Source organism: Culex quinquefasciatus, chromosome 2 (assembly GCF_015732765.1).
Source record: "Culex quinquefasciatus strain JHB chromosome 2, VPISU_Cqui_1.0_pri_paternal, whole genome shotgun sequence".
Classification (NCBI taxonomy): domain Eukaryota; kingdom Metazoa; phylum Arthropoda; class Insecta; order Diptera; family Culicidae; genus Culex; species Culex quinquefasciatus.
Genome location: NC_051862.1, coordinates 59,598,213 through 59,668,594, shown reverse-complemented (window position 1 = coordinate 59,668,594; position 70,382 = coordinate 59,598,213). Strand labels below are relative to the sequence as shown.

At 39.0% G+C, this 70,382-nt stretch overlaps 6 protein-coding genes across 11 annotated transcripts in view; 5 read left to right on the top strand and 1 right to left on the bottom strand.

Annotated features, from left to right (window-relative positions):
* LOC6031912 (H/ACA ribonucleoprotein complex subunit 4) overlaps positions 1–875 on the top strand; it is a 2,545-nt gene extending 1,670 nt beyond the window's left edge. The window contains exons 3-4 of the mRNA XM_001842549.2: positions 52–225; positions 289–875. Of these exons, the coding sequence (XP_001842601.2) occupies positions 52–225; positions 289–357 (243 nt within the window). The 3' untranslated portion in view covers positions 358–875. The remainder of the gene's footprint in view (positions 1–51; positions 226–288) is intronic.
* A 3,342-nt stretch (positions 876–4,217) lies between these two features.
* Positions 4,218–16,539, top strand: LOC6038554 (7SK snRNA methylphosphate capping enzyme bin3). Its single transcript, XM_038255061.1, has 5 exons — positions 4,218–4,685; positions 13,010–15,078; positions 15,143–15,361; positions 15,428–15,574; positions 15,631–16,539. The coding sequence occupies exons 2-5, from the start codon at positions 13,159–13,161 to the stop codon at positions 16,252–16,254; spliced, it is 2,910 nt and encodes a 969-aa protein (XP_038110989.1). The 5' UTR covers positions 4,218–4,685; positions 13,010–13,158; the 3' UTR covers positions 16,255–16,539.
* Positions 16,540–19,417: 2,878 nt separating this feature from the next.
* Positions 19,418–44,306, top strand: LOC6038555 (sprouty-related, EVH1 domain-containing protein 2). 6 transcript variants are annotated; one of them, XM_038253660.1, is made up of 11 exons: positions 19,418–19,638; positions 30,278–30,458; positions 30,524–30,692; positions 35,002–35,072; positions 35,176–35,239; positions 35,307–35,458; positions 35,650–35,807; positions 40,977–41,177; positions 41,239–41,331; positions 41,391–41,471; positions 41,534–44,306. In XM_038253660.1, exons 1-10 carry the CDS (start codon positions 19,619–19,621, stop codon positions 41,422–41,424), a joined length of 1,143 nt encoding a protein of 380 aa, XP_038109588.1. In that variant the 5' UTR covers positions 19,418–19,618; the 3' UTR covers positions 41,425–41,471; positions 41,534–44,306. The 6 variants fall into 6 exon arrangements, with proteins under 6 accessions (XP_038109588.1, XP_038109592.1, XP_038109587.1 ...); XM_038253664.1 differs by having other exon boundaries at positions 19,419–19,638; positions 35,050–35,072; XM_038253659.1 differs by having other exon boundaries at positions 19,419–19,638; positions 35,608–35,807; positions 41,538–44,306.
* Positions 44,307–49,557: 5,251 nt separating this feature from the next.
* On the top strand, positions 49,558–51,952 carry LOC6038556 (trafficking protein particle complex subunit 5). Its single transcript, XM_038257017.1, has 4 exons — positions 49,558–49,828; positions 49,900–50,026; positions 50,090–50,272; positions 51,824–51,952. The coding sequence occupies exons 1-4, from the start codon at positions 49,659–49,661 to the stop codon at positions 51,920–51,922; spliced, it is 579 nt and encodes a 192-aa protein (XP_038112945.1). The 5' UTR covers positions 49,558–49,658; the 3' UTR covers positions 51,923–51,952.
* On the bottom strand, positions 51,937–52,583 carry LOC6038557. Its single transcript, XM_001848291.2, has 2 exons — positions 52,368–52,583; positions 51,937–52,271 (listed from the first exon to the last, which is right to left on the bottom strand). The coding sequence occupies exons 1-2, from the start codon at positions 52,485–52,487 to the stop codon at positions 52,059–52,061; spliced, it is 333 nt and encodes a 110-aa protein (XP_001848343.1). The 5' UTR covers positions 52,488–52,583; the 3' UTR covers positions 51,937–52,058.
* A 5,901-nt stretch (positions 52,584–58,484) lies between these two features.
* LOC6038558 (cathepsin L) lies at positions 58,485–68,611 on the top strand. The gene is made up of 5 exons (XM_038254939.1): positions 58,485–58,609; positions 58,747–58,890; positions 67,181–67,386; positions 67,666–68,227; positions 68,298–68,611. The coding sequence occupies exons 2-5, from the start codon at positions 58,798–58,800 to the stop codon at positions 68,457–68,459; spliced, it is 1,023 nt and encodes a 340-aa protein (XP_038110867.1). The 5' UTR covers positions 58,485–58,609; positions 58,747–58,797; the 3' UTR covers positions 68,460–68,611.
* The last annotated feature ends 1,771 nt before the right edge of the window (positions 68,612–70,382 follow it).

The window sequence follows — 70,382 nt, the reverse complement described above, 5'->3', positions numbered from 1 at the left end:
CTTGATGAAACTCAACCAAATTTAAGTGCTAACCCCTCTTTTTATTAACAGCGCAAGCTGAGCATCGGAAGTGCCGCCGACAACTCGATGGACACTTCGGCCATCGACGCCAGCGAGGGCAAGGAGAAGAAAAAGAAGAAGAAGAAGCAAAAACAGGACGAAGAAGCGCCTGAGGAAGCCGCCGCGGAAGCCACCGAGCCAGCGGAGGCCGATGCCACTGAAGAGGTGCGTTGTTCAGTCTTCTCTAGAGTTTACAAAACGTAACAGTCTTATTTGTTTCTTCCACAGACCTCCGAATCCAAGAAGGAGAAGAAGAAAAAGAAGAAGGACAAGAAGCAGCAGGAGGAAGCAGAATAAGTGTTGCTCAATTTCTCGCGCAGCGTCGTCTTCTCGGTGGACCGGTGGCCCAGTCCACGCCGTAATACTACTACTTTACACGCGACTAGGGCCAAAGGGCGCTCTATCGTACCACAACAATCCTAATTTTACACACAGTGTGCATTTCTGCTGAACTGATTTGCTGTGGACTTTTTTGTTTTAGAATTCAAACCATCTTTTTTACACAATACAAAGTCAAAGTGAATACACACACATTTGCCAGTCAAAGTAATTCAGGTTTAGCTAGTACACGATGGAAACATTTGCGTTCAAGAACTTCGATAGTGTCAGATTGAAAATGTTACGAAAGTATGCTTCGTAAGCGGAAAATACAAACCAAGCTTCGGATAGGACTCTTTATCCAACACGTGATTGGGCGCTGAACAAATGGCGGTACCTTTCTGTTGCGGAGGTATCGTGAATTTGTTGCAAGACAAAGTTTGTTTAAATGTACTTTTAAGATGATTGAAGAATTATATTTGCTAATTGTAAAATTAGTCGACCAATATTCTTGTATCTTATAATGTCCGAAAAATAAAAAAAGTCAAAGTAGTTATGTCACAGACATAACCGGAATGGCGTAGACTACGTAAAGTTTAGATGTGTGCGTTTGGTGAGAATCAAATCGGGTAGCAAATTGTTTAACTTTCGACACTTTCGAAAAAATGAAATTCTTTTCAATAGGATTAAAAAGATAAACTTTTAGCATTTCTAGACATGAATCAATACATAATTATTGATTTTGAAGGTAAACGAGAGCACTGGATGAATTTTCGCAAGAATGCTAAGAGCAGAATAGGGGAAGGGCAGAGGGGTTGGGGGCTAGAGCAGCCTCAGAAAGCTGTGCATTCCGTCGCCCCCGAAGAACAAAATTTGTTCCTGAAATTTAAATTCAAATTAGCTCGCTACCTCGTCCCGGGTGGGACGAGGGCAACTCTTTCAACACTTTAGAATTGGATGAGACGTAAATCTTTCAGAAGCGCTCGCCGCGAATGCGACGAGCTAGTTGGATGTCCTGATTGTTTCACAACCAAGGCTAGACCCACGAGAGGCTTTTCGGCTGAAGGCAGCAGGCGCGCGCCTCATCTTGTTGATGCCTCGTCCCGGGTGGGACGAGGGATGGGGATTGAGGCACCTCCGAACCACAGCAACCACGAAAGATCCAAACGGTCCGGCCATCGAGAGGCAACTGACTGACAGTGACGACGAGAAGGCGATGCGCGCTTCTTTTCCAGTTCTGGTCCCTCTCTCTCCTGCTACTGCTGATCTGGTCTCTCTCCTGCTGCTGCTGCTCTGGGCTGAGCTTTCCTGCTGCTGCTGCTGCTGCCGGTCCGATGTCTGAGACGTGAATGTTGGAATGAAAACTGGCGCACTTTCTTATATATGATTTCGGCCCGCTACTTCCCCTCCTTTTTCGCGACCGACACTCGGTCGCGTTGCTCGGATGATTTTCCCCTCAAAATAGGTACTTGACATTCCCGTCCGTGAGTGGGAAGCGCTCATTTTGCTTGCAAAATCTCGGCATTTTGAAAACATTTTAAAACATTGAATTGTTTCAATAGTTAAACAATTTTGCCAACAATGAAAGTTTTATAGCAAATTGCTGAATAATTTTCGAATCGGATGGAACATAAATCGTGTCGATTCGATTAGAGGGAAGGAAGATATAAGCGTTTGACGGATGACGCAGTATTCCAGGGCCTTCGGGCCGGGTTTTTTGGAATGGCACCCCAGTACCTTCGACAAAGACGTAGTCTACGTCAAAACTTTAATTCGTAAGTTCGTATTGTTTGCTCTAGACAAGATTTGATCTAGAAATTCAATAAAAATCCTATTTTAAACGAATTAGGTATGAATCTGAAATAAAAACTACACCTCTTATTATTTTTTTAAAGAAAGTCCTCTCACTTTACCAAAGTCCTGAAAAAATAAGGGGTCAACTTTCAATCAAGATGATGATTTTTTTTAGATTCCTTTTACCGATCTTTCGTGTGCGAGCGAGGAGAGCCATGTTCCCTTGCAATTTTTCCTCTTGATGAGCGTCAATAGATTTTCTTTTGATAATGATTCTTCCATCGCTGATGTTAAATGAAAAATTACCCTTTTTCCACGACTTTCGTTTTTTTTTAATAGTTTCCATCATTGTCTATCACTGCAAATATTTTTTTCTAAATTTAAGTTTTTTAAGTCTCATCCAAACATTTTCCAATGCCAATATCTCAGAAATTAATGGTCCACTTTTCAATGATGAAAAAATGAAACATTTGTGAAATTTTATGATCCTTTCAAAATAGTAGTTTATGCAACAAGTGGCAAAAAAGAAGATTTTTTCTGCACGAGTCGTACATTTATCCAACGAAGTTCACCGAGTTGGATAAATAAGACGAGTGACGAAAAAATCATGTTTTGCAACATTTACAACATTTTTTGTAATTCCAAAAAACACCCTTTGAACAGAATTATAAGTCAAATGTTCATATATTTAGTCAATAAATCGTTTTAATCAAAAACAAGAACTTTTCAGCATTTGTTTTGAAAAGGGTTACTATTCGATTGGAACAATATTTTGAATTTTTTGGTATCAAGACTAACACTCCAAAAGACCAAAACATTCATTATTACGCCCATTTGAAATGACTTGATTTCAAAATTTAAAAAAAATCGAAATGGTCATAAAATTTCACAAATGTTTCATTTTTGAACATTGAAAGTGGGAGACAGCGAAAGATCTTATTAAATGAGCTCTTTTCAAAGCACAAAGCACAAAAAAAGTGATAAGGTTAGCCTTTTATGTTGTTCATACAAAACTATACAAAACAATACAAAATTCAAAATAACGTATTGTAAAAAAGGTTAAACAAGTTCACATTTGGCGAACGTAAAAAACAGACTGTCTGTTTTAAAAGCCGCGATCCATTTTATTTCTGAATTAATTTAAAATTATTTACAAACAAATTTTTATTAAAGACAATTAAAACATAATTTGATCTTCGCCGAATGTACATGGCGCTTTGTTCATGTTGCTTTTTTTCCGTCACGAGGTTCATGTAGTCTTTTGTTTGACAGGTTGACAGGGCTATATAAACAGGGACTGCTGATGGCAGAGATTTTGTTTATGTTACTTTATTTAAAATCATGATTAAACAGACTTTACTGAAGTAACTTTGGCTCATTTTTGGTGGAGAGGTAGCTTATTAGGAGTACTTTCAGAATATGCAATAACCCAGAAAGTGTCAAAATGTACATGATGCCTTTTGAAATGTTACCGTCGGTTTTAAAAACAAACCTGGGAAATTATGTTTTCTAGGCTAATTGTCTACAAAACATCAAATAAAAAGAGACCAAAATCTCGAAACAAATCCTGACATAACATAAAATGGAGAGGTTTCCTAAAACAATATTATTGACAGCCAAAAACCAATCCTTCACCCTTCCAGAACCTCGAAAACCCCAAAATCCACCAGAGAATCCGTGCTCAAATCCCAAATGTTCCGCTTGATTTTTTCCCTGAGTGCAACTTTGCCCAACGATTTCAGCCCAAATCACCAGCTTTCCCCGCGTCAAACCGCACCACTCACCAACTCACTGGGCACTTTGCAGCTGGGACCTCCCCAAAGATATTTCGCCTCATCCGGAGCGCACCTTTCACTGTCCACATCCGGCAAATCTTACCCTTGCGGGCCGTGCTGACTTCCGGTGCTCGGGAAAACCCACGAAAAATCCACAATCCGTCCGTGTTCCGGCCGCTTGAAATCGTTTTACTTGCCAAGTGGCACGGCGGCAGCCATTTTCGTTTGAGCTGTCAAATGAAAGACAAAAAAATATAAATTCGTTTGCTTTCTCGCTCGGTCCGCCAGTCGCGGTTGAGACTTTGTACGGTGCAGACGGGCCACGCTCGTTCCTGGTGCGAAATTTTGTTGATTTGCCAGCAAAAGTGTGTGTCCGATCGGTGCAGGAGACCGAAGAAGTGGTGCTGCGGTGGGGTTCGGTGGTGATTCTGGGAGGAACAGTTCCAGCAATGAATCAACCTGTGGACGGCGAGGGCTGAACGTGCGTGCATTGTGCAAGGCTCAGGTCGGGATCGTGTCACGACGTGACAATTCCCGCAAAACGTGCAGAGCAGTGAAGAAGAAGCGCCAAAGTGACTTTTTTTTTGTGGCAAGAAGACGATCAACAACAAAAACAACAGTGAGAGAGCGAGTTCAAAACGTGAGAGTGAAGAGAGCGAAAACTGTTACCGGGAGAGAGGAACGATCCCGTCGTGCTTTTTTTGGGGTGTTTTGCACTAATCAACGCTGGACGGACAGGTTTGTTATGTTTGTTTTTATGCTCTTTTGGGGGGTTATTGTGAATACATTTGGGGAAATGGAGCTATCTCCTTAGAAGGCATTGTATTTCCTTTAAAAATCGTTTTTTATCGTTGGTTTTTCTATTATTTTTGTTTTAATTAATAGATATTTCAATTTGAAGCTATCGTAATTTTATAATGGTTATCCTTTATTACATTTACATTAGACCAATGTAAATTTTACTTTAAATTTTGTCTCCCACCTTCTTAATTTTTTTCCAGAAAAATCAGGGTGCAAACAAAACAATTAATGCCATAAATTTTCATTGAACATATTTGTAGAATCGGGTATATGGAATTAAAAAAATATTATTGCAATTCCGTCGTGAAACTTCATAGGGGCAGGGGGGCAGAATAGGCCACCCTTGGATTTCAGCTTTAGAATGGATTTAGACCAACTATAAGACAAGGGTCTTATAAAAGACATCAAATAACATCACCACGCCGATAACGATGTTTGAATTCATTGTATTTTTCGAATTATGAGCAAAAAATGTAAATTATTGAAAAACCACGCAAATGTTGTTTATTTCGAGGTTCTTAAAAAAGCTTTCTCGAAAGTTAGATTGTTTAAAAAAGTTTGTTCAAAACTTATAATGTTACAAGATGTTACTACCAAGGTAAACAAACAACAACGGCACCTTCAAATCATTCATTCATTCATTGTTAAATTGAATTCCACTTGGGGGCAGAATGGACCACCTTTTTCCTGCCTTATAAAAACAATCAAAAGTTACGAAATTTGAGCTAAATGGACTATTCTCCTGGTAGCTTCACAAATCACGTCTAATGCAACATTAGTTGATTTTTTACTTGTTTTGATGCTTATTTGTAAAAATAGTGTCCTATTACAACATATTACCACTATTTCCAAAAATCTTTGTTTTGTTAAGTTATTATTTTTATAAAAGTGATCAAATTTCATGAAAACTATGTTAGAAAGGTCCCTCAAGTCATTTCTTATCACCCTTCAACGTTGTATTAGAAGAAATGGCTTGTTTTCTGAGGTGGCCCATTCTGCCCGCACCCTGGAAAGTTAGTCAAAAAAAAAACATGTTTTTTAAAGTGGCTCAAAAATAGTTTTAAGTAAAAAATTTTCAACATTGAAGGGAACATTCCAAAGCCTTCTTCACTTGATTCTTTAATTTGTATGTTTTTCTATGTTTTTTGGTACATTTTACTTACGTGGACCATTCTGCCCATTCTGTTGCAAAGAACACTAAAAAGGAGGAAACTTCTTCTTTTGGTTTAGTTTTCTCATGTAGATAGTTTTGTACCCCCGTGAATTTATCTATAAATCATGGATAAAAAACAGTACTTATGGACCTTCCATAAACCATGTGGACATTGTTTTGGGGATCTCAATCTCAGACCCCCCCCCCCCCCCCCTCTTTTTTGTATGGAGCGTGGACAATAAAAGACAGGCGAAAAAAGACATCTTTTTGAATCAGCCTGAAATGGTGATGAAATGGAAATTTGGTGTCAAGAGATTTTTATGTAAAATTGGACGCAAGATTTGATGGCGTACTCAAAATTCTTCAAAACGTATTTTTCATCAAAAAAAAAAAACACTAAAAAACTTTTAAAAGCTCTGCCATTTTCCGTTACTCTACTGTAAAAAATGTTGGAACATGGGAAAGGGAAAGGAAAGGGAAGAGAAATTTAATGTACTTTTCGCAATTCCGTCGTGAAACTACTTACTTTTGCTGTCATTTTTGAACGATGAAAAACCCTACTTTTCAGCACTGAAATGGATGAAGAGAACTTTTCAGCACTTGAGCAGTTCTCTAGGATTTCGGTCATTCGATTTTTTCTGTATTTTTTAATCCGGCTGAAACTTTTTTGGTGCCTTCGGTATGCCCAAAGAAGCCATTTTGCATCATTAGTTTATCCATATAATTTTCCATACAAATTTGGCAGCTGTCCATACAAAAATGATATGTGAAAATTCAAAAATCTGTATCTTTTGAAGGAATTTTTTGATTGATTTGGTGTCTTGGGCAAAGTTGTAGGTATGGATATGGACTACACTGAAAAATAATAATACACGGTAAAAAAAATTTGGTGATTTTTAATTTCACTTTTGTCACTAAAACTCTATATTTTGCTTTTTCGGACTTTGTTGATACGACCCTTAGTTGCTGAGATATTGCCATGCGAAGGTTTAAAAATAAGAAAATTAATGCTTTCTAAGTCTCACCCGAACAACCCACCATTTTCTAATGTCGATATCTCAACTAATGGTCCGATTTTTAATGTTAAAATATGAAACATTCGTGGAATTTTCCGATCTTTTCGAAAAAAAATATTTTTAAATATTGAATGTTTGATCTTTTTGAAATGTTAGTCTGGATTTAAAAATTTTGAAAATATTTTTTTCGAAAAGATCGGAAAATTTCACGAATGTTTCATATTTTAACATTGAAAATCGGACCATTAGTTGCTGAGATATCGTCATTAGAAAATGGTGGGTTGTTTGCGTGAGACTTAAAAAACATCAATTTACTTGTTTTTAAACCTTTGCATGGCAATATCTCAGCAACTAAGGGTCGTATCAACAAAGTCCGAAAAAGCAAAATATAGAGAATTTTCTCAGCTTGTTAAAAATATTTTTTTCAAAAGTTGGCAAACATGGACACTATTTAAAAAAAATCAATAACTGTGACTATTTTGAAAAAGTTACATAAATATGGCTATAACTTGAAAACGGTGCACTTTATCAAAATTTCACTAAAGTGATTTTTGATTGCAAATTTAATTTTACATCGAAAAATGAAGTTGAAAAATTTTTGCGACCAATATTTCGATTTTTTTTTTTAAATTTATCAATTCAAAAATTCATAACTCGGTCAAAGATTTTTTACCCATCCTGGAAATTTCTGAAAAGTTGGCATTTTATGTCCTCTAAAACATATCAAAAAATAAAAAAATATTAAAAATAGTGTTTTTTTGCAAATAAAGTTTTAGTGACAAAAAGTGAAATTAAAAATCAGCAAAATCTACCCCTATCGAGAAATTATGGAAAGAAGGAATAATTCTGAACACTTGAATATGAACGAAAAATTCATTAGCTCGCGGCGGGGTTCGATCCCCCGTCCTTTGGGTCAGCAGACAAAAATGCTAACCACCAGACCATCGAGGCTTAGTTGTCTAGAAGGATTAAGAATGCTATAGGAATCCAAGAAACTTGATTGGAATCTGTGTGAACCTAAGAACAGGAAAATGCAATATTGAATGCAAGTTGAATTCAAGGACACTTGTTGCATAATTGTTAGGCGAATATTAACTTTCAACACGACCAGAATTCACCACAAAAAGCTTGGTGAACCGAATTGGAAAGCTTCCAAAAATGAATCCAAGAACATACGAAGAATTAAGGACTATAAATAGATTTGACCGGCCGCATCACTTACCACGGTGAATCCTGGCTTCACACCCATCTTACTAACACCCTCAAACCTCACGTGATACTTTGTCGAAGACGCAGCTGATTTAGCGGTCTTCATCACTCAAGTATCGGAATAAAATTCCTATCCACTTCCCCCGTGTCTTACCACTGGTCGTGGCCGGCGCTGTGATTGGCTAGCATGATAGGGACATTTGAAAGTTGCGAAGTGGTGATGATTGGTTCCTACTCTTCATCTGTGGTCCACGGAGCAATTCTTGGAGGTCCTGGCCAATAACAGAGTAGCAACTACGGGTAGACACCAATGCTATGCTATGCTATGCAAAAAGTGAAATTAAAAATCAGCAAAATTTTTTTACCGTGTATCATTTTTTTTCAGTGTTGTCCATATCCATACCTACAACTTTGCCGAAGACACCAAATCGATCAAAAAATTCCTTCAAAAGATACAGTTTTTTGAATTTTCACAAATCATTTTTGTATGGACAGCTGCCAAATTTGTATGGAAAATTATATGGACAAACTAATGATGCAAAATGGCTTCTTTGGGCATACCGAAGGCACCAAAAAAGTTTCAGCCGGATTAAAAAATACAAAAATTTAAATTGAAGAAAAAAGACCGATTCCGTAGAGAACTGCTCACTTGTTTCGAAAAGCTATACTTTTCAACATTTTTATGATTTAAACGGTTAATTGACCAAATATGTACATGAACATTTGACTTTTAATTCCACTCAAAGGGTGTTTTTCGGAATTGCAAAAAACCTTGTATGGAACTTGTTGTGTAACATACAAAACCATTCTGATTTGTCAAAATTTCCATAGAGTCTCGATCAATCAACAGTGACATGATATCGGACTAAATTCGTTGATCTGTTGAACTAACGGTTGTTGGATTATGATTGTATCGATCATTGTTGCGAATCGAGGATCTACTGGAATTCTGACGATCAAATGGTCGCCTCTTTTTCAATTCACGACTTGTAAAAAATTAACTGTTTATGTATTTTTTTAATATTTGAAATTAATTAAAATACGACAAGACTACTGATGGACGTGACAGGACATGGGCCCAGTTTAGAGGTTTCGACATCAACGATGTGCGGCTGGATCACACAAAAAAATGTCCTCCATTACGGGTTTGTCTTCCGGTTCCCCTGAGACTGCTTTGTGGTACCCCAGGGGTACATATATCCCAGGTTGGGAACTACTCGCATTAAAACATATTTATAAAACAGTGAAAATTTTACATTACGATTTTTTGGAATTCAACTCTTCGTGTAATATTGTTTTTGACAAAGAACTTTGTCCTAAGGTTTCTATACGGGGTGTCAATCCCAAATTTTCGCGAAGCGAAAACGTTACGTGACGAATTCCCCTCTCGGCAAATTTCCCCTCTTTTTGGTGCACGCTGGTTGGTTGAACAAACGTTTCCCAATCAGTCAATCGAGAGACGTGAGATTGATGTATCTAAAATCACCCCCACTACACCTCATAATTTTCGGATCGTCGACGAGGCAACAAAACGCGGCTCGGTCGGTCCCGAAAATTCATTCTATTGCTGGACGTCGACGAGAACACATCAGAAGCATATGGCCTGGTGGCCCGGTAGCAGACGGCCTGGAGGTCCGGCTGCAGATGGCTTGGAGGCAAGGACCAGCTAAGACATGCCAGTCGCGGGAGTCGATCATTGGAACTGGCCAACACCTAGCCTGGAGTGGCCGGAGGCCCCGGGGATGTTCCGAAGGGGGGACATTTGCCGAACCGTAAGAGTTGGGGCAATATGGGTATCAAACTTTATGGTTTTTGATACTGGACATGAAATTTGACATTTCAGCAGTAGTGGCCACAATCCGGAGTGGCCGGAGGCCCCGCGGATGTTCCGATGGGGGGACATTTGCCGGACCGTAAGAGTTGGGGCAATATGGGTATCAAACTTTATGGTTTTTGATACTGGACATGAAATTTGACATTTCGGCAGTAGTGGCCACAATCCGGAGTGGCCGGAGGCCCCGCGGATGTTCCGATGGGGGGACATTTGCCGGACCATAAGAGTTGGGGCAATATGGGTATCAAACTTTATGGTTTTTGATACTGGACATGAAATTTGACATTTCGGCAGTAGTGGCCACAATCCGGAGTGGCCGGAGGCCCCGCGGATGTTCCGATGGGGGGACATTTGCCGGACCGTAAGAGTTGGGGCAATATGGGTATCAAACTTTATGGTTTTTGATACTGGACATGAAATTTGACATTTCGGCAGTAGTGGCCACAATCCGGAGTGGCCGGAGGCCCCGCGGATGTTCCGATGGGGGGACATTTGCCGGACCATAAGAGTTGGGGCAATATGGGTATCAAACTTTATGGTTTTTGATACTGGACATGAAATTTGACATTTCGGCAGTAGTGGCCACAATCCGGAGTGGCCGGAGGCCCCGCGGATGTTCCGATGGGGGGACATTTGCCGGACCGTAAGAGTTGGGGCAATATGGGTATCAAACTTTATGGTTTTTGATACTGGACATGGAATTTGACATTTCGGCAGTAGTGGCCACAATCCGGAGTGGCCGGAGGCCCCGCGGATGTTCCGATGGGGGGACATTTGCCGGACCGTAAGAGTTGGGGCAATATGGGTATCAAACTTTATGGTTTTTGATACTGGACATGAATTTTGACATTTCGGCAGTAGTGGCCACAATCTGGAGTGGCCGGAGGCCCCGCGGATGTTCCGATGGGGGGACATTTGCCGGACCGTAAGAGTTGGGGCAATATGGATATCAAACTTTATGGTTTTTGATACTGGACATGGAATTTGACATTTCGGCAGTAGTGGTCACAATCCGGAGGCCCCGTGGATGTTCCGATAGGGGGACATTTGCCGGACCGTAAGAGTTGGGGCAATATGGGTATCAAGCTTTATGGTTTTTGATACTGGACATGGAATTTGACATTTCGGCAGTAGTGGTCACAATCCGGAGGCCCCGTGGATGTTCCGATAGGGGGACATTTGCCGGACCGTAAGAGTTGGGGCAATATGGGTATCAAGCTTTATGGTTTTTGATACTGGACATGGAATTTGACATTTCGGCAGTAGTGGTCACAATCCGGAGGCCCCGTGGATGTTCCGATAGGGGGACATTTGCCGGACCGTAAGAGTTGGGGCAATATGGGTATCAAGCTTTATGGTTTTTGATACTGGACATGGAATTTGACATTTCGGCAGTAGTGGCCACAATCCGGAGTGGCCGGAGGCCCCGCGGATGTTCCGATGGGAGGACATTTACCGGACCGTAAGAATTGGGGCAATATGGGTATCAAACTTTATGGTTTTTGAAACTGGACATGAAATTTGACATTTCGGCAGTAGTGGTCACAATCCGGAGTGGCCGGAGGCCCCGCGGATGTTCCGATGGGGAGACATTTGCCGGACCGTAAGAGTTGGGGCAATATGGGTATCAAACTTTATGGTTATTGATACTGGAAATGAAATTTGACATTTCAGCAGTAGTGGCCACAATCCGGAGTGGCCGGAGGCCCCGCGGATGTTCCGATGGGGGGACATTTGCCGGACCGTAAGAGTTGGGGCAATATGGGTATCAAACTTTATGGTTTTTGATACTGGACATGAAATTTGACATTTCGGTAGTAGTGGTCACAATCCGGAGTGGCCGGAGGCCCCGCGGATGTTCCGATGGGGGGACATTTGCCGGACCGTAAGAGTTGGGGCAATATGGGTATCAAACTTTATGGTTTTTGATACTGGACATGAAATTTGACATTTCGGTAGTAGTGGTCACAATCCGGAGTGGCCGGAGGCCCCGCGGATGTTCCGATGGGGGGACATTTGCCGGACCGTAAGAGTTGGGGCAATATGGGTATCAAACTTTATGATTTTTTAAACTGGACATAAAAAGTTGCATTTGGCCATTTTCTGAAGTTAAGCAGTTAAAATAAATTGCTTATTAGGCAGGAAGTAATAAATAAATTACTGCGATGCACATTTTTTTTGTGCCGCTGCGAAAATCTGTTTCTGGAAATTTAGAATAACTATCCCGTAATTAATTAGAGCCCTGTAAAAGGCAGTTCTAATGTCTGCTGTTCAAATTTCCTTTACTGCCGCCGATTGCTTGCAACAGCCTTGCAAAAACATTCCCGCATCTTGGTAACTTTCGAGTGGTGAAGAAAAGTCAATTGATTTCACCTCGATTTCTATTTCAGCTCCACTTGCAATTTCCGTCCCGTTAGTTCGATAGGACGTTAATTATAAGGGAATCTTGGGGAAATTTGGACCGGACATTCTAATCGAAAATTTCAACAATCATCTTGCAAAGTTCTTTGTCATACTGGTCATGTGTAACATAACCACCTGCACCTTTTTTTTTGGTATTTTTTTTTTTTTCTGAAGTACTAAAATCAATACCTACAACTTTGCCGAAGACACCAATCGATCAGAAAACATATTTTCGAATGTTAACACATCACTTTGTATGGACAGCGGCAAAATTATGTGATGACTTGTATGGACGAACCAACGATGCAAAATGTCTTCTTTAGTCATAGGGTAAAACAAACAAAAATGAAGTCCATTTCGACTTTCGTAGATAATTGTCTATTGAGAAGTAAATTTAGTGCAATACCTACGCTCCAAATTATGTTACAAGACTTTGCCCCTTTTTCACCGCACGTTCCGCAAAATTGTTTTCGCTGTCTATTTTCGACTTTGTTTTCATTTCTGATACCCCCATCCACACAATCCCCGTCCTACGCCCTCCCTTCCCCCATCATTCGAGATTTAATTCCGTTACTAATCGCTCTGCGTAATATTAATCGTGTGTATTTATTTTTCGTTCTTCTCTGTGTGTTGCTGTTTCTTCCAGGAGGTGGCCAAAAATATCTCTTTTATTGTACCATCATCATCATCCTACATCACCGGAGGTCAGCGGGAGCAGGAGAGCGCGCGCGCGCCTAAATTTAGCGCCCTCGTGCAACAATAGAATTTTAAAACGGTAATTTTACATGCGCCAGGATGGAAGGACAAGCGCTAGTGCAACTGGCGGAAGTCGCTCCTGCCGAGGTGGCTGCTGGCGGTGGTGGAGAGCCACACGTTTTCGCAGCAGTGCGTGATGACGCCGCCAAAAATCACGGTCAGCAGCAACAGCAGCAGCAGCAGCAGCTACAGCCGCGATTGCATGGAAATAAGAAACAGAACAAGCATTTCTCGCGCCAGCAGAGCAAGAACAAAAAGTGGAAGCTGAATAAATTTAGGCGCAACCAGAAGGACTGCGGGGGGAAGAAAAAGGATCAGGTTAAGGGTGGGCCGGAAGGGGTTGCGGTTGGTGGTGGGGGGAAGGGGGACGAGGGAAAGGTAAACCAGTCTGGGGGAAATTTGGAGGTGAAGCAGCAACAGCAGCAGCAGCAGCAGGGAAAGCACAAAAATCCGAACAAAAATGCAAACAGCTTGATGCAGGTTCGGAACAAACGGCTGCAGTCGGTGTCCAAGTTTTTCCTGCCGGATAAGCGTCCCAGGAAGGATTGCATCATTCCACCGACCAAGTTCTTGTTGGGTGGGAACATTAGTGATCCGTTGAATTTGAACAGCTTGCAGAACGAGTCGGAGAATGCCGTTACGCCCAAGTCATCGCCCATACCGACTCCGCCGCATTACAAGAACAAGATTGAGGTGATTATTCCGCCGAACATCAATGATCCGTTGCATCTGTTGGATCCGGTTGACTCGGTGGAGTACGAGATGCAGTTGTGCTCGCCGATGAAGAAGAAGCAAAGGGCGAGGAATAAGCGCAAACGAAAGTCAAAGTCCGATAAGAACAATCAAAGTTTAGACAGCAGCGCGGGAAACGTGTCCGCTGGACCGGGTCCAGGTGGTGTGAGTCTATCGGAAGCGGAAGCGACTACGGCGGAAGAAGCTCAGCTGTTGGCTCCGGGCTCTGTCAGTAAGGAGTCGTCTGATCAGGCGTTATTGGAGGGTGGCAACACTGGAGATCGCGACCGGGCTAGTCGTAACATGAAGCTAGACTTGGAAGTGTGCAGAAAGCGTAGAATTAGCGAGAGCACATGCGCGAGTAAAAGCAAGGTTCGTCGGATGGACTCGATGGACAAGATCGTCAGCCCGGTGATTCCACAACCGGGAGCCTGGAAGCGTGGTCATTGGCCAACGATCCCGGTTGGTGCTCGCAACCGCACAAGAACTCAATCGTGCACATCAAACAGTGACGAACCGGTGGCGAAATGTTTGGCCACTGAGCAGGAAGGTGCTGGCACTGAGAATGCGGAGAAACCGCCGGAATCCGTCGAGCAAGCTCAGCAAGCTGAACAACCGTCTACGTCTCAGCCCCAGACGGAGGACAAGAAGATTCAGGACGATACAAACTACCATTACGGAAACTACGACCGGTACTACGGCTATCGCAATCTGAACGAGTTCATCGACGTGCGATTGAAGGTGTTTTTGCGCAACCCGTATCTGTTCAAAGATAAGGACGTCCTGGACATTGGATGCAACGTCGGCTTGATGACGATCGCCGTGGCCAAGATGTTGCACACCAAAAGCATAACCGGCATCGATATCGACAACAAGTTGATTGCGAAGGCGCGAAGAAATCTGACGACGCACGTTCGCATTCCAACGGAGGAGCAGCCGCCGAGTCCGGTTAAGAAGGAACCGGATTCGTCAACAAAGTCGGCAGAGCAACCGAAGAGCGGTAAAAAGGGCAAGCAAGCGATTCGTCGAAAATTCGGTGGACACGCAAAGCATGGGAAGCACCACCAACATCAGCCGCAACAGCAGAAGAAGGATCCCAAGAAGGGCCACTCGGAGTTTTTCCCGATCTCATTTCCGCTATCGCTGGGAAATGTTGGCGCCAAAATGTACCACTTGGACGTGGGATCTCCCAGCAGCAACTTTCCGCACAACGTTATCTTCAAAACGGTAAGTTGTGGAATAACTCTTTAGTGAATTAAAACTAACGCTCAATTTCCCCAATTTTCTCCAGATGAACTACGTGCTGAAGGACGAATCGCTGATCGCGTACGACCAGCAGCAGTACGACCTGATCCTGTGCTTGTCCGTCACCAAGTGGATGCACCTCAACTTTGGCGACGTGGGCCTCAAGACGGCGTTCAAGCGGATGTTCAACCACCTGCGGCCGGGCGGCAAGCTGATTCTGGAAGCGCAAAACTGGGCCAGCTACAAGAAGAAGAAAAAGTTGACGGTAAGATTGGCGGGATTTGAGTTGTTGGGAGATTTGTGAATAACTTGAACTGTTTTGCTATTTCAGGACACCGTCTTCGACAACTACAAAAACATCGAGTTTTTCCCAAACAGATTTCACGACTATCTGCTGAGCCCGGAGGTGGGATTCAGCCACAGCTATCCGCTGGGTATTCCGCGGCACTTGAGTAAAGGCTTTCGGCGGCCCATTCAGGTAAGTGACGCTTATTCTTTATATTAAAATGGTTCTAATAACGTGTTGCGTTACAGCTCTACGTCAAGGGTGACTTCACGCCGAGCCAGGCCCAGTGGAGCGACACGTACCATCCGCAGACGCCGTACCACAACCACCGCAACATCTACACGGACATTGCCAACCCGGCCCAGAACAACTGCATCTGGGGCTCGACAACGCCGTACCAGCCGTCGTACAGCACGCGGTGCACCCCGGTGCACGGCTTCATGGCCACCTCGCCCTACTACAACCCGCGCCAAACGGACAGCTACCAGCCCAGCTACGATGCCGGTAATCGTCGCGGTAGCTACTGCTTCGCGTCCCCGCTGTACTCCACCACCTGGTCGCCGCCGTCGGATCTGTGCCACCGGCGGTCCGCTTCGAACACGCCCACCAACTCGGCCAGCGTGCGGAGCGCGGAAAACGACGAACACTACGCACAACACCGGCCACACGTGTATCCGCCCATCGAGGTATTCCCGCTGGAGTTTGCCGGAGGACGCTCGCAGGGCGCCCCCGGTTCGGCCAGCGTACGGCAGACCGACTCCGACTCGGAACCGTCGTGCAACTCGGCCTCCCAGACACCCACCCGGTCGCAGTACGACGTGGACCAGTCGTCCAACTCGCCCAGCACAACACACTCCCAGCCGGATAAGTAGATTGCAGGATCGCGTCGTCGTCGTCGACGATGTGGTTTGTTCTGTGATTGCGTTGAGCCGTTCTGAACCAACAGTTGCTCCAAGCTAGTCCGTTCGCTTTGTGAATAGTACGTACAATGTCGCGTCGCTTGAAAGGCGAAACCGTTTTCTTTTTTTCCACAACCACACACAAATTTCTTGTTTTATTTCTTATATTCTTTGCATCTCAGATAATATACCTAGAGCAGTGTAAGAACTAGTTGTTGTAAATAATCGCTGAAAGATTAAACTTTGTCGATTAATTAAGGTTTGGTGTTTTGCGCGAGAAAGAATTCTTCGAAAAGTCCTTTTTATCACAAACTTTTGGCTCTATTTCAGATTGCATCTTCGCTGACACCTTGGACGTTGTCGGAACACGGACTCAGCAAATCTCCATCGCCTTCAAGGCTTCAAGGCAGCTTACGATACAGTCGACGGCGAACAGCTATGGCAGATTATGCACGAGAACGGATTTCCGGACAAACTGATTCGACTGGTCAAGACTACCTTGGTTCATGTCATGTGTCATGCCTTCCCATCGCTTAAAGAGGTGACGACTCATCCTATACGCTGTTTAATATCGGCTTTGAGGGAGTTGTGCGAAGAGCGGGTATCGACTCGAGAGGCACGATTTGCAACGGGTCAGTTCAACTACTTGCCCATACCGACGACATTGAGATACTGCGAGAGACCCAGAGACGGTGATAAGGGGCTCAAAGGACGTCGGTCTCTCAAGACTCACCCTCTTAATTGTGGATGGTGCTGGAGGAGGTGAGTAAGTCGTGTACTTGGGATCGCTGGTAACTGCCGACAACGACACTAGCAAAAAGATGCAGATCCACGCTGCAGATGGCGCCTACTTTGGATTACAGAATATTTTGACATCAGACCGAATGCAGCCGAATCTGACTCTGTCCAAAACACTTATTGGACCAGTTTGCCGCTAGACCCAAACGCTGCGGCAAGAGAATGATCAAGCCCTTGAAGTGTGCGAGCGGAAAGTGCTACTAACGATCTACGCAAAAATACGTAAAGCTCAGAATGAGTAGTGAAGGTGCATGAACCATAAAATGCACGATTTGCCATCGTCACACTAGCAAATATTGGAAAAAGATGAAGTCTATCTTGTCAGGAAGCAATGGCACAGGGTGCACGATGAAGGCAACAGAAGGACCTAAGTAAGGTCTGCAACCTAGAAGACTGACGAGCAACATGGAACAATCTACTTGAAGGACTGGATCGACTTTGAGAATGAAAACATGGTTACGAATTGGAAAGTTCAAGTAAACCTTTCCGCTGATGATCCAGAACTGTTTCTGACAGGAAATAGCGTTTTAGAGTTCTTCGACGGAATTTTTCTCCTATTTCCTGATATGGGAGAAACTTCAGCTGAATGCCAGCAAAACAAAATACATGACAGTGACCTAACGATAAAACAAAGGCGTGAGGATAGCGGTTCGAATCGAGACGATCAAATATCTCAGAGTGATGATGGATGAAAAATTGAACTTCAATGACCACATTGACTACACAATACAGAAAGCAGTCCGCAAAATAGACGTGTACAAATCGCTGATTGCTCTTGACTTCGACTACTGTTTTTAGCAACTCTTCAACAGTTGGAAAGAAAGCGGGTTCTATAGAGTAAAGTGATGTGACTTATTTTGAAATGTAACCGTTTTACACCAAAACAAAGCATGTTGGATTGTCTCCAGTGAATGTCTGTTCGCCAAAGGATCGAGTACAATACGTTATGTTTTGTGTGACTAAAGGGATGGCGCCTAGATACTTGGACGGGTACGGTGGTATTATAGACTAAATACTAATTAGTCTATTGTGGTATACCAAAAGAGCTGGTGATCTCATGTTGCAGATGTGCAGGAAGGCGGCGCAGAATTCACTATTCTACAAAGGATATAGCATGTACAATTGACTACTCGACAGAGTAAAGAACACCAGGATCATGAACGAGTTCGAAAGCCATGGTAAGCGGAAGGGATATTCATGGGCATGACACTAGAGGGGCTGACGATCTCAGAGTGCAGATTTGGAGGAAGGCGTGTACGCAGAACTCGCTGTTTTACAAAGGTTTTAAATTAAACAACCGGCTTCCAGATGCGGCAAAAATGACGAGCAACATAAACGAGTTTAAACGGAGCTGCAAGAAGTTTGTACGGCAACGGCCGTTGGAATAGAATTGACCCACGATATTACTGTGGCAAAGAGCACCTTATGACGGTCAGCCATCTTCATTATCGGTATGCATCGCATGGGATCACTTTGGACCTCATATGATAAATCTGATCAAAAGTAACGCGAATCTGGGCACGGTTTGGACTTATACGCGCGTGGAATAGCAAATGGATGAAAAAACTGCAATCTGGTTGATAAAAAGACTCGTCGTAGGATTTGTTAGAGCGCCTTTAGAGAAGATACGAGAGATACGGATGGGCATACACGTAAGTAGAGTTAAGATTACAGGACACTCTCAAAACACGAACGACGAATTATCGAAAAAAAATATCTGCTCGTAAATCTTCCATGCTACAAAAACTGTGTATAAGTAAGAGGTGGGCCATCCAAGAAAAAAAAAGTATATCAAATGATCTCAAAACCCTAAAAGGAAGCTGCAGCCTGAGTGATATACAAAAATATACAAAATTACTCTGTACAAGATTTTGTTTGTATGAGCGCTATGAGATGCAGTAAAATCGCAAAAGATGACATCCGAATCTACGCTAGCGACTTCAATGCGAAGATACACACTGACAAACAAACCTGGATTGCAAAACAGCGCGTCTTGTATAGAAGAGGAAAAAAGACGAGCTGATTACGGAGTTTAGGACCCCCGACAAATCAGATCAAGAGGACCATCCAAGACAAACGGCACATTCAAATGCAGCATTAACAAAAGACTCTCAATCAAATGACGCGCACCATTCAGTCAACTGACAACCATTGAAACGCCAGTGCGCAAACTGACAGAAGTCCGAGCACGCGAGCTCAAGTTTGAGAGCGCCACCACCAACGCGCTCGGGAGAGCGCCCCCATGTCTATACGGTCCTGTGTGGCCAGCGCGTGAGATGAATGAAGGGGGTACCAACAGAGAGAACTCGCGAGAGCATGGGAGAGCAATCGAAGCCAGTAGCAGCAGTAAGCTGCTAGCACAGGTTCAGGTTTTAGTAGCAGCAGCAGCAAAAGCAGTCAGCAGCCAGAAGAGAAGGAAAAAACCTTACCACTAATCGTCTCTCACACGAAAATTTTCGTTTTGGCCCATGTACAGATACAAAAATGGTGAAAACAGTGTTGCTGCCGCCGAATATTAGTATATTTGAGATATCAAATCATGACCGAGGCATATGAAGAGTAGGTGTCGCGTTGGAGGAGCCCCTGGAAAGCTGGACGCTCGTTTGGAAAAAATCGCGAGGAATTTTTTTCCCTTCTTTCGGATTCTCCTTGTGGGATTCCATAAGCTGTGTGCGTGCGTACGGATGGGTGTGTGTGTTCGTTGGTTCGAACTGGAGGAAGTGAAACGAAGAAAGAGCGAGAGAAAAAGAGCCAGCAGTGAGCAACACCAAAGGGAGCAACGAGTGTAGAAGGCATCATCGCTTGCTGTGTGTGAGGGTGAACAGTGAGATGAAAGGAAAAAAAATATAAAATAAAAAGTGGAAGTAAATCAATTGTGTGCCTTTGCGAGGTTTGCGAGGAAAAGTGAAAATTGTCAAGTCAAGAGTGTTGCAAGCGCGTCCAGCAGTGGCCCTAGGGCTGACGGCTGGTGAAAAGTGGCTAAGCTGGATGGCATCGATGGTGGATCCAGTAGGCGAGCCAGTGGATCGAGCGAAGGCTCCTCCGAAAAGTTAGTTTGATCATCGTAGCCCCACGGATTGCTCTCGGACTCGGGATGTGGTCCTAGGGAAAATCGAACCGAGTTTTTTTTTGTTGCTCACTCGCCAAAGTGCTCTCGCTCATCTCTCACAGAGTTTGCCTATTTTGATGAGCTCTGAATCGTTTTGGAAGAAGTGTGTGCTGTGCTGTGTATATTTGGAAGCTCTCAACAGCTTTGACAGAACAACGATTTGGAATAGCTCCCGAATCAGCTTGTTATTTGGTACTATCCTGCGATTAATCAAATGTTGAATTCTTCGAGGAATACCTGAAAAACCATGAGGAAATGTCGAAACCCCCAAAAAGTTACACCAAATTCTAGTAAAAACAACTTCCATGTCCCATTATACAACATTTGCAAATTATTGCTAAAAAATCCAGATTAATGAATGGAATCTGTATAGCAATGTTCATATATATTTTCACCTTCTCTACATCATCTGTTCACCCCAGTGAGCAAGCGAGTGTGAGCTCTCACAGTGTTCAACCTATAAGGGCATCTCCACCGCAGGGACCTAATTGCGTTGCAAAGCTAATTTGGCACCCGCGTCAAGCCCACCGCGGTACTTGTGCGAGAGCTAATTGAGCATCGAGTTCATTCGTGTTCATCCGAATCTAAACAAAACTCAGGTTTGCCCCGGTATCCAACGGGAGCAAATCATCTGACGGATGGTTTTTTCAAGCAAAACAATGTTATTGGGTCAATGTGAGTTTGTAAACGTCAGTAAATGTTTACATTAGGGGAGATGCTTGATTTTTCGATTTCAATTCTTTGAGTTTGAGATGTTTTCCCTCCTGAGCTGCATGTTTACGCATGAAAAATGACTTGGCAATCAGGGGTGTTGGTTAGTGTGTTTATGTCGCGTTGGGGCAGTGTTTGATTAATTCTAGATAACTTTTTCAAAACAACCAATGCCCAATGGGTTTCCTATGTATGTATATAAAAAGTATGCGAGAATTTGTTGCATTGTCGATCTTCTGCCGGACATTTGAAAAGGTCTTTTGTATTACGTAAAAAGCAAAATTCAAGCAAAACATTTTGAATGAACCAATGTGGATTTGAAAACAAGCAAGCTATCCTACTCATTCTAAATTTAAACCTTCGCGGACGTGAGCAGGATCGACTGTGTGTTTGCAAATCCAAATTTACCCAATGACAATGTTTTGCTTAAATTATAATTAAAAATGGGATCCAATACAGCACACAGAGCTAAAACGTTGCATTTTTTCTGAAATAACTGAATTTTGATAAACTATTGCCAAAGCCAAACCGCACATTCTTCATTTAAGTGCGTTTGGGTCAACTAAACCAACAACAATGTTTATCTCCCTTTGCGGTCTGCTATTGTTTTATCGTTTGAGTTTTATTAGAAGGTTACCTGTTATCTCTGAATTTGCAAAACAGTTCCAACTATCAGAGTCAAAGTGAAATAAATAGTATTTTCCCGAGATTAAAAATGTTGCATGAGAATATTCAAATAACGCATACCAGTTTGACAGCTTGCCCAGAGCAGACGTGTGTCCTTTGAGCGCGTTTTTGACGGTGTTTTTTTTTTAACTTTCGCCGACGGCCATGGCGGCGGCCGCGACGGCGGAGAGTGAGTGGACGGAGCATAGAACCGAGGATGGAAGGCCGTTCTACTGGAACGCGGCCATGAAGAAAAGTGTGTGGGAGAAACCGGACGGGTTCCAACCCAAAACGCAGGCGGCGACGGGCATGGAGGTGGAAGTCTCCGAAGGAGGAGGAGAGGACGGGGGCGAATTTCGTCCCGTAATCAAGGTTCGGCGCAGGAAGGCTAACGAGGAGACCAACGTCGGCGATGGCCAGGAAGTGGAGAAACTGCTCAGCAACAACAAGTTCAGCCCGCTAGCGGAGAAGAGCAACAACAATAACAATGCGAATCCAGCAGCAGAAAAAACCACCCCTGTGGTACCAGCATCCGGCAATTCGGCCGGGGAGAAGAAGCAGCCGCCGCTGGTGGTGAAAGAAACGAGTTTCGCCCGCCTTGCGAAGGTGATGTCGACATGTGATGTCCAGCCGGAACACAAACTGACGCGGTACGGCACCAAAATTACGTGCTTCTCGAGCGACGACTTCGACACGGTGCAAGCCCACCTGAAGAAGAACAAGGTGCAGTTCTACACGCACGGAAAGCGCAGTGCGAGACCGCACCGGGTAGTAATGCGAGGTCTCCCGAACGCGGAACCGGATTACGTCAAGGAGCTGCTCAAGACGGAACATCAGCTGGATGTCTTGGCAGTACACGCCATCAGGCGGAAGCAGCAGCTTCCCGCCATCGAAGAGACGCCTTTCATCGTGCTCTTCCCCAAGGGGCACACCAGTTTGAAGGAGTTGAGTAGCAAGGTAAAGAAAGTGGGACCAGTCGTCGTCCGGTGGGTGGCCTACCGGAACAAAGAACCGCACGTGACCCAGTGCAAGAACTGCTTGCAGTTCGGTCACGGAACCAGTAACTGCCATCTCAAGCCCAGGTGCAGCAGCTGTGGGGAGCCCACAGCACGGAAAAGTGCAAAGCAGAAGAAACGGAAGCCAAGAAGTGTGTCAACTGCTCTGGATCCCACGAGGGTCTGGACCGCAGCTGTCCCAAACGTGCGCAGTTCATCCAGTCGAGGCAGCAGGCGTCCACGCCGAAGCCGCCAGCATGGAAGAAGGACAAGCAGACTCCGGCAGGAGCCGCGTTCACCGCGGCGGATTTTCCTCCGCTACCTGGAGCGGTGCCGTCCGTTGGGACGGAAGAAAAGCATCCTCGTCCCGCAGGAAGAAGTCCAGATAATACTGGCGCCGGCGCCGGTGCAACCCCGAAGGAGGATCAAGGCGAACCGAAGCTGTACAGCGAGTCGGAGCTGTGGTCCATTTACCGAGAGTACAGAGTTCGCTTGAGGCAGTGCAAGACACCCGAGGAACAGATCGACGTGATCGCACACTTGCTGACACATGGCACGAAAAAATGATCATCTGAATCAGTTACAGTTTTTTTTTATTTTTCTTTTATTATTTTTTACCTTTTGATCCTCGGTCCTAACCTGGTCACAGCACCTAAAAGGACCTAATAAAAATAAGCTATGAAAAAAAAAAAAAAAAATATTCAAATAAAAAAATATCCAAACACTATTTATGAAATATTGTTTTTTTTTTACAGTCAAGTCAAACAATCACTCAAATTTCAAAGCAAGATATTGAAAAGTAAATCAGAAAGGACTAATAATGATAAGATAAGATTTGATTTGTTCATGAATAATTAAAATTATTTTTACACATAACATTTTTTTACATAAAAACAACAGTAAAAAAACAAACTTGAAATTACGAGCAGCTGATCCTAATTTTTTGGATTGTATTGAACATATCCAGAGTTTTTTTTTGAAAAGGACCAATAAACTATTGTCTTTCATATGTTTATAGGACCTAATAAAAAAACTCTAGATATTCACCGGGCCGGGTCCGGTGGCGCAGTGGTTAGCGTGGAAGCCTCTCACCCCAGTATGGCCTGGGTTCAATCCCAGACGGAACCGGTGGCATTTTTCGAGACAAGATTTGCCTGATCACGCCTTCTTTTGGATGGGGAAGTAACCTTTAAACGCCTAGAAATGAGCAGAAACTTGCAACAGAGACCACCACAAAAGACCCGGGAGTCGTTAAAGTGGATTGCTTTGCATTTTATTTTTTAGATATTCACCAGTCATTTAACAATCACACATTTTCAAAAATCTTTTACTACGTAACGCAAAAAATGATTTTTGAACCCCATCCCTCTCGTAACAAAATTCCTAAACAAGTTTTAAAAAATTGGTATGTCCATGGAAGATTTCACAAAAAAATAATTTTATAGAGCGTTTTGATAAATTGTTATTTTAAAAACCGGGGTGTGTTTACGTCAAATTCTCTTTTTGTACGGTTACTTCGAATGTCTAATCTGAAAAATTCGTAATATAGAGAAGAATAAATAAAAATACAAATCTTCTATACAGCAATTCCCCACGAAAACAGCATGGAAAAAAACAAAAGTGCTCGGATCGGGCTTAAAATTTTTCTGGGGGTTCCCTGGCCGAAATAATTAGACCCGTATTTTTTTGTTTGGCCATTAGGGTGACCTACGCCGTCTTAGGGTGGTCTGAAAAATGGTCATTTTCGTCGATTTTCGCAAAAACCACTTTTTTCAAAAAATCATAACTCCTCGCCATTTCAACCGATTTCAATTGTCTTATACGCAAATGAAAGGTGATAAGTTGGCCTATCATAGAAAAATAATAAAAAGTTTCAAAAATCTAGCCTAACATATGAAAAGGTCGAATGAAACTTTAAAATGCCGTTTTAACGGTGTCTGGACCAAAGAGCCCATGTCTGGAAATATTTTTATCGGATTCCCCGGACATTTTTACATAACATACTAAAAAATGGGAGGAGTTCATTAACAGGATTCTGAGATATGATTTTTCAAAATAAAATCCGTGTTTTTCGACGCGCCGCGCGCAAAAACACGAAAATGACAAAATCGGCAAAAAATCAACTTTTTCCACTAAAACTGCGATAACTTAAAAATTTCAGCGATGACCTATACATGTCTGGGTACCAAAATTTTCGTAATTGAAAGACGCAACTCAAAAAATCATATCTCAGAATCCTGTTAATGAACTCCTCCCATTTTTTAGTATGTTATGTAAAAATGTCCGGGGAATCCGATAAAAATATTTCCAGACATGGCCTCTTTGGTCCAGACACCGTTAAAACGGCATTTTAAAGTTTCATCCGACCTTTTCATATGTTAGGCTAGATTTTTGAAACTTTTTATTATTTTTCTTTGATAGGCCAACTTATCACCTTTCATTTGCGTATAAGACAATTGAAATCGGTTGAAATGGCGAGGAGTTATATTTTTTTGAAAAAAGTGGTTTTTGCGAAAATCGACGAAAATGGCCTTTTTTCAGACCACCCTAAGACGGCGTAGGTCACCCTAATGGCCAAACAAAAAAATACGGGTCTAATTATTTCGGCCAGGGAACCCCCAGAAAAATTTTAAGCCCGATTCGAGCACTTTTGTTTTTTTCCATGCTGTTTTCGTGGGGAATTGCTGTATATATCTCGACTTTTTTTTGATTAGGTCCTATAAACATATGAAAGACAATAGTTTATAGGACCTTTTCAAAAAAAACTCTGGATATATAAAAAATTTCGAAGGTTTTGTTCGAACGCGAATCAGTTCAATACGGAGCGTCGTATCGAGGTGCTTTTTGTTGCGTTGGGTTGGTAAAAGTCCAAGGAAGGTTCTTACGCCAAAAAGTGACAACTTTGGCCACTCTGGAGTCGATTCCGGAAAATCTCCAGATTGTATGGGAAAAGCTGCGTAAAATCTAATTTTGATCACAGGAGGCTGAATAAGGAAAAAGCTAAAAACGTCAACAAACGAAAAAAGGAAAAGACGAAGTTTTTCGGGTAAGGCTTGTTTACTATAAAACTTGTGCTACTGAAAATTCTAATAAATTTGAAGATATTTTTGAATTCTATTTCAATAACAATTTTAACTATTTGAAGAGTAAAATTGTTCAAAAAATCTAATAATGCAGTCTTTTTTCCAATTCAAACTCATTTTCATTGAGAAAAACATGACATTTTCAAAGTAATAAAATACAGCTATTTATCTAATTATAGTTTACTATAGTTATAACTTTTATTTTTTTCCAAATTTGTAGAAAACTGCTTCATAAGGTACTTTCAACACCTATCTACCAAGGTCAACATGGTTTCAAACCATTCCGTTTGTATATAATTCGTATTTTAATTTTACAATAAAATCATAAGCCTATCATAGTCACCCCGGCTATCAATGTCATCCAGTTTTATGGTATGTACAACTATTCAAAATATTTTTAAATGAAATGAAAAAATAAAATAAGAAAAAAGTAGGTATTTGGATTTTTTTCTTACTCCTCCTTTGACGTTAGCAAGATACTAGTTTTCTCTTTGTTTACAATTTTACATAGTTTCGCTTGGTATTTATTTAAATTTTAAAACATAATTTAAAAATGTTAACTTATATTAAATGTAGGTAGTTCAATAGTTTTCATTAAAAAATAATACAAAGAAATATTTTTACCCACAATTTTTTTTAATATAAATTTAAATCGTTTTGAACCAAACTCCTGATTTCTTTAATATTCAGTCAAATTTGATACTCAAATTAAATGCATCTTCATTTATTTACTGAAACTTAAATTTTATTTCTTTTGGATTTTCTTGTTTAAATGCGCCTTTTTGCAACTATGCCATTTTTGAAGACAAAAACAACAACCAAAAGAAATACAAATAATTCAAAAAACTGCTGAAAAAAATTGCCACCCGCAGCTCGGGGACTTCTCGAGCACCTATCTTGGCTACTCGACGGATCCCCGATGAACTTTTTCTTCGCTGAATGAACTCGAATGCTAATTTAGCTTTAGCTTTGCTACCCGCGGTGCGAAAGTTGGGGTGCAAAAATGTCGGTAGCAAATCGGATGAACTCTTTTAAAATTTTGAAAATGATATTTTATTGATATACGCAATCAAATTGGACATATAATGCAATTAGAAGCATGTTCTATCATGCTAGAATATAGTTTCATTGAATGTGATCAACAAAATGGCCAGAATTTGAAAATTAATAAATTAGATCCCCGCGGTGGGATTGATTCAGTAGCCAAATTAGCTCCCAGCGGTGCGGAAACGTGCATTAGGTACGGAGCAAAGCTAAAACTGGGGATCCAACCGATAGGTTTGCCACGCAATTAGATCTCTGCGGTGGAGATGCCCTAAGTAAGTGGTGACATCTGAGTTTTTTATGAATGAAAAAATAAGAACTATGGGATTTCATTGAGAAAATTAGAGCTTCTGTCTATAGTGCCTACTTTTTATGGTGCTCTTGCTCGCTCCCGCTCGCACACGACGACGCGCTCCAATGTGTGTGAGTGCTATTTAATTCTTTCTTCTCCTTGGGAAGTTTTTTTTTGTGTTGCTTCTCTGCCTTCCTTAATGGTTCTATAACTCAAGTAGCGCTGTAAACATGGTTTTATTTTTAAATTCGATATTTTGATCGTTTGCGAAATGCTATGAACTTTTCCATACACTCGTGACGAGCTCAGAGATCGTCGATTCCCGAGCTCTCAAGTAACGCAGGGAACATTTGGAAGGTGGAAAAAGGATGTCGCATGCCCCTCTCGGAGAGAGAGAGAGAGAGCAAAAGGACACGAGTGTGTCCTGAGAGAAGAACATTACCATTTTTCCACCAAAGCAACATAATCTGCCCCCAAAAAGCAGAAACCAAAAATTCCTTCAAATGATCATTTCGCCCGCGAACCCGGAACATCCGGTCGGGTCGTACAGCGCGCACCGCCTCGTGCCCTCCCCCCTTTCCCCCGGGGTGGAAATGTCCGTCATTCGCGTCGGGGCGGCTGCTGCTGGCCATGGAGCAAGGCCATACTAAAAATATTAATGATCTGCAAAATTTTATGAATGAAAGCAGTGAGGAGCAAAGCGCACAGCGGAGAGAAGACACGCAGCACTTGTCGGACAACGCAGTAGCAGCAGGCGCTCTCGCTCTCTCACTCTCGTTCATATTGTTGGGCTCTCGCTCTCTGATGTTTGCGTTCTCTCATATTTTGGCCACTTACTTTTTTTTGGGTGAGCTCACTCTACTCACTGTCAATAACTCACGTTTGCAAAATATTCCCACTGAATGAGGATGGTTGGTTGGTTTGGATTGGAAGAGATTCTGATTTATTTGATTGGACATCTTAATTATGCTTCGGAACTTAATCATTCTCAATTCCATTGATCATTGATGGAAATTGTTATTTAAAAATGTTTTATTAATTCAACATTAATATAGTTTATCAGTAGCATATAAGACAATTCTGAATCTCGTACGATTCATAATTTACTACGCCAGCGTTTGTTAGTAATTAATCGTTTGATGAATATGTTTAGTGTTAAAAAAAACTATTTGGAAACAAACATAGCTTTTCTAGCTATTGATGTAATCTTGAATTGTCGTGCAAATCAAATTAGCATTTCGATCGAATCAAACATCCTCATTTGATACACACCAAACAGTCAAAAAAGCATTGCGGTCGGACATAGACATTTTAGCTAAATTAATTGTGCTTTTATCAACAGATTTTGTTTTACTTTTCTTGGAATTGCATTACTTTTTGTAATCAAATCGATTAAAAAAAAAAATGTCTCGTTCTCGAATTCTACCAATGTCAGAACAAAACTTTATATTTAAAAAGCGGCAGAAAAAAAATTGTAAAGAAATATAAAAATATAAAAAATGCTTTTTTTCAAAAACTCCATTAAACCCTCTTTTAACAAAATCATAACACATAGTCCCGTCAATAACTGTGATATTAGTCTTAAGCCAAACATAGATCTAGGGTTTTTTCTCAAAATTTATTTTCCCTAAAAGAGCACGCAACTAGCAACATCTAAACTTAGAAACATGTACCCTCCCTGTAAAGGCTTATGAATTGATCTCAGTTGAAAGGTTCTCCAAATCTCTGAATTGCAAATGTAACATCCTGGAGCAGAACTGTTAAATTCTAATAAACACCAATTGAATTGAATAACACATAGTCTTATAAGGGTTGGACAAATTTGCATTTTTTTAGATTGGATACATCGATATCGACATTTTTTACCCTTTTCAAAAGCTGTACCGAGACCATCCTTCAGTATTTTATTAAAATATGATTTCATGCATTTGAATGATGCTATTTGACTGCTTCATGCTCAAATCAGATGATATTTAGTCAAAAACAGTTTCAAAAATCAAGCTACATATCTCATCACTAAAGGAGGTATTCGACTAGGAGACACAAACTCACATTTTGACAGTTTGCCTGCATTTGTTTCGAGAAACGTCAACCTGCATACATTTTGCTTTGTTCGCGAGTTTGACAAACTGTCAAACACGATAAAGGGCGAGTTTGTTTGTTTATTTGTCATAGTCTAATACCTTCTTGAGCTGACCCAATTGGTGTAAAATTTGGCAAAAAAAATAATGTAACTTTGGTTAGTTTATTTTGGATCTTTAGTAACAATCCCAACCTTGCTCAATTCGTTCTCCTTTGTAGCAGTAAACTCTAACCTTTTTTGAGGCCGTTGCAAATATTTAGCAACTACTATTGACAACAACTATTAACAAAATGAATTTGATTGTATCATTGCTGAGATATGGCTATTGAAAGTTAGCGGTTTCAAAAAACGGGTGCCACGATATCTTGACACTGCTTTGAGTGATTGGAAATCATATTTTAATGATTTTTATAAATTTTCTGTAAAATGCAATTTTGATTTTTTTTTACATGTATGGAACCTCTTGAAACAAATCATAGGGATATCTGGCCCTTGGCTGGTGTAATGTAGCGAATTACCAAGAAAGTTAAAGCTGCTAGAAATATACAACACGATTTTGATTCTACCACATTGGAGATTATTTTATAGATCTTTGCGTATCAATGTTACCATTTATCTTATTTAATCTAATCTAACCCTATCGCAGCCAGTCTTTCGAGGGCATCCTGGAAAATTCCGTAGGTTGATTAACGCCTAGCATCCTCTTGTCATTATTAACAATTGCAGTGCCTCAATGCAATAAATTGCATTGAAACATCACAAACGTTAAAGCGACCAGGCCAACTGCGTAAAGTTAACTGCAAAGATAATTCGTTGAACTGGGTTGAGTTTGAACACGAATGTTCAGACAACAATACATTTCTGGATCTACAGGGGAGGAAAAAACGTGGGGATCCTCCGCTCACGTTCCTGTTTGTTTAAGCAATAAATCGTTGGAAGCCACCATGCTAAGAAGTTTTGGTGCTCCGGGACCCTCGGGGATGGGACATTGTATTTCGACAAATGCCCTGGTTATGCCGTGGTTATAGCGCCACAATTCGCTACACAAATCAATATTACCATTTATTATCAAAATCTCATCAACATGAGAGCACACAAGGATCGATACGGTGCTGCAAGTGTGAATTTCATGATTTTCCAAACGAGCTCAGCCAATACCAAGTTTAAATGTCTAAAACTATTGTTTTTAACCCCACTCCATATTCTTTCTTGCAGTGATTATTTAGTTAGAGTTCGTGCACAAGTAATGGCCAGAGATGAAAGTACCGAAGGTTGGTTACCACTGCAAGGCGGTGGACTCGCGAACGTCTCCATACGCAAACGCGTCCGGCTGCCACCGGCCACCGGTGGCGGTCACGAATACATCATCTACGGACAAAGAATTTCTGACCAAACGGTAAGACGACGGCGTGGAATGCATTTGAAGTATGTTAACTAACAATCGGCTTTCCCGCCTTCCAGGTTATCCTAAGTTGTGTTATCAATCGAGATCTGCAGTACTTCAAAGTCATGCCCACGTTTCATCACTGGCGTGCCGGCAAGCAGCGGAATGGGCTCACCTTCCAGACTGCGGCCGATGCGAGAGCTTTCGACAAGGGAATCATCCGTGCCTACGATGACCTCATTGATGGTGAGTAACGGACGCTTTGTTGGACCCTGGCAAACCCCTTTTTAACTAGTCTTTTAAAAACCATGAATAAATAATTACTTACTTGCCCTATGATGAGTATGCTTCTCAGAATAGCAACAAACAAAAAAAATGAACCTTTCATCTGCTAGATATGCGATTAGCTACTGTTTGTGTTCTTTTCTTTTTCTCTTTTATTTGAACATCGCTTCTGATTGCCTGATCGAATTTATCAAAAATCCCCATGTTGATCAAATGCAACAATTGTTCGAAATTGTTTCAATTGTGTGCAAATAAAACAATAATGAAATAAAAATCAACTTGGGAATGTCATGGTAAGTTTTGCATTGTAATCGATGATTTTGATTGAACATGTCTAAACGTTTTGCTTAATTTTTTATATTTTGTAATTGTTTTGTTGGATGTGGTTACTTGGTTGGTGTAAGGGACACGTTCACAATTGTTCAAGTTTGCAAATTGTTAGGGAAATTAGGGACCTATACAGGGAAATGAAATGTTCTGGGAGAAATTTCAAACACCCAAAGTCATTCAAATTTAAGGTTGAAAATCCTGTGGATTTTTTTTTTCTTTTTTTTTCTTCTTGTACCGAACAAGCACTAACATAACAAAAACCACTAGATTATCATAAACAACAGTTTTACAATGTTTGTGACTGTTATAAATCTCGTTTTTAGGGCAAAATTATTTTAAATTCATTCCGACCTTGTTTTTCCATGGTCTTGTTGCTCGATTGGAACCCCGATTTGACAGTTCGATTGGAACCCTGAGAAAATAAGGGAAATCTAAGGGAAATAGAGGAGAAAAGCAACTCGCGAAAAAATTTTGAGGCTAGGAATTTTGACAGGTATGATTTTCATAAAGTATTCGCCTCCTTTTCTCTCCCACAGAAAACCTGGGAACGAGGTAGCTGTCAAACTAGGCCAAAGTGTTAAAGTCACTAACAAAATGAACTTTGAGTGATTTGAGTTCATTTCTGATGTCACGATTTTCTCCTCTATAGGTAAAATGACGCTTAAGAAAGTATTCAGTACTTCTTAATTTTGCAAATCAAACTTATCATAAGAATAAGGCTTTTATGCCTCTGATGTTGCAATGAATAAGAAAAAAATTGTGTTCTAAAAACTAAATCTTCGGGTTAAATTTTATTTAAAAGTGCGTGGTACAGCTCCAGGGTGGCCACTCAAGTCGGGAAATCGGGAATGTCGGGAAAAAGTCGGGAATTCGCCAAAATCCGCAAAAAATCGGGAAAAAGTCGGGAATTTGTGATTTTTTGTCAAAAAGTCGGGAAAAGTCGGGAATTCTGAGCATACTTGTTTGAAAATTATTTTTTAACTTTTGAATAATTTTGTAATATTTATTTTGTACAATTTTAAAATTAAAGTCACTTATTTCTGCTTTAGTAACTCTCTTTAAATTTAAGGTTCTTTTCACTATTTCAATATATTTGGGTATGTAAAAGCTGTTTAAGACATTCAAAATCTTAATGAATATTGGGGTCTTTGACACAGATTTTCATAATATTTTTTATGAATCAAATGATCGCTATTGATTTTTGTTCATTAAACAATAGGTAAAGTTAATGAAAAACTAATATAAAAATAAAGCCTATTTCATTTTGTCACATAATTGAATATTTGAAAACAGATTCTAACTTGAATGTGCCAATGGTTTTTGTTGTTGTAAATATTATTAATTGTTTGACTAAATTCATTAAGTAATTTAAGATATGTTTTTTTCCAAATGTTGCCCTTGAACTTTTTTTTTTGTGAGTATGGGTAAATTACCTACCATAGATAAACCTTGATTTTCAGTTTTCGGAAAATTTAATTATCGAATAAAATCCAAAACTGTAAAAAAATTACGTTTTTAAAACATAAAGAAAATATTGAAATTGTAAAAAAAATAATCCAAGAAATTTTGAGTTATTGCAAAATTGTTTAAAAAATAGTCTCATCAAAGATTTTGCTTAAAATAAGTGGGAAAACATACAATCATATCAAACTGAATTTTCATTGAAAAAACAAATGGTTTAATACTGACCACTAGGTAAATTAACATTGATTAGAAAATTCAATATCAAAAATTACAAAATTAAAAAGGAAACTTGACAAAAACATTTTTTTATGAATTCCTTGACATTTTTCTAAATCCTTTCATTATAATAACAGCAATTATGTTTTAATCATTCTTTGATTTAAAATGATGATGAAGTTTAAAAAAAAAGGATCGACATTTTAAGTTCAGTTATCTTTAACTTTTTGTCATTTCCAGTTGAAACTAAGTATCAAAAACTATACGTTTGCCAATTTAAAAAATAACATGGAAGTTATAAGTATTGTTGAACTTTCGATTATTTTTTCAAAGGCTAATTGTTTGTGTTTCTACTCTGAATCATATTAATGAAATTAAATTTTTGAAGTTTTTTTTATTTGTTGTTTAATTTCTGTATTTATAAAAAAGGCCTATATTTGATTTAAATTCATTGAGAATTTTTTTTTCGGTGGTTTATATTGACTTTTCTTATAGAAAGTTTTTGTTTGAAATCATTCTTCTTTAGATTCTTTAGATAAGAAATGCGTATTATTTGAGCATTCTGGAAAAGTCTGGAAAAAAGTCGGGAAAAAGTCGGGAATTTGAAAATGGGATTTGAGTGGTCACCCTGCAGCTCGTATTGCAGCCAATTATGCTGCTGTTCGGGATTTGAGCTAAAAATCATTTTATCAGTTTCCTTTAACCGATTTTTCGTGCGCGAGAGAGGAGAGCCAAGTTCTCTTCCAATTTTGTCTCTTGATGAGTGTCAAAAGATTTTCTTTTGATGAAGATTCTTCCATCGCTGGTCGCAAGTGAAGTAGAAACTTTTATTGTTTTGAGCATTAAACGGAAAGATTCCCTTTCCGCAAAATCAGCAAAGAGATTTTCCTGGTTTGACTTTGCTGATATTTGGGATTTTTTTGCTAAAACCAGATTAAAAAAAACAACAACTAAGTTCACTGCTGTTCAATACTTTTGGCAACAGAAAATTTAGCGATTTTGTTCGATGTTTTAGTGGAATTTTCTGTTACTTCAACAGAAATCCTTCTGGAATTGACGACTGCAGGAATGACAGTTGTCTCAGCAGTTATTGATTAAACTCAACATGTTTCATGTTTTTGAGAAAAAATGCTGCTGCGAGGCAATTTTTTTGTAGTAAAGCACAATTTACAGTGCAGTAGAGTGCTGTTTATTCACATTGTTTACCTTACAACATGAGCAAAAATAGAGATTTTTACCAAATCAGCAAAAACCTTAATCGGAACAGCGAAATTTGACCGGCATCAAAACCAGCTAAAAAAATTACCGATTCCTGGAAATTTTTCTCCAGTCTTACAAAATAGCGAGTTTTTCGATAGATTTAGTGAACTCGTATTCGTGATGGATCTTCTTTCCGTGTATATTTTACCTAGGATATATTTTCCATCGAATGCACCACCGTAGATTGAAGTTACTGTAAATTTTGGTAAAGCTGTCGTATTTCCATATACGTAACGAATTTCTACCCCACGAACTGGAAGACTAACTAATTCCACCGATTGGTTCGCGTTCAAAGTTCTAATTTCACCAAATGCCATCAAAATTAAGCTGTGACACGGATGACGTGAGTGGTTACAGCATACTGCCGCGCGCGCTAGAGCCGGTGCCGCTCGTTTGGTGTTCTTCTAATAGCGTTAAGTGGGCACCGGCTAGACCATGGTCCACATGTACCATACAAAGTCCTTATGCTACTCTGACCTGTTCACGTAATAGCTGCTAGAAGAGATGTCCATAGAGGACGTAGCATTGAAATTTGACATTTAATGTTGTTTGGTTGATGGACAACCCCCCACTCATGGTACAACCGGGACCATATTCCGGTTCCGCATGTGTGAGGCAACGTTGGCTGAGCCCACTTTCACAATACCCGGTAGACACCACGCCGTCGTAACTGACAAAGTCCAGTCGCGTGCAGGGCGGTGACATAATGCGTGCTGAGCCTTGGGCCAAGTCAATGAATGAAATTCACCTGGGGGCGGGCTGGTTTCGCGTGTTCTCTCATCATATTGCTCGAGTGTGTGAGTTTGTGTGTGTGTCTGTCGTATCCTTTGTCGTGTGTGACGCTTTACGTTTGTGTTTCTTTTTTCTTTCGTTTCGTTCCGTTCCAATATCGTCTTTTAAACTCGATGGTTCTGCGACGGCTATCGGAGAATGTAAATCCTATTAACGCTATGCATTTCTAACTTTCTTTCAACCTCCGCTCGCGAAAAACAATACTTAGGCATGGATGATTACACGACGCACAACAAATACAACGATGTGGATAAAGTTGGCGAGGACGACGTGTTCATGGTGAGTAACGGTCACCGTTGGACGACAAACGCTGACCAGCAACGGTCCCGAACGGATCGCTCAAACTAAATCTGCTTTTGCTTGCACTTTTTTTTTCGTACAGACATTGGATCTACCGGTGGAACCTTCTGAGTCGCGATCAAATTCTGAGGGCAGCGGAAGTCATCGTAAGTTGACCTCAAACTATGATATCTTGTACCTAAGTTGTATTAATTCGCTCTCTTTTTACTGTAGAAAGCGTCGATAAACAATCACAGCAGCAGCAATCCAGTATTACATACATATCGGGCGAAAAACCGTCACCTCTGCTGAAGCCTGGTGATGATAAAATTAATGTCACTCCAATAGTACCTGGTGACAACTACTCGTACGTTCAGATAACTGATGTGAGTACCATCACCACCGGGAGAAAGTTCCTCTGTTTTGATGTGCCGTTCTCTCTCTTATCTTCCCCATTTGCATGCCAACACAAAAACCCCGACCACGATCGACCAAAAAATCTCAAAAATCAAAAAAAAAAAAAACCTCCAAGCAGCCGTGCGACATCAAGTTGAAGTATAACTTTTATAACTTGAAGGTGCACGAGTACAACTATCCGGTCGTCGACGAACCCGTGACATCGATCATCCACCATCCCGGCCGGCGGGACTCGACGTCCAGCCTGAAGAAGCGGAACGCGCTCGACGCGCCGGCGATGAAGGACGCGACGCTCATAAAGACACGGTTGCGCTGCAGGTGAGTTCTGTGACATGACGTGGATTTGCTACACCTGAGTGGGACGAATTTTAGTTAGACATTTTGGTTAATTGGATATGATGTTGATGATGTCATGTCTCATCCTTGTTCAGGATGGGTCATCCTTGTGCAATGGGGATGATACAATAAAATGTAATAAAAAAAACGGTACTTAACCCTTTTTTAGGTGGTTGGTGCCTTTCTCACAATCATATAGTGGATACATTCAGTCCAGATAGCATGATTTCCCCTTAACATGTTTAACAAATTAACTTCATTGTACATTCCTTTTGATAGGGTTGCCAGATCTTTAATCTTTTGGACTCGTTGGAAAGGTCCTTTCTAGAAATGTATAAAATGATGAGTTTTCTGACAAAAGCCACCCTATAACTTTTGATGTACTTAACAAAACTTTATAATTTTCAATAGCGACTTATGGGATTTTATTTGGAAGATTTTATAGCAAAAGGGACTATTGATTAAAATCGAGAAAGAGGATAATGATGGCCTATCTACAATCCCTTAGCTTAGAAAATTGAACGTAGCGGAGGAATTCCAATTCAAAAGGGATCTGATTTTCTACAAAGTATAACAGCCCAGCAAGTTTGTTTAAAGATGATTGTAGATAACTACTACAGTAGGTTACGTACTTTTCCTAAGCAAATTTACAATTCCAACCAACATAAATCTCTGGTTAGTTTGCAATATGTCGTAATAGCCATAGCGACCTCAGACACTAATTTGATTTTATTTCTCTGAAACAAATCATATTGTCTTAGTTTTTCCTGTAAACAGCGATTCTCAACGGGGGTACCGAGCCTACTTGATTTACACGGTAGGGGGTACCAGCCTAGAAGAAGGTTGAGAATGGCTGCTGTAAAGGACATGTAGACAAACAATTAAAAGCATTTTTGAACTTGATAATGCGTAAATTGATCGAGAAACTGCGCTTAGGACCTTTTGAAAACAAACCCGAGACATAATCTAAGTTAAGTGATTGTAGATAGGCTTCACAAAACAATGCAAAATGAAGACTCGATTGTTACTACAGTACTTGTTCGGTAACTGTTTTTTAACTGGGCTGCTTTTTAACTAGATTGTAGCCCAGTTAAAAAGCAGACAAACGTCAAAAAACAAAAACAAAACAAAATGTTGGAGGGGTGAGTGAATGCAACAATTTAAATGAACAAATACAAAAATATTTTTTAGCTTTGATGAAATTTGTGTGAAATTTCATATTCAAAGAATGTTTCGAGGGTACGCTCTGGAATTTTTTTTGAGTTACTTTCCATCCATTATCGACGTACCGATGCCTCTGTGCTCTCTTATGCTAACTAGATAGGAAAACCAGCAAGCTAAGAACAAGAGAGCACAGAGGCATCGGTATGTAGAAATATTGAGATAGCGAAGAACGGCAACCAAATAGTCTACTGTTACTTTTTACATTTTGGATCTTAAAAAATTAACAAAGGGTGCATCGGCCATAAAAAAAGATTGATCAATTCAAATGTCCAGGTTGAGCTTAAAAAAAAAGTGCTTTCCCTCTACAACCCAACCCTGATTTAAAAAATCGCAAAAATTCCATTTTTCAACCAATTTTTGATCTTTAGAAAGCGTTGGAGAAAAGAACTCTTAAAATTTTATGAAATTTTCGGGATGAAAACTTTACTTGTTTTATGTGAGTTTGCCAATGTTTAAAAAAAAAATATTTTTTTGGGTCAACTTTGGCTGTGTTTTTTTAACATTCTTTATATATAAAAATTCGACGGTTTGTTCGAACGCGAATCAGTTCAATACGGAACGTCGGATCGAGGTGCTTTTTGTTGCATTGGGTTCGTATAAGCCCAAGGAAGGTTCATACGCTAACTGATTGACTAAGGCTTGTTTCCTATATTTTAAGTAAAAAGAAGTATGCAATAATTTTTTTAGTGTCGCAGACTATGCCTCTAAGCACTTTTTAACAATTTAAATGATAATGTTGCCATTCTATGGCAGGAATTGTAAAAAAACAAGCAAAAATTTGAAAAAGTATGTCTGTAAAAACATGAAAAAATTAGATAGGAAAAATGCAAATAGAATAGGCCAAATACTACCAAAAACTACTGAAGATCGAAGCAATCTGCGACCACTAATCAGTTTTTATGTTCATTAGCAATTAAACCTTTTCCCCACGAAGACGTGTTTTCACTGAGCATAACCACTCCCATTAGGTTATGGGCCCAGAAGTGGGAAGAAAAGTTTAGAAGTTTCTGGAAGCGGAAATTGAAGAAGTTCTGCAAGCAGTTTCCTGAAGTTCCGTACCGTCAAGATGGCGCAAGCTACAGGACCATGCTCGGTGGCCGAGAGGCTGATTGGCCGGGAGAATTGGTGCACCTGGAAGTTTGGAATGCAGTCCTATCTGGAGGCGGAGGAGCTGTGGGTTGCCGTGGAGCCGAACAAGAAGGCCGACGGTTCGTACGAAGCTGTTGATGCGGCAAAGAACCGGAAAGCTCGAGGCAGGATCATTTCTGGCCTCGACCCTTCGATCTACGTACATGTGCAGGGGACAAAAACGGCCAAGGAAGCGTGGGACAAGCTGGAGAAGACCTACGAGGACCGCGGATTGATGCGGCGCTGGGGCTTACTCCACAAGCTGATGACCACGAACCTAGCCAACTCCGTATCCATGGAAGCGTACGTGACGAGGATGGTTGCTACCGCAAATCAACTGGCTGGTGTTGGTTTCCCGATCGGCGAGGAGTGGCTCGGAATGCTGTTGCTAGCAGGCCTGCCTGAGTCCTACAAACCGATGGTGATGGCTCTGCAAAACTCCGGAGAGGAAATTACGGGTGATTTGATCAAGACCAAGTTGCTCCAGGAGGAACACGAGCCAGCGGAAAACTCCAGCGACCCAGCATTTGCGATCAGTAGGCCAGGTAACAAACAAGATCACCATGGAAACCGGGCAAAGGGTCCGAAGTGTCACGCTTGCCAGAAGTATGGACACATCGCGCGGAACTGCCCCGAGAAAACGTCGTCTACGATGTCACCGGATAAGGAGAGAAGCAAGCCGGGACGTGCCTTCGGTGCTGTGCTGACGACGGGGAACGAGAGCAAACCTGAAGATTGGTTCTTCGATTCCGGAGCCAGTCATCATTTGACCAGAACGAAATCGTTGCTGCACGACGTTCAGCGGACAAACGGTAAGATGGTCGCTGCCAACAAGGAAGGAATGCAGGTCTTCGCGAAGGGCACTGCTGTGATCAACACGACCTTTGGAGAAGAAATCAACGTTACCGATGTGCAGCTGATACCAGGACTGGCAGCCAACCTACTGTCCGTGAGTAAGATCGTCGATAAAGGATACACTGTAGTTTTCCGACGCAACGGTTGCGAGGTGCTAGACGAGGAAGGCGTTTGTGTCGCGACCGGAAGTCGGTCGGATGGGCTGTTCAAGCTGGAGCAGGAAAAGCTCAGGGTGCTCACGTGTCGCAGCAGACAACGGAGGCGCAGAAGAGCGCGTAACGGGTCACCATGTACAGTCGTGGAGTTGGACTATGAAGATGGAACGAAGGAGGTCGACGAGGTATCCGTTGTAAGTTCGAACGAGGATGCTGAAGACTCCGTGACACTTCCTGCGCTCCCGCCGCGAACCCCTTTAACCCACCCGTGTCACCGGCGTGGTTGCGCAGCGGTAGGGAGCGCGTATCTTCAGGCAAGTACAATGAATTCGCTAACATGTGCAGTGGTCAGCGTTCCCCACGTGTTTCAGGAGGCCAGAAGTCGGACGGACCGTCCACTCCAGTTGTTCTGCGTGTGACGTCGTCGAGTCGAAGACCGGTGGATGGTAGTTTCCAGTACCCGACGCACGACGACCCGAACGTGCACAAGGCCGCACTGACTCAGGACATCTCCAACGGCTGGAGACGTGCCATGCAGGAGGAGTACAACGCTCACAGGACCTGGGAGATGACCAACCTGCAAGGCGGAGTCTATGGCCCTGTCCTTGGCTGCGGTAGCCCTGGCGTGTATCGACATCCAACCTCGTTTTATGAGGGGCACGTTGGAATGTGTCGATGTCGATGTGATCTACATCAAGGCTAAGTTGCAGATAGCTGATGGATTGGTCGAGCCGTTGAAGAAACAGGAGGTTGATCTACATCATGCTGTCTTAGATTTAAGTGATCGCTGTTTGAGGAGGAGTACTGAAGATCGAAGCAATCTGCGACCACTAATCAGTTTTTATGTTCATTAGCAATTAAACCTTTTCCCCACGAAGACGTGTTTTCACTGAGCATAACCACTCCCATTAAAAACAAACATAAATTAAACAAGATAAATGCAAATTAAAATACTAAAAATACAACAAGAAAAACACAAAACAAGAGAAGTAAAGTTTTTCATAGAACAAAAGTTGCTCAAAATGACCTCCTAAACAAGGGAAAAATAAAAATTTTCGAAAAAAAAATTTGGGCAGTAGAGGGTTAACTTAGATTATTTTTCAAAAGGTCATAAGCGCCATTTGTAAACAAAGCAGCTTTTTGATCAATTTACGCATTATCAAGTTAAAGAATGCTTTGAATTGTTTTCGAAAATATGATTTGTTTCAGAGAAAAAACCAAATTAGTGTTTGAGGTCGCGATGGCTGTTACGATGTATTGCAAACTAACCAGAGATTTATGTTGGTTGGAAGGCCTTGTTACGCTCCATACAAAATGTTTGAAATTTTTGTGGAATTTTTTTTTACAAGGGGGAGGGGGTCCAAAAATCCATTTTTTTGCGTTACGTGTTAAAAGAACGCTCCCTTGAACTTTTATACTCGATATTTTGTGCATAAGATAGGAGAGACAAAAAACTGGTGCAAAAAAAAATACTGGAAATCCCAAAAAAAAAATAATGTAAATTTCAATATTAGTTGATTAGTTACTAGTTGAATAATAATTACAGACGAAATTTCAAGGAAATAGTTCAAAAAACAAATACAATGCATAACTTTACATAAACCGAATAAAGCTCTCAACATTTTAAATTGGCCAGACCTACTCCGTCAAGTTTACCGTACATGTGTTTCGGTAAATTGAATTGAATTGAGCTTGTGCATCACGTTGAGAAGTTTTAGTGCTTTGAACCATCTAAAATGTATGAATGTAAAACAATAACCTGATCCCACTGCTCTCCCCACCCATCCAGATACTGTCAGGAGTTCTACAATGACGAGTGGAACCACAAGGGTTCGTGTGATTACGCGCCCGACTGCTTCAAGACGGCCATCGAGAACGTGTCCGGGATGCTGTGCGCGCGCTGCATGCTGTACCACTGCATGAAGGACTCGGAGGGCGACACCGCGTCCCATCCCTGCTCCTGCACGGCCGAGTCCGGCTGCACGAAACGGTTCGTGGCATGCTTTTCGCCGCATAATGTTCAGAATTTAAACTTATTTTCGCTTCCACAGTTGGATCGGTTTGGCTTTGCTGTCTCTACTGGTGCCATGTCTCTGGTGCTATCCACCACTTCGCGCCTGCCACTGGATCGGGGTCTCGTGTCGGTAAGTTGAAGGGGTCTTGAGATACGAGTTTGAATTAATCGTTGCATTTTTCCCAACAGGCTTTGCGGTGGGAAACACAAACCACAAATTTGACATCCGATCAAGATCATCAACCTAACAAGTATTAATCGGCTCGACTGGTAATTGGTACAATCCTTCAAAAATCTTGAATTTAACTAAAATATGTTTCATCTTGTTTTAGATAGCTATTGAGCAGCTCTCCAAGTCCCTTCTGAATAGCAACTAGTAACACGAGGTACTGAAAAAAAAACGGAAACATAATGCAGCTTACACAGACGTGCACCATACGGAAAAGCGAAAGAGAGGAAACGGAAACAGCAACAACAACAAACAAAAGATGAAGACAAATCCAACTGTAACACAACAAAACCTACCAAAGTGATAAAGAGCGGAAAGAAACGAAAATGATGTTTAACGTTGAAAAAATAATAAAGAAAAAAAAAGTGGGAAAAACCAAATTCAGTTGTGCTACAACTAAACAATAAGTAAAACAAACAAATAAAGGAAAATACACAAACACACAAAAATATCGCTACGCGTAGATGAAATGAACCAGTAAATCAGAGTAAACACATTCGTTGATGTCTAAATCTAGCTGAAACCAAAAAGAAAACTTAAACAAGTCGAACAAGACTTTAGCGGAAATAACAAAAAGTTGTTAAAGGTGGAATGGTGTGCTGGTGGCAGCCACACACGCGCGGCAACAATCGGATAACAATAACGGAACGAACGGAAGAGGAAACGTTAGCAGCCGAGCAACACAACACACACACAATTTCATAACACACAATCTGTCGAAGTGAAATTGAAGGGTTACGCTAACGGCAGCAGCAGCAACAACAACTAAAAAGTCAAAGAAAACCATAAAATTTATGGTTGAACAGTGCTCGCGAAAATAGACACACTCACACAAATTATGGATGCTATTATGGGAAGTCTTGTTTTTCCTGTGTTCCGAGGTATTATTGCTTTAGTTCAAAAATAAACATTAAAGATGGACGGGGAAGAGAGAATATTCATTAATCGGCGTATGAAAGAAATTACTAGCACGTAAGCAAAACCACGTTGTTGGAGATTTTTGAAACTCAGATCTTTTATTTTGCAATCTGTGGGGTGTGGCGCGCGCAGAACAAAAGCGAAAGAAAGAAAGCGAGCGTGTAGAATCAATCGTTCAACTATGAGAAAATATATATGACTGTTTTGTGTCGTTTCGAGCGCGCAGTTGAAAGATATGCATTAGTTTCATATTTGAAAGTTTGTTTGTTGAAAATATTCGCTAGTTTTTTACTATTTTTCGTTTTATCGATTGCATTATTACTAACGAAGAGAAAAAAAAGTGGGTGAAGAAAGTATATATTAGAGATATATATAAGCCATAGTTATGTATTCAGATACACAATCATGGATATAACATAAAGAAAACTATATAAAACTGAGCAGGTTGAGGTGACGAAACCTACTTTAAGATGTACTAGTGCATAGAAAATCATAAAATCACATTAAACACATGGCTTCACTCTCCTGCTTCCACTCCCGGATGAAAGTCCCGCTCCAGCTGAGATGGTTCCGGCTGCTGTCGGCAGTTGATGGTTTGGCGTTCTCTTTCTAATCGCCGGAACCGCCGGACTACCGCGTGCATCCTGAGGATTCTTTCGAACGATCTTTCCAAAATTTAAACCCTTTTAGGCCGTGGCATATTCGGTGCCGAACCGGCCAACCTTGTGCCATATGGATGCGCCCGCTGGTCGGCGGTTCCACACTCATACCATACTGCCCTCACGCGCAGGTGAAGAACCGTCTCGTTGGTGGAGGAAACGCGGACAGTGAAGTAGTCTCACATTCGTAAAACAAAAATCAACAGAGAAATAAGTAACCGTTAAACCGTTATCTTTATCATTGTCACACACACACACACATCTTTGGCGTTCCTGGTTTGTTTATGTTCATAGGGGCATACCATCTCGAACAAAGAAAAAAAAACGTGCGGAAGTCGCAAAGGGCTCAGCGGTGACCGTCACAAAAAAATCATGATGAACATAAAGAAATCCAAGAAACGTAGATCAAATGAAAATATATATATATTCTACACAGACAACAAAAAAATCTATGTTTTAGCGTAACAGGAAGTCTTACAAGTTATTAAAGACGAATAAAAACATTTACATAAAGAAAAAAAAATACATAACTGCGTAAAAAATACAAATACATTGTGTGAACATAATTCAATACGAGAGAGACACTTTAAGAAAAGAGGTAAACTTGCTACGAAAATAAACTTATGTGTACATTACAAAAGATGAAAAAAAAAACCATTGTACGAAACAAAAATCTGTCCTGTGTAAACCTGATTTCATTTTAAGCTGCTAATAATTTTATTTCATAGTTTTATTGTGTTCATCAGCAAAGAAAAGAGGAGAAAACTTTTATACTGGTGAGACTTTATTGGTCACATGAATCAAAAAGACTCGAAACTAAGTTTGGACACATCCACGCCTCTCATCCTGAGGTTACGATTTCATTGAGAGAGCGCTTGTATTTCATCCGTGGCGATGCGTTATTAATATTTATTGAATGTTATTTAGTCCCCGCACCCCCTTCATCCGAACGATATCATTTTGCATTAGAACTGAATTAGAAGAAAATATATATTATAAAGATATAAAACAATCTCAAAAGAAAAAAGGAAAAACAGATTAAATACCATAGTCATTATAGCAAAAAAAAAAACGAAAAAGAAACACAATATGGTAGGCGAAGTGTAGAGTAACTTTTTCTTGAGCGGATAAACACAACAATACGTTTTTTAATTAATACAAAAAAAGAAGTTTTAGGTTCATCTTCTGGTCATTGCGTTAATTTAAACAAGCGTCATTACAAAAAATGTCGATTTGTATGCATTTTTTAGCGTCTTTTTTTTCGATGAGGCACACAGGATGGTTATAAAGATGAAAAAAGAAGCAGAAAATTCAAACTCAATGGAGCATTCGACAAAGTGAGCAGAAATCTATGATTTGTATATGTTTAAATATATTTAATATATGATTAATTACGGCGAGATGAATAATGATAATACAGATTAAAATTAAATGAGAGATCAAAGAAATGATATTTGTATAAAGCAAATATTTATAATTCTAATAAATAAAAAAAAACAGAAAATGAAATTAATAATAATTTACCTTCGGTGTTGTGCTTTTGAAATAAGAAGAGAAAGAAAACAATAGAGAAACACAAACACTTAATATTACGCCCTTTTGAAATGTTAGTCTTGATTTAAAAATATAATATAAATTTGAGATATCGCGAGGTGAAAAGAGAACTAATTAGATGACACTGAGAAATCTCATTTTTCACAAAAATATGTGGTATTTAGCATAAATCATAGTAAACCATTGTTACACCATGATCATTGTTTCACTAAGCAACCACTGATACAGTTGACATTCTGGAGAATGTTACATTGGCGACGAGGATGGGATACAGAAAATTTCTTGGAAAATAGTGAAAATTTGCAGTGTTTTACAAAATCTTCAAAAGAAATTTTACCTGAAACATTTGGTGGTGTTGGAAGACATGGTGTTTATGTAAAAAGGCAGTAAGATTGAATTGATCGATAAAACATTCTAATTTTGGTTCCTTATTGTGTTCAGCATTTTATAGTAAAACAAAGTTATTCCAAAATATTATTTATTTTAGAAGGAAAGAAGAAAGAAACGGAATCAAGCATAGAAAAAAATATATTAAAAATGTTTACTCAAGCAACGAAATTGGTAACTTTGAGACAATGTTGTTTAACTGATTATGAATGATATGTTAAAGAGGATCGAAAAAAAAATGTCCAAGGAGGTATGTAAATTATTTCAAATTAATTTGAAACAAGGAAGAGATGTGGTATTTAGCATAAATCATAGTAAACCATTGTTACACCATGATCATTGTTTCACTAAGCAACCACTGATACAGTTGACATTCTGGAGAATGTTACAAAATATACTTCAAGAGACTGTGTCTCAACAACCAGCAGTCCAATAAAAAGTCAAAAAAGGAAAATTGAAGGATTTTTTTTCCAGTCCAATCAAAAGTAAAAAAAGGAAAATTGCAGGGTTATCAAAAATATTTCATTCGAGGGTTGTTTTTCTTTCGAGCAATTCCAGCTCAAATCAGGAATTTTTCTGGTACTTTTGTACCCGACCCTCTCCGATTTCAATGAAACTTTGTAGACATGTTATCCTAGGCCTGTATAAGCCATTTTTGTGTATATGGAGCCAATAGTACTCGAAAACAACATTTGAGAAGGGCGTAAGGTATTTAAATATTTTTGTATTTTGTAATTTAAAAATTACTGTAACTCGAAGCCGTTGCGTCGTATCAAAAAGTGGTCAAAGACAAACTTGTAGGAAATTGGACGGGCTTTCTGAAAAAAATACACTGAAACAAAAAAACACGCCACATCTATGAGATTTTTTGATTTTTAAGTCTAAAACTTAAATTTAAAGGTGATGTCACGATTTTTTTTCGTTCAAAATTTTTGAGGGAATAGCCTAAAATGTTACCAAAAGACTGACGAAAAATGCAGGATGGTATGTCTCTCCTAAAAAAATACAAAAATCATTTACTAAAACAGTTTTTTTGAAAAGTGGTCTAAACGTCAAAATTTTTAAAAACCGGTAGTGGCAATCGATTCTCCAGACAATTTTACATATAAACTCCATATTGACCATTGTCCTATGTCCAATCCTTGGGAAGATACAGCGGTTTTAAAAATAAAAATGTTGAAAAAATGTGTTTTTTGGTGGTTTTTGGCAATTTCTATATGACAGACTTGGTTTTTCAGTCTCGTAAATATTTTTACCGGAAAGCTCGTCCAATTTCCCATAAGTTTGCCTTTGACAGCTTTTTGATTTGACTCGTTTTTATATTTACGTAAGCAAATTTACTATCCTGGTTTCTACCACACTGAAAAAAATATTCAATTTTCAGTTATTAGCAGCTTATATCTGTAAGCCCTTACATCCAATTGAAATGCTGTCAAAGGCAAACTTATGGGAAATTGGACGAGCTTTCCGGTAAAAATACTTACGAGACTGAAAAACCAAGTCTGTCATATAGAAATTGCCAAAAACCACCAAAAAAACACATTTTTTCAACATTTTTATTTTTAAAACCGATGTATCTTCCCAAGGATTGGACATAGGACAATGGTCAATATGGAGACTTTTATGTAAAATTGTCTGGAGAATCGATTGCCACTACCGGTTTTTAAAAATTTTGACGTTTAGACCACTTTTCAAAAAAACTGTTTTAGTAAATGATTTTTGTATTTTTTTAGGAGAGACATACCATCCTGCATTTTTCGTCAGTCTTTTGGTAACATTTTAGGCTGTTCCCTCAAAAATTTTGAACGAAAAAAAATCGTTACATCACCTTTAAATTTAAGTTTTAGACTTAAAAATCAAAAAATCTCATAGATGTGGCGTGTATTTTTGTTTCAGTGTATTTTTCAGAAAGCCCGTCCAATTTCCTACAAGTTTGTCTTTGACCACTTTTTGATACGACGCAACGGCTTCGAGATACAGTAATTTTTAAATTACAAAATACAAAAATATTTAAATACCTTACGCCCTTCTCAAATGTTGTTTTCGAGTACTATTGGCTCCATATACACAAAAATGGCTTATACAGGCCTAGGATAACATGTCTACAAAGTTTCATTGAAATCGGAGAGGGTCGGGTACAAAAGTACCAGAAAAATTCCTGATTTGAGCTGGAATTGCTCTTTCGTAACAATTTCTAATTGCAAAAAAACTGAACATTTTTCAAAAAATGTCTCCATTATATGTTCGCAACTTGAAAACGGTGCACTTTATCAAAAAATGTGTAAAGACATTTTCAATTGCAAATTTGATTTTACACCTAAACATGATTCAGATTTTTTTTTTCAAAAATCAGTTTTCTTTCAAAAAAATATAACTTTGGTACCAAATTTTGCACCATCCTAAACTCTAGCGCAAAAGATGCATTTCCAGAGTTTATTTTTTTTTTTTTGAAAAGGACCTATAAGCTATTGTCTTTCATATGTTTATAGGATAAAAAAAAACTCCAGATTTTTTTCTTAGTACCATACATGCATCAGCACTAAGAGCTCTTCGTAACGGCTCTCAGCTTCTTCCAGATGGCATTTTCCTGTAAAGTCAAGTTATGCTTGTTGTCAGTGAAAAATACCTTGCCCTGAACATGAATCATAGAAAGATGGGAATCATCCACGCGAAATGTCAAACAAGTTGGTTCTTCCACGTTCTTCTAAAAGAGGAGTTAGAGCGGATGCATGTCTGCCTAAAACTGAACTAAAATATGAGTTTTTCGGAAAATAAAAAAAAAAAACGTATTTTTGGAATACCTTTTAATTATAAAAAGTCAAATAATTATGTTTTAACATAAATAACCAAAACTAACCTGTCACCAAATTGGGTCCTAAAATGAAGCTTAAATTGCTGATAGAGAATTTGCAGCAAAGCTAAAAGACACATGTCGCCACTTATGAACAAATAGCGTAAACCTATGATTTTTTGAAAAAATGAGTTTTTTACTTCATAATCAACATTTTTATAAAACTTATGCCGGATTCGGATGAGAAAAAATATTTCCAGCAATTTGGTGTACAACTTTCCAATATTTGTTTGATTTTTCTATGAGAAAACTGTAAATTTAGAAAAGGATAGTAATTTGGACTATTTGGCAAGAAAGTTTGTCAAAAATCAATAAAAATTGTTGAATATACATTAACACATCTGTTATCAACTATATAACTGGTTATTTCATTGATATATACGGAGAAACTATTTTTTCGTTTTCCGAAACATGTTTTTAAAGAAAAAGTTCACAAATTTTTGCGCGCCCAAAAATTGATGTTCATTATTTTAAAGCAAAAAATTTTTCTCGTCTTTTGCAACCAGTTTCATTAAGATTGATGCAGGGAATCATGAGAAATAAGCGATTTTGTTTTTCAATCCAGCAGAAAGGAATACGATTTTTGGCAAGTAACCTCATTTTGGCGCCACCTACATTTGAAACACAGTCGCGCTGCAAAACCTCAATATTATTGTTTACAACGATAAAGCTTATTTTTCTGAGTACAATGACCCTTTGTACAACCACAAAGAGTTTAAAATGGATTTTTAAATCAATTGAGGTTTTGCAGCACGACTGTGTTTCAAATGTAGGTGGCGCCAAAATGAGGTTACTTGCCAAAAATCGTATTCCTTTCTGCTAGAATGAAGAACAAAATCGCTTATTTCCCATGATTCCCTGCATCAATCTTAATGAAACTGGATGCAAAAGACGAGAAAAAATTTTTGCTTTAAAATAATGAACATCAACTTTTGGGCGCGCAAAAATTTGTGACCTTTTTCTTTAAAAAACATGTTTTGGAACACGAAAAAAAATAGTTTCCCTGTATATATCAAGGAAATAAACAGTTATTTAGTTGATAACAGATGTGTTAACGTATATTCAACAATTTTTATTGATTTTTGACAGACTTGCTTGCCAAATAGTCCAAATTACTATCTTTTTCTAAATTTACAGTTTTCTCATAGAAAAATCAAACAAATATTGGAAAGTTATACACCAAATTGTTGGAAATAATTTTTCTCATCCGAATCCGGCATAAGTTTTATAAAAATGTTGATTATGAAGGAAAAAACACATTTTTTAAAATCATAGGTTTACGCTATTTGTTCATAGGTGGCGACACGTGTCTTTTAGCTTTGCTGCAAATTCTCTATTTTGAAAAATTAACCTCGCGGTCCTTCTTGACAGAAAAGCTCCTACTTGACAGCTCGTTCCAAGGGGACCATAGTTGATCCATCGAAAAAATGTTGTCTTGTCAAAAAAAAATTGCATTAAAATGAAAAAAAGTGATCAGAAATGGTTTTTAATCGTGTTTTTTACCGTTGTACATAAAAATTGACATAGGGCTTTAGTACCCAATTCTTAACACTTCAAGGTGAGTGAATCTCAATCTCAAAGGAAGCGCGAATTACTAAACCCACCGCCAGATGTCTCTACGTTGCGATAAATCGTTAAATTCGATGAGAGCTGAGAGATTTGAGCTACACACAAAACTCTGAGAGAATCTGTTTTGAATGTTTACATTTATCTGTCATGACGGTCATTGATAAAATTCAATAACAGTGAATATCATTCACTGGGGCAAAATTTTAGATGCAAATTAAACAAAATTTCGAGCAACTGAAATAGTAAAACTAGTTTGAAACGTGTGTAAAATATAGCAGCAATCTTAAAGCATGGAGAAAATCAATTTAAATCTTTCGAACCGGCCCAAAATGAGCATTCTCGAAAAGCCACTGAGTCGTGGCAAGGGCGAAGTTTCGCTAAGCTGCTACGCTCTATTATTTTCCGAGGTGGTCCAGTACTGCCAGAGCCGGGTCAACACCATTCCGGACTTGCAGAACAAGTGAGGGACTCCCCTTTGTTGCATTCTGACAAAGTATTTCAAAAACATATGTTTTTATGTTTTTCTTGCAGATTACATGACCTGGGCAAAGACATCGGATGCCGGATCATTGATCTCTACTTTGTCCGGGAGCGGAACTCAAAACGGGAAACCAAGCTTATCAACATGCTGCTCTTCATCAAAAGCACCCTCTGGAAGGTATAATCTACCTATTTCAAATATGACTTCAACTCAAACTATTATGAACGCTTCCTCCGGCAGACGCTGTTCGGCAAGGAGGCGGACAAACTGGAACACGCAACGGATGACGAGTGCACTTACTACATCATCGAGAAGGAACCGCTGGTCAACAAATTTATCAGCGTGCCCAAAGATAAGGGCTCGCTGAACTGCGCTCAATTCGTCGCCGGCATAATTCAGGCGGTACTATCGAACTGTGGCTTCGTAAGTATAAATTGTGTGATCCCTTTTTTCTCTTCCTTTCTGTAGCAGTTCATTACTACACGATTCAATGATGCGTAGCGTGCGCGGAAATACATAGTGGAATTAAAACTGGTTCAGGCGGGATTGATTCCGGTAGACATTGTCCGGTTAATGTAGTAAACAGTGCATCATCTGCGTAGAAAAAGAAAGAGTGAATGAGAGTTGCACTTTGATCTAGGCTAGGCGTACAATCCTAGCGAATTAAGGACAACTGAATTGCGCCGGTTTGTTTACTCACAACGCATGATGCCATCCTAATAAAATATTGCGTTAGAAGCTCTAATTTAGTCACAAATCATCTTGCAACTCTGCTCTACAAAAGTAATGCCCAATAATTTTCTGAAAAAGCAGGTGCAACCTACCAAAAATAATTTAGACTGGTACAAATTTTATTTAAAGTTTTTGTCACTTTGCCATAGTCAAGGTAAAGGGCAAAAAAGTAAAAAAATCTAAATATCAAATTTCAAGCCCATTTTTCAAAATTAAAAGCCTAAAACATTTTTTTCTCACTCTTTTCTCATCCACGACTAAAATCGAGAAAATAGAGTTTAAATCTGTAATGACCTAAAAAGAACTTAAAATTATTAAAACATATTTTTACAAATTTGCTGTACATTTTCTAATATATCTATCTGGTTATAAACCAACTTTAGGAAGGAGTTAGAAAAATTAAAAATTTTAAGTAAAAAATTTAAATGTTTAATTGTTGACACATTTTCTATCTTCAAATCAAATAAATATTTGAAAACTTTTTACTTTTCCAGTAATTCTCGAATGACGAAACGGCCTCCTTTTCATCGCTAAAAATAACCGTACTAAAAAGTACTTTTCAGCACCCATTTGAGTGTTAAAAAAAAAATCTCGTTTCGAGCCCAACATTCAAAACTTTGAAGCAAAATCACATACAATTTTAACAGTTATTTTACTTCTAAATATCAATGAATTTTTGGAAGAATTATTTTTCCCCAAAGTTTCGTGTCTTTTCGAACTGTGGTTCCAACATTCAAAATTTCCAAAAAGCCTAAAGGGCCTTTATTGGATGAAAAATTTAAAAAAGCGCTATAGGGGAACGGCATGTATATTCATCGTGCACCTAATGTTAACATATCAGCAACTATGGCGGGCAATTAAAGCTTCTTCACAGCGTTTTCAGCCCATTCCAATCAATAAATAGCTTAATGGGAAGTGAGCTAGTAAGTTTCTAGCAAGACATTTGCAAAATTAATTGCTTAAATAGTGAGAATTTGCTAATTGGACGGTGTAAGGACCGAGTTGTCTACCTGCGAAACATACGGAAATTTTCCCCTGCAATATATTCTAAACAGTTTAAAAAAACAATTATGATTTTTTGGGGAACGACAAAACCTTCAAATAGAATTTGCATCGGCCTAAAAAAAATCGAAAAATTTAAAAGGGAGAAAAAGGGAAGACACATTTCTGTACCTAGTAGTACCTGAAGTTGCTAAGAATAACTTTCTGAATACGGAATACTCTTCTTTCTCTTCCTTGTAGACATGCCAGGTGTCCGCCCACTGGCACAAGGGCACAACCTACATGGTGAAGTTTGAGGACCATGTCATCAGCCGCGACAAGCAGTTGGAGGAAAAATAAAACCCAAAATCACCACTACTCTGTTCCAAACCTGCCGTTTATTGTTGATGCTGGTTCTGCTTATCCGAAACGGCCCCTTTTTTTGCTTTCTACACATTTTCAAAGAAGATAATCAAACAAAGCCACTGCTGGCCGCTTAGATAAACTTGAAGCGACGATCCTTGTAGGCAACCTGACCGGTACGGTACTGCGCTTCCCGGGCGTCACGTTCCCGCTTCAGCATCCAGGCATAGCCGACAATCGGCAGCACCACCGTCAGCATACCAATCTTGAACGACCGTCCGGTGGGCTTAAAGTGCTCAAAGTTGCTCACGCGCATGGCTTGGAACCGGGCCAGACCCAGATCGTACTGCAAAGAAACGGAACCATCGGTGTTGTTTTGGTTAGGAGGAGTGGAATGGACACTATGACATAACAAGCCAGCCAGGCATTTGAAACCACTTACCACTCCGCCGCTTTCGCCGTGCAGATGGGCGTGCGGGTTGGTCATCGTGCGCCAGTACTCGGTGCGGAGGGCGGCCCGGCGTGCCGCCTTATCCTGCTGGATCTGTTCCGGGGTGGGCATCGCTACGGATTACACGGTGCACCGAAGAAAGGGTACACACACACGGTCCGAGGAAAACTTTTCTTCTTTTGAGCAGCGATGAATGACAGACCGCGAGACTGACAGATGTTGCTCAATTTACGAGCAACTGAGCTACGCGCGTAGAGAGGAAGTACTGTGTGAATATGCGCGACACGTGGAGTATTGCAGTCGTCGGTAAGTTATTTTGAAGAATTTTGAAATTTTCTTCGTTTGGAGTTTTTTATTAAGGTAATCTAAAAACTATCTTTGGTAAAACTTAGTCAGGGCCTGCATATGACTAAGGCTACTAACTGTACGGATTATTTCCTTACTGTACGAATTTTCGAACCTCATCGCAAATTTTTAACATTTCCATTAATACGGATTAAAATATGGATTTGTACGGAATTTTATGATGACAATAACATCTTTTTTTTTATATTGAATGGCTTTTTGCCAAAGCTTTTGCTTATCAGACATTTTTATTTAAATGACAGTTTGATTTTAAAAGATTAATTTGGATAGTTGTCCGGGTTTGCCTCAGTTCATCATCAATATTTTTTTGGTTTTCAAATTCCTTACAACACATTGGGGAAATTTACCCATTTAATCAGTCTAAGCCGTTCGACCAATTATCATTACTTTTGCAGTTTTCCGCTATTAGATCAACATTTTTAGATACATCAACAATGGAGAGTTGCTGGCTCACTTTTATTTGAGCTATTTATTACTTTGGAACAGTAAAAAACACTTTATGAAACCGATAATAGAAATAGGCTGAGAAAGGGTATATTTCCCCTATTATCCAATAAATCCTGTAAATTCTGAATTAACGAAAAATATATAAAAACACTCTATATTTTTCGTAAAAGCCATTTCGTAAATTTTGAACGATTAACAAAAAAATGGAAGAACATAAAGATTTGATTCAGCACATCACGGTTTATTTTAAGAATGTTTTTAAAATGTGCAAGTCATAAGAACTCTGAAACAAAGTAAAATTTGTATATTTTATTTTTTGTAAAATGCGACATACTTTTATATTTTCAAGTCCCAAATTTTAAATTTATCTAAGCAATTCCTTAATAGTTTTTGCTATACTATGAAAATTTAATAGAGAATTGAGGGGTTACATACATGTAAATCGGCAAAAATGTCAGAGGTTGGTATGAGCAGACATTTAAACTATTTTTTAAATCTGTTTTCAGGGTATTAAAATATACATTTTCATGTATTAACCAACTAAATTTAAGGACATTTGATTACATCATTGCTGAGATATAGCTATTTTAAGTTAGCTGTTTCAAAAACGGGTGCCACGATATTTCAACACTGCTTAGACCAAAACGTCTCAAAATTTTGGGGAAGACTCGTTAAACCGATCCCGTGTGCATGACAAAGGCCGATTTTCAAGAAGTTTATTTTTAAAAAAAGATAAAAATAAATATATTTAAAAAATCGTCAGTTTTTGATTTTTGTATTTTTTTAAAGCAAAATTTCAAAATCGGGCTTCGTCATGCACACGGGATATGTCTTGATAGTCTTCACCTAAAATTTCAACCAATTTGGTCCAGATATCGCGGCACTCGTAAATCAACTTGGTGTTTTGAGAAAAACGCTCAGAATGTTTGACAGTCTGCTTTGCGCATGGCAAAATCACAGACTTCACAGTCTGTGGCAAAATTTTGGGCTTAAATCGTCTCTTACTCACTTCAATCAAGAAATATCTTCATGAAACTTTCAGGACTTATTGAAAATCATCTTTTAGGTGGATTCAATAAATTTTCTGTAATATGAAATTTTGTGATTTCTTTCATGTATGTAACCCCTTAAAGATGAAAATAAGTATATTTTTAATTGTTAAAAATAATGACCGTGTATGCCTAATTTTTGTCCAAAATGTTGAGAAAATCCAAAATGCTGTAACAAACTGTCTGCTTTCCCTTAATTTGGCAGCGATGTCAATTTTGTTTATCATATGCCTTTTCTTTATTTATCTATTTGAATAATTTCTCATCTTCCCTGTCAATTGCCCTCAATACAATCTAAGCTTGTTTGTTACCTCTATTTATTAACTATTGTTAATTTCTTTATCTACTTCATAAATTACTATCTTTCTTTTACTATTGATTCTTTACATAGTATATTTCCTTCACTGTCCATTGTTTTGAAACATCACCTTTTTCTTAAGCAAGTGAGGTTCGAGCCCTTACTCAATTTATGGAATGATTAAAGGATTAACACAAATATTACTATTGTACTTTTGAAAAACTTTTCTAAAATGCTTAGGACCAAAAATTGTAACAAAACACCGCGACAGAAGAAATAGCAACAGATAAACACGACTCAACAATAGGGAAGATTTCAGGAGAATACAATACACAGTAAATAACAATTAGTTTTCGAATTCAAACTAAAAATAAAACAGTTCTTGCTTTAATGAAATTTGATAGGCACACTATAAATGGTTAGGCGCTTATACTTACATCAAACCCTACGTAATGTACCACCCCCGGCCGAGTTAAAATGCGTAACCGGAAAAGAAGGTGTGCATGCCTGGCACGAACACTCAAAGCGTGTTCTAGCGTGCTGCTCGTACTGACTCAGAGCAAGGGTGAGATGTAGGTGTAAGGGCAGTGCGTGTTCGTCGGGAACCTGGTGCATAAGATCGGTCAAGGCCCGTTCTTACACTGAAAATTGCGAATTGCGAATTGCGAAATACGGAACATTATTTCATGTTTTTATTTAAATATAGGAAATGAATTGCATGCATTTAATTTGTTTTTTTTTATGGACAGAAATACAAGTTAAACTTTTAGGTGCCTAACCAAAATAACATAAACAAAATTACAATAGATAAACCAACCCCTATTTAAAATGTACTGAGCAATTCTCTACGAAATCGGTCTTTTTTCTTCAATTTTAATATTTGTATTTTTTAATCCGGCTGAAACTTTTTTGGTGCCTTCGGTATGCCCAAAGAAGCCATTTTGCATCATTAGTTTGTCCATATAATTTTCCATACAAATTTGGCAGCTGTCCATACAAAAATGATGTATGAAAATTCAAAAATCTGTATCTTTTGAAGGAATTTTTTGATCGATTTGGTGTCTTCGGCAAAGTTGTAGGTATGGATACGGACTACACTGGAAAAAAATAATACACGGTAAAAAAAATTTGGTGATTTTTTTATTTAACTTTTTAACACTAAAAATTGATTTGCAAAAAAACACTATTTTTAATTTTTTTTATTTTTTGATATGATTTAGAGGACATAAAATGCAAACTTTTAAGAAATTTCCAGGTTGTGCAAAAAATCATTGACCGAGTTATGAATTTTTTAATCAATACTGATTTTTTCAAAAAATCGAAATTTTGGTCGCAAAAATTTTTCAACTTCATTTTTCGATGTAAAATTGAATTTGGAATCAAAAAGTACTTTAGTGAAATTTTGATAAAGTGCACCGTTTTCAAGTTATAGCCATTTTTATGTAACTTTTTTCAAAATATTCGCAGTTTTTCATTTTTAAAATTAGTGCACATGTTTGCCCACTTTTGGAAAAAATATGTTTGAAAAGCTGAGAAAATTCTCTATATTTTGCTTCATCGGACTTTGTTGATACGACCTTTAGTTGCTGAGATATTGCCATGCAAAGGTTTAAAAACAGGAAAATTGATGTTTTCTAAGTCTCACCCAAACAGCCCACCATTTTTCAATGTCGATATCTCAGCAACTAATGGTCCGATTTTCAATGTTAAAATATGAAACATTTGTGAAATTTTCCGATCTTTTCAAAAACAATATTTTCAAAATTTTCAAATAAAGACTAACATTTTAAAAGGGCGTAATATTCAATGTTTGGCCTTTTTGAAATGTTAGTCTTGATTTGAAAATTTTGAAAATATTGTTTTTGAAAAGATCGGAAAATTTCACAAATGTTTCATATTTTAACATTGAAAATCGGACCATTAGTTGCTGAGATATCGACATTGAAAAATGGTGGGCTGTTTGGGTGAGACTTAGAAAACATCAATTTTCCTGTTTTTAAACCTTTGCATGGCAATATCTCAGCAACTAAAGGTCGTATCAACAAAGTCCGATGAAGCAAAATATAGAGAATTTTCTCAGCTTTTCAAACATATTTTTCCAAAAGTGGGCAAACATGTGCACTAATTTAAAAATGAAAAACTGCGAATATTTTGAAAAAGTTACATAAAATGGCTATAACTTGAAAACGGTGCACTTTATCAAAATTTCACTAAAGTACTTTTTGATTCCAAATTCAATTTTACATCGAAAATGAAGTTGAAAATTTTGCGACCAAAATTTCGATTTTTTGAAAAAATCAGTATTGATTAAAAAATTCATAACTCGGTCAATGATTTTTTGCACAACCTGGAAATTTCTTAAAAGTTTGCATTTTATGTCCTCTAAATCATATCAAAAAATAAAAAAAATTAAAAATAGTGTTTTTTTGCAAATCAATTTTTAGTGTTAAAAAGTTTAATAAAAAAATCACCAATTTTTTTTTACCATGTATTATTTTTTTCCAGTGTAGTCCGTATCCATACCTACAACTTTGCCGAAGACACCAAATCGATCAAAAAATTCCTTCAAAAGATACAGATTTTTGAATTTTCAAACATCATTTTTGTATGGACAGCTGCCAAATTTGTATGGAAAATTATATGGACAAACTAATGATGCAAAATGGCTTCTTTGGGCATACCGAAGGCACCAAAAAAGTTTCAGTCGGATTAAAAAATACAAAACAAATCGAATGACCGAAATCCTAGAGAACTGCTCTACTACGGCCCTCATTTTTCTGTTACGATATCCGTAACGCTTGCACATGGTGTATTAGCGTGGTTCACGTTTCTATGAAAAAGACAAAAGTTGTTATTTTGTCTTGCATCAACCGGAATTTCGTTCTTTTATGTCCCCAGAAGCACTCCTGAAAATTTGAGCCCATTTGGTAAGGTCTAGGAGCTCCAGTTTTAATTTGAAATTTATATGGGATTTTGATTTATTTTCCATGGGAAACTATCTTTTTTTACATTGTATTAGGATTTTTTTTAGATAAATCGATTAAATGACTTGATTCTTATAGTAGGAGATAGGTTTTGAACTGGGGAACAACTTTGTAGAACATACCAACATGCTAGGAAGTGACCCTTTAAAGATACAGATACTTTTAGATGGTGGCTGGCCCCTTCAAAAGCCACCATCTAAAAGTATCTGTATCTTTAAAGGATTTCAGGCTCAACCTTTGATTTTTCCTATAATTTTGGCTGGGACCTTTCGAATTTCGGTGACGCTGGAATAAATCAGCTTTAAGGCAAGACCAGAGGCACCCTTCAGAGGAATTGTTCCCCAGACTATGCCATTGGACATCTTGGTATGCCAAATTTGTCAAATATTAACGGCTGACTTGTATAGAGCAATTTACCTAAATGTTCAAGTTTTACGGGTTAATTCCCATTTAAATTGTTCCTGCTCAAGGCACGCCAGTTTCCAACCGAATGGGCTGAAATTTTTGCTAGATGACCTGTTTTGATTGTTTTTTTTTATTTGACAGAAAAAGCCAGCAAAGTGCTGACTGAAAAAACTGTTTCTTTTCAATGTGCAATACAAATTAAGTAGATTACATGTCATTGAAAATTAAATATAAATGTAACGACAAAGTTGATGCGGCTGGCTCCAGAACTCCATCGGCGTAGACCTTTTAAGGAGTTCGGTTTCTGGCGATTTTCAATACTCTTATGTGCAATGTCATATAATTTTTAATCTAAACAACAATATTTTTTTACAAGGGCTAGTATTCAAACTCCCAAGAAATTTGTTTAAAACAACACATTTGTGTAATAAAACAAGAAAAATTTAACCACCACTGTCTCCGGCCGTTTCAAGCTGCGATAATCTCGCACTCGCGAGCGAACCAAAGCTCGTGAGAGCGTGAGAGAGCGACCTTTTAAACGGCTGAGAGCTTCGCCGGAACGCTCAATCTACGCCAAGCAGTTGGCCAGTTAGGAAGTGCATCTTATTGTGTGTATGAAAAAAAAGTGTTATTTTTTTAAATAAATTTAGTGCTTATTTGAGAATTAGAAGACTGATTAAAGTGGTAAGTTGTGATTAAGTGATTGTTCAAGTAATAAAACTTCCCCAAAATTCCACTTAAATCTTTTATGACTAACAATAAACTCACTGAGCACTAATACACCCTCACATCTCTCTATTCTTTGTCATGTTTTCGTACAGATATCGAGATAAATCCCCAGTGCATACGGCAGCTGTGTATCCGAAAACAAGATGAAGATTCTGTTTCTTCTGGTGGCCTTTGTGGCCGCGGCTAACGCTGTTTCCATCTTCGAGCTGGTCAAGGAAGAATGGAACGCCTACAAGGTGAGTGTCCAAATTTGAAGGCCTTTAAAGTATAACTTTTGAATACTAAATTTTAAAATTTTGGGGAGGTTAATACGTATCGGCAATTTGCCTTGACTAAGCGCATGATTAAACAGTTTAATAGCAGAGTCATAAAGGAGGGAAAAGAATAGTAAGAGGAAGAAACAGTTAACGCAACACAACAAGTTTATGTTCAAGTTCAATGACGCACTCAACGTTCATCGGTCTGCTGCTTTTCTTAATTTTCAAGTTACAAAATGTCTGGTTTGTAATTACATCTGGAGATAAAGAAATCAGCCAGATTTTTTCTTTCAGTAATGTTATCCCAAAGTGGGAGGTGCAACTGGGGATGACTCAAACATGAAATGTGGGATAAATTAACCTCTGTATAAGTGTACTACAACTTAAATGTTTCTGCTTTTTTGCGTCGAATCGATTGTAAATATAGCCCATAAACACAAAAGAGTCAGTGAGGGATGAGGCGAAAATGTAACCCTCGGACAGACGCAGGTACACGACAAGCCAAGCCAAGCAGCACAACAACACACAGCTGACAATGAATATCGTAAATACAGAGAGCGAGCAGTAAGAAAAAGAGGTGGATAGACGACAACAACAAGTTTGAATGTAGATGGGGAGAGAAGGGTACAACTTGGGCTGGTAGTCCTCGAACTGTTGTATGTTTGAGTGTGTTGCATCTGTTTTGTTTGTTTGGTTAGTCATATCGGATGATGTTTTTCTTCAGTAACTCATAATACATAATCAGGAAACGAAAAATCGAAATTCATGATATTTTATTAACTTGTTTAAAATGATTACACGCCAACTAACAAACAAAATATACTGAATTTTGAAAATTACGAAAAAGGCAGGCAATCAACCTCCCAAATTTGACTGAAATTAGCTTGCAGAACTCGAATGTAATGTTAAAGGTTTTAAAGGAAAAAAAGGCAAATGAACTTTAAAAAATATTTGCAACCAAGTTTGCAACAGACTTAGGCTGGTACAAATATTTTTCAATCAGTTGAAATCAATTCAAAATGAATTTCATTTTGCGTTTAGAATCATTTTGGGTTTGGCATGTTTGGGTTTATTCAAAAATTGTTTGAATTTTTGAAAATGTGAACGTTTTTTTTTTGCTATTGTTTATGTTTTTGTCAAATCTTACATTTTTTGAAAACGAAAAATTGCAAAACAATTCTAAAGTTTTTTTTCAAGGTCCTATAAGCTATTGTGTTTCATATTTTTATACGACTCGTTTAAAAAAAAACTCTGGAATTGAACTAGTGTAAAATTGGTGTAAAATGCTTTTTAAAACACCTTTTTCATTCATATGTTGTAAATATTACTTATTATTTCAATTTTTATTTTTTTTGTGTACTTTTTTTTACTTTCACAAAATAGTACAACTTACTTTTTCGAAACTTTCAAATTTAAATTTGAAGCTTTGTACAGATTAAACATTTTTGAATTAAATTTATAGTTTTGTTTGCAACGATAAAAAGATGTTGTATAATTTAGTCCTCAAGAAAATTTCGCAGAACTCGAATTTGTTGTTAAAAGTAAGAAAATAACAAAATACAGAAAACATCATTTTGCTGATGTTTCGAAGTTCCATACAAACCGGATAATCGAAATATCGGATAATCGAGGCTTCGAATAATCGACGGCTATGGGCTGTATTAAAATGTTATCCAAATTAATTAACACCCACACTCCCAAGCTCGAGAAAAAGGGGGATTTTGTATGGAAGTTCCCCCTTTTTCTCGAGCTTGGGAGTTTAGGTGTTAAGATAATTTATAAATAAAATATACAGCTGATTTAAAACACACACAAATCAAATCCGGTTTGTTTTCCAAATCCACATTAGAGCTGGGACTTCGGATATCCGGATAACTTGTAACATTGATAATTTACTTAGAAAATGAACTAACTCATACACGCCAGCTTTGTCTCTCGACTGTGGGGCTACATTAAGACGAAACAAAATAATTTTACAGGTTTTCAAAAGACCTATAATTTTGTATCACATGATTTATGGTCGAATACTGTTATCCGAAAAACTATCCGATCTGTTACTGTTGTTTTTATTCTTAAATCTATTTTGGGTTCCTCAAATATTTTTATCCGAATAATCTTCTGTTCTGATACGATTTTTGTACATCTCTTTTGATTTGGTTAGATTGAAAAGATGATATCTGATTTTATATAGAAAAAATGTAAATTATCCGGATATCAAAAATCCCAGCTCTAATCCACATGTCTCCGAAAGCAAGAGGACAAAAAAAAGTTTATAAAGTAAGAATTGAAGGGAGAAATGGAAATTTCACGAGCCCCAAAACTTCTTCCCAGGTAGAATGTTCGGCTTAAACCTGCTTTTTTCTGTCTCTCTAAAATGGCCACAAAGAGTGCCAAATATAAGGTGAACGGCGGCGTAAACCGAAACAAAGAACATACGCAAAACTTTCGCTCGCCTTGACTGCTTGCTGCCCTACTGAAAAACCCTGAAAACGTGCTTCGTTGCTTATGTTTAGATCAGCTGAGGTTAAGCCGTTGAAGGTTGGATGTAAATGGGATAGCTACTTTTTGTGTCCCACTTCCTGGAAGTTATATTCCAAAGTATTTGCTTTGCAATTTCATTCTACAATGTCAATAAAAGACGAGCGCCTTAGAACGAACTTTTGCGTACATTTCCAGCGATAACATCAGTCCAAACAGCAAAAATGGTGATTATATAAAAGAAACGATTCTTCCTCAGTGGAAGAGGAATCAGACGGCCAGTGCACGTGTCAGCAAATTTCAAACGGTCTGATTCACGAGAACGAGATTTGCCTGCGTCGGTCGTTTGCTTTTAATCGCTGCGCGCTGTTTATGTTTATTTATTTTGACCGTTAACTGGTTGACGGCTGTGTGATTCAACGGCATGAGAATTGCTTGAATTATATTTTGAAATTTAATATGAATGTTTTTTCAGACTTCAATAAATTTACTTTCAAACTTCACTCGTTCTCTTATCTAAAACTGTATAAAACGAACACAAATATAGCTAAAATTACTTCAAGAGGGCGTTCTGGCCTAACCACCCCTTAAAGTGAAATCAACAAGCAAGAGTCCAATTGTCGTCATTCTATCCGTCTGACCCAGATTCTGGACCTACCCGCATCGCAATCGCCAAAAATGTGTTTACCGTGACTAAAGCACTGAAGGACAATGGACCACTATCGCCACAAAAATGTTGTTTCCTTTTTTTCGGTAAATGGACTTATTTTGACTGGAAATTACCCACATCGATGACGATGCAGGCAAATAATTACACAGATTGATGCACTCGTCAGTAAACCGTTACATGAGTAATAAATTAAAAACCTCTCGTAAAGAGATTACTGCGTATTTACAATAAAACAGATCATGCAACCAACGACCCACAAAATGACCGTTGCGCGTCGCACGATCCGCATCGGCAGGGATTAATAACGGTCAAAAGGAAGAAGCTGTAACGCAATTTCCTAGAACCGTAATGTTTTGAATTTCTAATCGGCGAAATGGCGGCGTTCGGGTTCGGTGCCAAAGTGTGTGTGTGTGTGTGCGCGCGGTCACTTTTATTCATCACAAACTGGGCCAACACAAAGAGTTGAGAGCGCTGATAAGAAATTATCAGCCTGGGTTGCGTCATGCTAAAAGCTTTGAAGCTTCTGTGTGTGTGTGAATCAAAACTGCGCGCCCAGCTGTAGTTTGCTCGTCTTTTAGGAGTATGTATTTATCAACTCAGCGAAAAAAGAGGCGTCGCGTTTTAAAGCGCGAATCACGCTCTGGACGATCATCAGCGTTGTGTTGAACTGGTTTCCCTCCGGGGATGTCCGGGCTGGAACAGTCAACTCGTGCTATCGTTGTTACAGTCTCGTGCAATCGCGATACGTGTGAAAAGTTATTAAATGGGAATTTGTTGCCATTAGCAAAATATGTTGTATTGTGATAAAAAGTAAAAAAACTGAAAATACAAAAAGAATTTAAGCTGACTTTTTACTCGAATATAATCTTTTTGAAAAAACAATAAAATAATACAAACAATAAATTTAGAGTGCTGCAAATATTATTCATAGTTTCTATCGCTCCTTCTTGTGTGATCCTCCCAAATGGCCTTAAAATGTGTTTTCAAAAAGCTCTTATATGCAATGTAAATTAAAAAATAGAAATCGATTGATTGATTAAAAATACATTTCTTGGTTTGTTTTTATTTTACTAGAATTTGTTTAAATTTGTCATGATTTACAGTCCAGACTTGATTTTCCGAAGCCTTGATTATCCGAAGGTTTGTATTCGGATAATCGAATCATGAACAAAACAAAAATTTTCGTATTTTTTTCTTGCTTTTAACATATTGCTTATTGCGAGATAAAATCAAGTTTCTCCTTCGCTGGGAGTGACAGGAGATTATTGCCGCCTAACTACCGCAGTGTAAAAATCAGAAAGTTGAACTGAAATTCTGCGTTGATTTGGCTGTGTGTAATTAGAGTTCACGCGCGGTGATACGACCGCAAGATAATGGTCGCATGACAGCCGCATGACAACCGCAGAACAAATTTTTGGCTGTTGTCAAAGGTTGCCTTGAGTTTTCAGCTGACTTTTTGGAAAATATTCAAAACAAATCAAGTTGACAGCCAAATCAGCGCAGAATTTCAGTTCAACTTGCTGAATTTTTACACTGCGGTAGTTAGGCGGCAATAATCTCCTGTCATTCACAGCAATGGAGAAACATGATTTTATCTCGCAATAAGCAATAAAATTTGAGTTCTGCAACCCCATTTTAGTCCAATTTGAACCTTTTATATTGAAAAAGGCATTTTCAATATTTTATCACCGCCATTTTGGCCACCATCTTGGATTTAAAAAATTTAAAAATTCTAGATCACTTTAGAGTAGTTAAGGGATCATTTTGAAGCTCAACACTGCCGTTCTACGCATAATTGTCCCATGTCATTTTTGTCGATTCTGACCTTTCGTCATTTTTAGGTTTAGTTAGACGTTTACTTTTCGAAAACACATAAAATCTAGTACTTTGTTCGTAAACTTAGTGAAAACAACACCAAGTCTGTTTGTCCCATCGTTGTACTTCTACGCATAATTGTCCCACCAAGTATTTTCTATCACGAAATTATCAGTTTTACGAAGTATTGTGTCATGTTTACCTGTTGTGTAGCAAGAGGATTATAAACAAGAGTGATAAACTGCTAACTAGGATGATTAGGGACATATAGGGTGAATAGGGACCCACGGGACAATTATGCGTAGTAACACAAAAAACGGTCGAAAAATTTCAATCGCGTTTTTCTCAGTTGCACATTTTTGAACATGGGACAATTATGCGTAGAACGGCAGAACAATCAAAAATAAGAAAACGAAAAAAAACATTTTGCCGAGGCGTTCGGATAATCGAGTCTGGACTGTAGTACATTTTTGAATTTCGTATGTCAAAAGAAGTCGTTCTGCATCGTTATTGTTTTCATACAAGTCTTAATGCAAGTTTTGGGGCTGGCTGGTCATACAAAACTGGTATGTGAATGAATGAAATTCCGTATCTTTAGAAAGAATTATTTGATCGATTTGGTGTCTTCGGCAAAGTTGTAGGTTATGATTAGGATTTTTCGGTAAAAAATAGGTACACTAGGGTGGTCCAAATCCGGACTTTTTTGGGGCTACCCCCTGAAATCAAAGATTGACCCATCACTAGGCTAAATTCAAAATTTGAGCTCATTCTGACCACGGGAACTCCTCCCTCCAATCGCTTAAAGTTTGTATGGGAAAAATCGTCAAAATGTATGGAGAAAAGCAACTGTTTTACTTTTTTACCTATGGAAGGCGCAAAAGTCCAAGCACAGAAACAGCGCGTGCGTTTGTAGGCAAACAGGCAGGCAGGCAGGCAGGCGAGCAAGCTCGTGAGAGAGTTTGAACCTGAGAGAGAGCACGTGCGTGTACGAATTGGAAATAAACATCGTTGTTAGGTAGCCCCTTACAGCTGGCCGCGCAAAAATGGTCAGTTTTGGGCGCTAATAACTTCGCGAGAAAAAATCCTAAAAATATGGTGTCTTCGGGAAAGTTGTTCTAAATTTAATGAAGGTTCTACATTTGAGAAATGTGAGGAATCGGATGATTATTGCGCCTTCCATAGGTAAAAAAGTAAAACAGTTGCTTTTCTCCATACATTTTGACGATTTTTCCCATACAAACTTTAAGCGATTGGAGGGAGGGGTTCCCGTGGTCAGAATGAGCTCAAATTTGGAATTTAGCCTAGTGATGGGTCAATCTTTGATTTCAGGGGGTAGACCCAAAAAAGTCCGGATTTGGACCACCCTAAGGTACACGGAAAACAATCCAATTTTTTATTTAGATGTTTATGTTTTAGGGGGCTACGAAAGAAATCTTCTAAGCCATAATGCATGATGGTACAAAATCTGGGTTCAGAAATACAAATTTTTGAAAAAATAGTGAAAATGTCGAAAAACCAGACAGAAAAAAAAAGGATTCATAGAAATTGAATTGAATTTTCATTCGAAAATTACTTCACAATTTTTTTGTTAAATATACCGTTTTCAAGTCATAGCCACTTTTGGGTATATATTTTAGATTTCGTTTTGTTTTTTGCGTTTCAAAAATACTTCCTGAAAGAAAACTCCGCGTTTTTTAAGGCTGAAGAAATTACCTACAATTTTCTGATACTCTTAAAATTGAGCTATTTGTTTTTGAGATACAGTCTTGAATAGAAGGAAATGGGTTTTTCTAAGTTCGATTTTCAATTGAAAAAAAAATGATCATTTTGCCCCAAATCTTCACTATTTTCATGAAATTAAATTCAAGATTCGGATTCAGCGGCCAGAATTGATACAGTCCAGACTCAATTATCCGGCTCCGGAGTGTCGAAATTGCAATTTCTCTGGTTGCATGCATTGGGTTTACGTAGACGAATGAGCAACCCTAAACCAAATAAGCATTCTTAAACAAAGATTCTCAAAAATGTGATTTTTTGACATAAATCCGCCTGAGAGAAGCCAAAAACTCAAATTTTAGTCAAATATTGATAGGGCTTATTAATCCTGGGACAAAACCCTATCATTTAATCACACAATTAGTCTTATTAAAACATTGTATGTATGTATTATGATTGATTTGATAGTAAAAAGTGACTTTTTTCTGCAAGTCGAATCGTAGGTGCGAGAATGTATTTTATTGTTTTTTTCTTGGCTAAGAAAATATTGTTCCTGACATCATAATCTATCATTTATGAAGAGAGCACCTAGAATTCCTCGACATGACCTCAAAACGGGACAGGCTACCGATTCCAGCCAAACCAGCAGGATTTCAATCCGAAGTGCTCCGATTTATCGATCATGCATCTCCAGCAAAATGTACTGAACCCTATTTTCTATAGAAAAGCGTGGTACCCGGTTTACGGTTTACTTTAAAGTCTTTAAAAACATATTGCGAAATCCTGTTAATAGACATAATTATTTTGGATATTTTACGTAAAACATGCTGAAATATCTGAAAAAAATACTTTCAGCAAATAAAGTTTTTTCATTTGAACAGCGGTTTTAGCCATGTCATTGCACAATATTGTGATATTTTTTATTGGTTTCGGTTAAGGTGAAGCCGTTGATCATTTTCGAAGAAAATTGATCATCACTATAACATATTCTGAATAAAATTCAATTTAACGAATTTCAGCACCAAAATGAATCAGCATGTGCCGGTTGTTGCCTTCTTGAAGCCACTGAAAGAATTTTTGATCTAAATCAAATGTGCTTCAAAATTTATATAATTTTGTGGCAAAGTCATTGATGTCCTAGTTGGCAGTCATTGATTAATGACGATTTCCATAACTTTGCAAGGAATGGGATAATCGTTACCAAAAGGAATCAGCATGTGTAGGGCACTATTCTAAACAACTTGTTGAAGGAATTTTGTCAAAATATTGAAAGCGTTGAAAAATTTATATCTTTGAACGAAAAATCATGACAATGATGGAAGTCTTCACGTTAAATCAAACACAGAACAACAACATTGGTACATCGGTTTTCAAATTTAAAGCTTAGGTGCTTAAATGTCCCTAATAATACTGTAGTCGCGATTAGCTCCAATTAACGCATCAGATTTTTTGATAAAAATAAAAATGGGTAGTAAACATATTTGAATGGCCTTCGTACATATTTTTAATATTTTGTGTGAACAATTGACGTGATTTTTCAACTGTAACAGAGTAATCTAACAAACCTTCCACCCCCTTTCTCTATTTCAGCTGCAACACCGCAAAAAGTACGACAGCGAAACCGAAGAGCGCCTCCGACTGAAGATCTACGTCCAGAACAAGCACAAGATCGCCAAGCACAACCAGCGCTTCGAACAGGGACAGGAAAAGTTCCGCCTGCGCGTGAACAAGTACACCGATCTGCTGCACGAGGAGTTTGTCCAGACGCTGAACGGCTTCAACCGTACGAACGCCAAGTAAGTGATGATCGGTTTCCTTTGTGTCCAGTGTCGTCGCGCTGAGATGAGTCAATTAGCGCCTGTTGATGTGTTGTTCTAAACGACATTGATGGCGATCGCGAGCAAAACTTCCGTTATTCCATTATGCACAAGTGCCGCCGCGCGCCGTTATGATTCATTGAAGCATAATCTTGTTTGTCCCTTCGTTTTGTTTGCGGGTTCGAAGAAAGTTGTCACGCGATAGAGTGACTCATGAAGGGCACTTGTGTAACGAGTCTACTTTCTTTTCTTTCGCAGGAAGCCAATGCTCAAGGGCGTCAAAATTGACGAACCTGTTACGTACATCGAACCCGCCAACGTTGAGGTGCCAAAGACTGTCGACTGGAGAGAAAAGGGAGCCGTCACTCCGGTCAAGGACCAGGGCCACTGCGGATCATGCTGGTCGTTCTCGGCCACCGGTGCGCTCGAGGGACAGCACTTCCGCAAGACCGGCAAGCTGGTTTCGCTGTCCGAGCAGAATCTGGTCGATTGTTCCACCAAGTACGGAAACAACGGTTGCAACGGAGGCATGATGGACTTTGCCTTCCAGTACATCAAGGACAACGGAGGAATCGACACCGAGAAGGCCTACCCGTACGAAGCCATCGATGACACGTGCCACTACAACCCGAAGGCCGTTGGTGCCACCGACAAGGGATTCGTCGACATTCCCCAGGGTGATGAGAAGGCACTGATGAAGGCCATTGCTACCGCCGGTCCAGTCTCGGTTGCCATCGACGCGTCCCACGAATCGTTCCAGTTCTACAGCGAAGGAGTCTACTACGAGCCCCAGTGCGACTCGGAGAACCTCGACCATGGTGTAAGTTGCTCAGCCGTCAGCCCTCTTTCATCCATTCCAACCAATTAACAAAATTTCCCACTCTTTCCAGGTCCTGGCCGTTGGATACGGTACCAGCGAGGAAGGTGAGGACTACTGGCTGGTCAAAAACTCGTGGGGAACCACCTGGGGAGACCAGGGCTACGTCAAGATGGCCCGCAACCGGGACAACCACTGTGGTATTGCTACCGCTGCCAGCTACCCGCTAGTTTAAGCGCGAGCGTGATCTTTTAGTCGTAAACTTCGTTTTTCAACTCAAAATTGCATTCTTCTTCTTTCGTTACTTTTTACCATTCAACACAAATTATAGTTTTACATTATAGAGAACGAATAAAAATTGCATCTTTCTAGAGATAGGCAATCGAATTGATTCCTACGTAAATACCATTCTGGCCGAAACGATAAACGAACAATTCTAGAGTTTTTTTTTGATTAGGTCCTATAAACATATGAAAGACAATAGTTTATTGGTCCTTTTCAAAAAAACTCTGGAATTCTAGTGTACGTAATAGCGTAGCAAATGTATGAGTTCAAATGAGTAGTTTTTTTCTGTCTCTAGTTTGAGACCGGTAATGTCTGTGAATTCGTTGATTGTAAGTTGTATGTATTACAGAGGAATTCAATAAAAATGTGAAAAATAACTGATTGAGTCTTTTAATTGATTGTGAATAAGTTTCCGAGTAACTCCAACCAATGTATGATGAACTTTTGTCATTTCATACAAAGTGCACATTTTGAAAAGTATATTAATGAAATTATGCAGTATGTGTCAAATTCTGAGCAACTATGCGCCTCCTTCAAAACGTATGGGATTTACTGAAACTTGATAGAAACATGTACAGTACTTGTTAGGTAACTACCAAACCCAAATTTTCCAGTTTTCTAGCTTTCTTTTTAATAACGACCAATAATAAAATCAAGGTTGCAGGCCAAGGGTGCATGATACTGATGATACTCGTCGGTTGACACACCCAGGCGAGGAACATCCCGGAAGGAGCCCAACTACATCCGTAGTGCTGTTTGAACAAAATAGCATGGCTCTTGTTCCTTGCAAGTGTCCTATTTTCTTACCTCCACGTTGGCTTGGTTTAGTCATCATGATGACAAGGTGTAACCTAGCTGGTGGCCTGTGGAAACGACTCGTAAACCTTTGACCAGCGAGGGTCAGAGTGGAGACGGCTAAAAGAAAGGGGCGCGTCAATGTGGGAAAGGGAAGTAATTTGTGATTGTAGACGGTATTGTTTCGATTCGCAGTATGTTGAGTCAACTGCTGTGGATGTACCTGAGCATCGCAGAACGGGGTTTCTCTTCTTTCCATTTCAGCTAACAGCTATCTTCTGTTTATTTTGTTTCACTGATTTTCTAAAACGGCTTCTGTTTACTATCCTCCATTTGATTTCGATTTTACTTATTTGATTCTCTTATTTCTCAACGCTTTTCCACTCTATTTTACCAATTAATGCTGCTGTAACAAACTGTCTGCTTTCCCTTAATTTGGCAGCGATGTCAATTTTGTTTATCATGTGCCTTTTCTATATTTATCTATTTGAATAATTTCTCATCTTCCCTGTAAATTGCCCTCAATGCAGTCTAAGCTTGTTTGTTACCTCTATTTATTAACTATTGTTAATTTCTTTATCTACTTCATAAATTACTATCTTTCTTTTACTATTGATTCTTTACAAAGTATATTTCCTTCACTGTCCAGTGTTTTGAAACTTCACTTTTTTCTTAAGCAAGTGAGGTTCGAGCCCTTACTCAATTTATGGAATGATCAAAGGATTAACACAAATATTACTATTCCAGAGTTTTTTTTGAAAAGGTCCTATAAACAAAATTTTCAATTTTTGCTTTTTGGGTGTTTTTAGAACCGCCTTGAGTCAGGGTATTCAAAAACACCCAAAAAGCAAATACCGTAATCTGGGGCGAATCGGGACTACAGTCTGAATAGGGACAGCAGTTTTTAGAGCTATTAAAGCTTTTAAATTTGAAAATGGATGTACACATTTTGTTGGTCTGAGTCTGTTCTAACCGAAACCAACCAGAAAAATCACAATATTGTGCTCCAACATGGTTAAAACTGCTGTCCCAATTCGCCCCATGTGTCCCGATTGACCCCAGTTTACGGTAGTGAAAA

Bases quoted from the DNA above. Each gene is read 5' to 3' on its own strand.
- LOC6038554 (XM_038255061.1), top strand. From the start codon at position 13,159: ATGGAAGGACAAGCGCTAGTGCAACTGGCGGAAGTCGCTCCTGCCGAG. The intron at 15,079-15,142 runs GTAAGTTGTGGA...AATTTTCTCCAG, and splicing joins ACAACGTTATCTTCAAAACG to ATGAACTACGTGCTGAAGGA. The intron at 15,575-15,630 runs GTAAGTGACGCT...GTTGCGTTACAG, and splicing joins GCTTTCGGCGGCCCATTCAG to CTCTACGTCAAGGGTGACTT.
- LOC6038555 (XM_038253659.1), top strand. From the start codon at position 19,619: ATGACCGAGGCATATGAAGA. The intron at 19,639-30,277 runs GTAGGTGTCGCG...TCTTTCTTGCAG, and splicing joins ATGACCGAGGCATATGAAGA to TGATTATTTAGTTAGAGTTC. The intron at 35,073-35,175 runs GTGAGTAACGGT...TTTTTCGTACAG, and splicing joins GCGAGGACGACGTGTTCATG to ACATTGGATCTACCGGTGGA.
- LOC6038556 (XM_038257017.1), top strand. From the start codon at position 49,659: ATGGAGAAAATCAATTTAAATCTTTCGAACCGGCCCAAAATGAGCATT. The intron at 49,829-49,899 runs GTGAGGGACTCC...TTTTTCTTGCAG, and splicing joins ATTCCGGACTTGCAGAACAA to ATTACATGACCTGGGCAAAG. The intron at 50,273-51,823 runs GTAAGTATAAAT...TCTTCCTTGTAG, and splicing joins TACTATCGAACTGTGGCTTC to ACATGCCAGGTGTCCGCCCA.
- LOC6038557 (XM_001848291.2), bottom strand. From the start codon at position 52,487: ATGCCCACCCCGGAACAGATCCAGCAGGATAAGGCGGCACGCCGGGCC. The intron at 52,272-52,367 runs GTAAGTGGTTTC...GTTTCTTTGCAG, and splicing joins ACGGCGAAAGCGGCGGAGTG to TACGATCTGGGTCTGGCCCG.
- LOC6038558 (XM_038254939.1), top strand. From the start codon at position 58,798: ATGAAGATTCTGTTTCTTCTGGTGGCCTTTGTGGCCGCGGCTAACGCT. The intron at 58,891-67,180 runs GTGAGTGTCCAA...TCTCTATTTCAG, and splicing joins AAGAATGGAACGCCTACAAG to CTGCAACACCGCAAAAAGTA. The intron at 68,228-68,297 runs GTAAGTTGCTCA...CACTCTTTCCAG, and splicing joins CGGAGAACCTCGACCATGGT to GTCCTGGCCGTTGGATACGG.